General features: G+C 45.8%; 1 protein-coding gene across 2 annotated transcripts; it reads right to left on the bottom strand.

Moving 5' to 3' along the window:
* Positions 1–32,080: 32,080 nt before the first annotated feature.
* MARCO (macrophage receptor with collagenous structure) lies at positions 32,081–69,791 on the bottom strand. Of its 2 annotated transcripts, XM_004004749.5 has the most exons (13): positions 69,605–69,791; positions 54,911–55,012; positions 53,271–53,402; positions 51,798–51,851; positions 46,755–46,961; positions 46,609–46,644; positions 46,034–46,132; positions 45,878–45,940; positions 36,152–36,196; positions 35,200–35,298; positions 34,651–34,695; positions 33,751–33,927; positions 32,081–32,372 (listed from the first exon to the last, which is right to left on the bottom strand). In XM_004004749.5, exons 1-13 carry the CDS (start codon positions 69,711–69,713, stop codon positions 32,242–32,244), a joined length of 1,299 nt encoding a protein of 432 aa, XP_004004798.3. In that variant the 5' UTR covers positions 69,714–69,791; the 3' UTR covers positions 32,081–32,241. The 2 variants fall into 2 exon arrangements, with proteins under 2 accessions (XP_004004798.3, XP_011995295.2); XM_012139905.4 differs by lacking the exon at positions 46,755–46,961.
* Positions 69,792–71,775: the final 1,984 nt, after the last annotated feature.

The raw sequence follows: 71,775 nt of genomic DNA, 5'->3' as shown, positions 1-71,775 counted from the left end.
CTGAAGCTCCAATACTTTGGCCCTCTTATGTGATGAGCTGACTCATTGGAAAAGGCCCTGATGCTAGGAAAGATTGAAAGAAGAGGAGAAGGGGATGGCAGAGGATGAAATGGTTAGATAACATCATAGTGACTCAATGGACATGAGTTTGAGCAAACTCTGGGAGACAATGAAGGACAGGGAAGCCTGGCAAGCTGTAGTCCATGGGGTCACAAAGAGTTGGATACAACTGAACAGTTGAACAACAACAGCAACAAAAGTCCTAAATTAGGACCTGAGTGGAACTCAGAAAAGAACAATTAGTGAATTCCAGAAGACAGCATTCTCTGCATGTACTTCCATCCAAAGAGATCAATGTTTATGTATTTAAGTAAAGCCTTATGTCTTATATATGAGTGTGAGCAGGTGGAAATGTTTACTCAGCCTGAATCCCCAGTTGCAGCTCTCTCTGTGATCCTGCTCCTTTGAAATTCAAACATATTCATGAGGCTGAAACAGGAAAGCTCTTTATTAAGGCAGAAGAGGCTCTCTATAAAAAAAAGAACTCTCAACCCCATATATATGCTTGGAAATAAATGTGTTAATGGAAACGTGCCTGTCGTGGAGGAGCAAGGAGCTGATGAGTCCTGGGAGGGCTGCCCTGGCACACAGCGGGCGAGGGTTAAACCCCGCTAGCAATTCTGACTTCGCAATCCCAACCCAGCTGGAGAGGAAGGAAGAAGAAAAGCAGGCGGGGAGAGGAACGCACGGAAGGGAGAGCTCTGGGTGCACAGGGAGCTCTGTCTGAGCACGAGTGTGGGGTGGAGACACACAAAAAGCAGACTCACCGCCAAGGACAAATGCTAAAGTACGCTCTGAGGAGTTAAGAGTGGTGGCCAGGAAGCCTCAGTACTGAATGAACTGAGGTTTGGAAGAAAAAAATCAAGGACAAGAAAAATTCTTTCTTTCTTTCATTTTGTTTGGAGCCAGGAAAGTATGGATTTGGCTGCTCCTTGGAGGCACTGGGGTTCTCTGCCGCAGGTGACCAGGTGTTCCCCTGGTCACAGGGGAGGCGGGTGTGTAGCAGATTGCCCTGTGAACGGGGCACAGAGGGAAAGCATAAGAACCCAAATCTCTCTCATTGTTTTCCTTGTGAGGGGTTTTCACGTGACTTGAGGGGATGGAGAGGGCTTGATGTGGGAGGTGAAGCCCAGCAAAGGTCAAGAGATGGAGAGGGCATAGCAGCTGAGGGTGGCCATGGGTGGAGGTGGGCAACCACTGAGCTTGCTGCAGGATAGCCCCACAAAGCCCTGCACGTGTGGGCTCCCACAAACTCTGTTTCAAACAGGACAACAGCTCGATGATGTGACCTCAAGGAATCCACTGTCTGGACTCTTTCAAGGCTCAGAAATGACAAGGGAGGGAGGCAAGAATGCTCATACAACAAATGCAATGTTGATGCTCAAAACGGAAAATGAGAACAAGTCCATTTCCAAACAGGAAACTAAAGGCCATTGACTTTAGTGTTAATTCCTGGAAAACCCCTCTAAATCCAGTCTGTTTGTAAGTGCTTCAGGAAGAAAACAGGCCAGTCAGTGAGCACTCATGAAGAAAGATATGCAAATAGAGGTGACTTTGTTTTATTAGGATGAATCTGGTTGATCAGGGTGTCTGAACTTCAGCAAACCATTCTGTGTCTCTCTGCGTAGTCTGGTCTGCAAAGGAAGAGCACATGGGCTACATGACAGTAAGAGGGTTTGTTGGAGGTTGAAGATGCATCCCAAAGAGTGTTGGTGAGTGGCAGGATTTCCTGTGGCCTATACAAGAATCTACTTTCAGCCAGATTCTGCTCTATTTAATAGGGAGACAGGTAAGCACAGTATTTGAAAGCAGTATTTGACTTGAATGAGCTAAATTAAATTTTGGCTCAGTCACTTACCAGATGGGTGATCAAAACAACTTTATTTTTCTTGGCCTCAGTTTCCCCATTTGTAAAATGGAAGATAATTCTACCCCTACTTACAAAATTAAATACATATACACATACCTATAGGCTTTCCTGGTGGCTCAGTGGTAAAAAATCTGGTTGCTAATGTGGGAGATACAGATTCTATACCTGGGTTGAGAAGATCCCCTGGAGGAGGAAATGGAAACCCACTCCAGTATTCTTGCCTGGAGAATCCCATGGATAAAAGAGCCTGGTGGGCTACAGTCCATGAGGTCACAAAAAAAGAGTTGGACATGACTTAGTGACTAAACAACAACACACACACGCATATGTTTTTCTACATATATATGAAAGTGTGAAAGTGTTTGTCACTAAGTTGTGTCTGACGTTTTGTGAACCCATGGATTGTAGCCGACCAGGCCTCTTTGTCCATGGACATATGCATACAAATACATATCTATATTATGTATGTGCATATATACATATATATATATATATATATATATATATATAATCTCATATATGCTCAGCACAAGTGTGGAATATTGTGTACACTGAACAATGATCTTTGGGTAACGGGTGTTTATCCATGTGCATTATCACCTCCTCTTTCAGAAGGAGGAGCAGGAGCTCATGCTCTTGAAGGGCAGGTCTTGATGGCCCCCAGGGCATGAATGGAAGAAACATCAAGGATTTTATGAAAGGGAAAAATTTAAAGTTGGAGTAAGTCTAAAAGAAAATAGTAAATCCTGAACAGATTTGCTAAATGAGAATGGATTGCAGCACTCTGGCCAGGGGGAAATTTAGGAGTTAGTGCAGCAATTACAGCCCTCCCAGAGTTATAGGGCACTCTAGAGAGTCTTTAACCAATGCCCTGTAGCTGGAAGAGTAATTCACCAGGCTGGGCTGTACGTCTAAAGAGAAGCCTTGCTGGAGACCAAGCGGTTTTTTCCTTCCAAATTAAAAAGCAATTTACATTCTTAAATCACAAGCTGCTGAGTTCTCCCCTACACCACTATGCAAATCTTTTTCTATAGGCAGATAGATTGAGACAGCAGTAAGAAAAATAAGTAAAGCTCCATACATTAAAACCTCTTCTACTCTCTACTTAGGACAAAGTAGAGCAAATGCCTCATTCTTGCTCACATCACTTAAAGAGCCCAGCTATGCCTCCTCTGTTCCCTCAGTCCAGCCACTTGCTGAACATTTGCTGCTGCTGCTATGCTGTGCGCAGTCGTGTCTGACTCTTTTGTGACCCTACAGACTGTAGCCTGCCGGGTTTCTCTGTCCATGGGATTCTCCAGGCAAGAATACTGGAGTGGGTAGCCATTCCCATCTCCAGGGGATCTTCCTGACCCAGGGATCGAACCTGAGTCTCCTGCATTGCAGGTGGATTCTTTACCACTGAGCCCTCAGGGAAGCCTGAACATCTGATAGGTGTGAGACAAAGTGGGCCTCCATCTGAACTGCCGGCTCAAGATGGGAAGCAGAGAGCTAACCCAGTCCTAGATGTCCTGCTGGATCCCCAGGAAGAGTTGTGGGTTGTGCTCAGTCGCTTCAGTCATGTCCGACTCTTCACAATCCCACATGGACTGCATCCCCCCAGGCTCCTCTGTCCATGGGACTCTCCAGGCAGGAATATTGATGTTGGTTGCCATGCCCTTCTCCAGAGGATCTTCCCGACCCATGCATCAAACCCACGTTTCCTGTGTCTCCTGCACTGGCAGGCAGATTCTTTACCACTGGGAGGCCAAGAAAAAGCTAGATATAAAGCTAAAAAGCTAAAATAAAATGGAAGGAATTAATAGCGGTTGAGTATCTATTATGCAGCATGAGTGGCGGTCCTCATAGAAGAAAGCCCAGTCAATATCATTATTCTCAGTTTACCAAGGAGGAAGAACAATGAGCATCAGTGAGGTGAGAATTTTTCCAGGGTCCAGGGAGAGAAACCCAACTCAAAGCAGATTCAGGGGCTTCCCTGGTGGCTCAGTGGTAAAGAATCCGCCTCCTTATGCAGGAGACAGAGGTTAGATCCCTGATCCGGGAAGATCCCACATGCTGTGGGGCTCCTGAGCCCATGCGCCACAACTACTGAGCCTGTGGTCTAGAGCCCGAGAACCACAGCTACTGGGCCTCGTGCCGCAACCAGTGAAGCCCAGGCGCCCTAGAGCCACGCTCGGCAAGAGAGGCCATCACAGTGGGAAGGCTGGGCACCGCAACGCAGAGTAGCCCCTACTCACTACAGCTAGAGAAAAGCCAGTGCGGCAGGAAAGACCCATCACAGCCCAAAAGAAATAAACAAATAAAATTACTTAAACAAAAGCAGATTCAGCAGGAATGGGGGTTCAGGGGAAGGATGCTGGGATGATAAGGAGTCACCCATCACAAGCCTTACTTTGGCGCTCTGGGCTATATTATCAACAAAACACACTAACTACTGAACACAACAGTTTATCCCCTTCCCCTCATTCACTTGAAGCCTATAGCTCATCATACGGTAGCAGAGAGAGGGCTTATAAAGCCAAAGCGTTTCATTACCCTCACTGTCCAAGGCAGGGACGCGATGGAGCAAGCTGGGGAGGAGCAGAGAGGGCAGTTGTTTTTTCCAGAGCAGGGTGTGAGCCCCTGGAAGGTGGGACACAGCATCTTCTCTTTTAGCTCTACACCCCAGGTGCCAGCTCCAGAAATGCAAGATCAGTGATGTGGCTGGTGGTCTTGATGGCTGACCCCTGAACAGGCAGCCAACCTGCTCAGCCACTCCAGTCCCTGCAGCCTGGAGACAGACACCCCTGTCCTAACCAAAGGTGTCCTCCTTCCCCCTCTGTCCTCCTGTCACCCAGGCCCTTGTTGAGCTGCAGGAATCCACTGGGTCCTGGGTGAGAAGGTTGAGGAGCCCCAGGCTGTGGCTTCTCTCTTGGGTGGAACATTCCTCTAGAATATCCAGCTTCCTACTGTTTCTGAGCCTTTGGATTCGTAACCCAGTCTCCCAAGTTCTCCCCATTGATGGCGGATTCTCACAAATACCCAGTACCTGGCGCCCCGCTCAGGCCAGTTGCCTCCCACAGAAGGACGCAGTCTCTCAAGCAGCCTGGAAGATGCTGTCCAGCTTCAGTTGCATTGGGATCTTGCCTATTCTTTCTGCAGCCTGATGAGCAGTCCATGCATCTGTCATCAGCCAGGTGTTGCCTGTCCACCTGGGCTCCATCCATTCTTTGTCAGGGGTACAGTCTCCAGAAAATGGGAGGATGGAGGTTGCCCCTTGAAGAATCTCTGGGAGACGAAGTGTAGGCACAACCACACCCTAGGAGAACTGCATAGAGCAGTTTGGGTTGCAGGTGGGCTGGACATCCAGGAAGCTGGGAGCTGGAGCAGCTGGTCAGGAAGAACCTCGAGGGTGGCTGGGTGAAAGTTGGTGGGAGAGGATATTCCATGGGGAGGTGAGAGGGTGTAGGAGCTTGGAGGAGAGGAATTTGTAGGGGTGGAGTAGGTGGGTGGCATGTCACCCTCCACCTACATCTTATGCTCAGATCACGTGTATGGCCCCTGGGACTGCAGGCACTGCTTCCCACTCCAAAGCGTTTGCCCCTCCTGTCCAAATCCTTTCCTCCTGGAATTCCTTTAGAACCCTGTAAAGGGGGCCTTCTCCCCAAAGCCCACAGACCAGGAGTGTGAATCACTTGGACTATACCTCCTCTTCCGTTTGTAGCCTCACTTCACATGGCCTCTCTCTCCCTCGGCTGGGCCCTCCCCCAGGACAGACCACATCTTACCTTACCTGTCCTTGACTCTCAGTGCCCAACACGAGGCTCAGCACACAGCAGGTTTGCCAGAAACACCGACTGGGTTAATCTGAGCTGCTGGCCAAGCCCAGCCCGAGGGCCTCTTTCCTCTAGGAGCGTATCCATTCTGTTCAGATGCTGGTCCTCTCCCCTCACTGCCCTGCATCTCCACTCCTCCCCTTCAGCTCTGCCAGTTACCCCCAGTGATACTTGGGCCACTTACTTTAAGTCTCGGGCCTCAGGCTCCTTCATGTCAGTCAGTTATAAAGGGATCTCCGCATGGAGAGGTTATGACACTTACAGGGCCCAGAGCCTGGCACCTTGGGGGCCCTTTAAAAGCAGCCATTCCCTTCCCCCGTGCCTGGCTCCCCTCACTGTCCTGCTCCGGCCCCTCCCTCACCCAACTGCTTTGTGGCCCAGGTGAGCCTTTGGGGCTGGCCCAGACTCTGGAAGCTTTCCTAACAAGAGGTTTGCATGTTTGCTTAATAGGAGAAAACACAATCCCGGCGGAGGAAAGACCCGAGTGTGCAAAGGTAGGATGAAGGCCCAGGGAGTTGGACCCCAGTGAGAAAAACACCAGTTTAGCAAGCCCTTCACCTTGTTCGTATTCTCCGGTGCATTTTGTCATGGTCGAAGGAGGAGGGTTTGCCCCGTTGCAGAAGCTCCAATCTCGATGAAACAAATGTGATAGTGGCCACACAGGCGCTGGGACCAGTTCTGCTTTGGACACTGGCAGGCTGTGTGACCTCTGGCAAGTTAATCTACCTCTCTTAGCCTTAGAATCCCCACGTAGAAAATGAAAATGGAGCTAGAACTATCTTCGAAGAGGGTAATCCGAAGATGAAATGCAGTAATGCTAAAGCCGTGATTAGCATGGTGCTGGGGATGTGGGAAGCATGAAATAAATTGTATATATTAGTGAATATGTGCATTTTTACGGCTTGACCAAGCCTAAAGAACAGGATTAACCTTAGGGTGTATGAGGCCCGAGGAAAGTATTTGATTAAAAATATGTTATAAAACCCATGTGGAGTGTAATGATTTATTGATGAAGATTTAAAATAATGGGCAGAGAAGAGAAACTTAATTGTTTGTTTATTGTCCAATCAGAGCTCATGAAGACTCTTCAATGTCCCCAGGCTCTGTCTCTCCCTGTTCAGGCCCAGAACCATCTCTTTGTATTCTTTATTGTCACGTGCACATTCCTGGCTAATTTCTTATTTCCCACTGCAAGGAAACAGTGGTAACACAATTTCAGTTCTCAGTGCCATGTCTTTCTGGAACCAGTTCATAAACTTTTTGCGTCTGCAGGTCCCTAATGCTGTATAATTCATGCTGGTTTGCACTGTCACTCCCGAAGCTCCATGTGCCATTGTGCTGCTCGTGCCTACTGACTTCACTGACCTTAAGTTAACTTTGTGCTTTATTTACTGATGACCACATGGGCAAGTCCTGCCCAAAGATGGCAAGAAAATGGGAGCAGTAATTCATTTTCCGGTCATGTTAAATTTGCCTCTTGGAATTTTGTAGCATAAACGTGAAACAATATATATCTTCCACCCATGTCCTCTCTGGAATCATTAGGCTGTGATCACTGTGTCCCCAGAATGCGATCGTTCTCCCTGCGGCCCAAGCGCCAGCCTTTCACTCACGGCCCCCAGCATGGAGCACAGGCAAGGGGGCGTGGCCGGAGCCCGCAGACTGGGGCATGCGCATAGGAGTGTTCTGCCCTCTCAGGCACAGCTTGAGATGCGCTAGGGGACTGTGACGTCACCACACCCGTTGGTCATAAGAGAATGCATCAGTTGGAAAGATCCTTTGGCACTTCTCCAAAGCCTTCAGAGGAGATAGGTGTGGCCACCCGTGTGCTCAGTGTGTGCGTGCTGTTTCTCCTCTGTCCATGGGATTTTCCAGGCAGGAATACTGGAGCCGGTTGCCATATCCTCCTCCAGGGGAATCTTCCCAGCCCAGGGGTTGAACCTGGAAACCGTGTCTCTTGTGTCGCCCTGCACTAGAGGGTAGATTACTTACCACTGCACCATCTGGGACGCCTCCTGGCCACCTGTAGAGACTACCTGACTTGGATCCTGGGGAAGAACTGTGGGTGCCATCCTGTGTGCCAGTGTTGGGAGACACAAGGGATGAAGGAGGCCTGCCACCACTCCACTGCCCTCAGGTGCCATGGACTGTGGAAGCACTGTGGTGGAAACACACCCAGCAAGACTCAGCCCACGGACCCACGGTGGCTGCTCAAGCCTGAAGCTCCACTGTGGACTGTAATAGCTCAGAGCCCCAAATTCACCCTCTGTCTGGCATTAATGCGAGTTACCCCAAAGCAGCATGTCAGCTCCACTTTAAGGGTGAAGGTCCAGGCCAGCCAGTGAAAGAAATACACAACCACCCAGAAATTTGATCTACTCAGCTGTGATCCACTCCTGGAACCACAGACTGCTCATGGGGCCTTGGGAAGTCCTCGGGGGCTTCAGTTGTCTTGTAGATGCCCTGTATTGGGTAGAGGGCCTGAGAGCGCCTGGAAAAACAGGGTTAGTGTCCTTACCAGTCTAAATCTGGTGTAGGGCTGCCCTGCTCAGACGCTCTTCCAGCCCTGCAGATCTCAGGTACTGAAAAGGATCTAAGAAGAAGAAGGCTTGTGGCTAGAACCTGGGAACACATGAGATCTGGGGATCTGGTCTGGACCTCGGGTATCCCGCTTGGACTCCTAGCCAAGATTGGTCCCAAGTACCCAAGGGGGCCCAGAGAATTTCAAGGAAGGTAGCCCCTTTTAGGTACAGGGCCAGGGCAGGGGTCAGCTTGCCTAGGCCTAAGGGAGGTACTTCCAAAGAAAACACTGAATGAGATTTTAAGTCTAAGGTTCATGAAAGACTGACCTGCATAAGAATTTCTCTGCCCTGTCCAGCATTCAACCTAGTTGCTCTGGGCCTGGTGGGCTTCAGTGGGGCAGATAGACTTGGCCTGGGGAGTGATGGTTCAGGTCTCCCAGGGAGGCCACTGTTTGAAGAGAGTAACTCACTGGGCCAGTGCCTCTCCTCTGGCCCTGCCTTTCTGTGCCAGGGCAGAGGTGCTCAACCAGGATGGGCACTGCGGTTATCTGGTGATGTCCCAGTCCCATGCCAGACCAGTTACATTGAATCTCTGGGGGCTTCTGTGCTCAGAGAATGGATGAAGAGGGAAGAGTGTACAGCACTGGCTTTGAGGTCAGTAGAAAGAGAAAGTGTTGGTTTCTCAGTTGTGTCCAACTCTTTGCGGCCCCATGGACCATAGCCCCACCAGGCTCCTCTGTCCATGGAATTCTTCAGGCACAAAACTGGAGTGGGTTACCATTCCCTTCTCCAGAGGATCTTGCAGACCCAGGGATCAAACCCAGCTCTCCTGCACTGCAAGCAGATTCGTTACTGTCTAAATCACTAGAGAAGCCCCTTGAAGATCAGCAAGACTGAGTTTAAATCTTAGTTCCTCTACCTATAAGCTGTTTGACCTTGGACAAGTTAATTAACCTCTCTGAGGTTCCGTCTCCACCTCTGTAGATGGGATAGGACTCTGCCTCTCAAGACTGTCACAAATGCAGTAACTGAGACCTTGGACTTGGAGGTCAGGCACGTTCTCTGTTCTTTATTAGCTGTGTGACCTTGGGTGATTATCTAACCTCCTTTGAACCTTCATTTCTCTAGTTTTTAAATGGGCATTATAATGTTACCTCCTAGGGCTGTGGAGATGGAGTAGGATCAAGTATGTTAAATACCTAACATAGTACTTGGTGCATTATTAGGAATTTTTAAAAAGGATGATTCTCCTGCCTGCAGACCTGACTATAAGGAGTGGATGACCCAGATCCCTCAGCGGTTTTTGGTTGTTTCCACTTTTGCTTTCCTGTCTGCCTCTCCCGCCCCTAAGCCTGACAACACACGCCTCATCAATCCTTCTCTACCCTAACTGCTCCAGTCATATTAATCTTCCTTGTTCTTTCTTATCTCCCAGCCTTTGCTCCTGTCAGGTGCAACAGAGTGATATCCCCTCTTCCCTCTGCCAAACTAGGCTGAGCACCTCATTCATGCCTTTGTCAAATTAAAATCTTCTCCATGGCAAAAAAAAAAAAAAAAAAAAAAACCATGAAGAAAGTAAAAGGACAAACCACAGGAATCTATTTACATATTTATATCCACACAACATGAGCTCTTCCAAATTAGTGAAAAAGAATGATCACTCAGTTAAAAACTAGGGAATGGACACATGAGACAGCTTCTAAAAAAGGAAACAAATGGTCAATAAACATATGAAAAGCAGCTCAGACTCACTCACGATTAACAAAAATAAACATCAGAGCAATGAGATGCCGTTTTCACAATTTTGTTGGCAAAATAATGGTGACCACAAACGATCAGACAAGAGGATGGAGAGAAAGCCAGTCGGGTACTGTTAATGGGGATGTGAGCTGGTGCAGCCTCTTGGGACAACGGTTTGACAGATTTACCAGTATTTTTAAAGCTTATCCCCTTTGAGAGGGCCGTGCCACTGCTAGGAGCTATTTCACAGTTGTAATTACATGTGCACCTCTGTTCATTCAACGAATCTGCCGCTAACCCCCACTGTAGATGCTGTTCTTGGCAGTGAGGGGAGGGCAAGACACAGTTACGTCTGGATTAGCTTCTTTTGGCTGCCAGAACAGATTACCATAAACCGAGTGGCTTACAACAACATGGCTATATCACTGCAGATCTGGAGGTCAGGCGTCCTACCATCAAGGTTTCAGCAGGGCTGAGCTCTAATGCAGGCTCTAGGGGATGATCCTTTTCCCTGATTTCCCAGATTCTAGAGGCTTCCTGCATTCCTTGGCTCACGGCCCCTCATCCTCTCTCTGGCTCTGACCTTCCTGCCTTCCTCTTAGGAGGACACTGTGAGACATTTAGGGCCCACAGGAGTAATCCAGGATGATCATCCCAACCCCAGATCTTCATTTTGATATTTTTATGTATTTGCTTCTGTCTGGGCTGGGTCTCTGATGCATTGTACAGCTTTATGTCTAGTTGTCACCACAATAGTGGAGGCTATTCTCTGGTTGTGGTGTGTGGGCTTCTCATTGCAGTGGCTTCTCCTATTGCGGAGCACAGGCTCTAGATGAGTGGGCTTTGGTGGTTTTGGCTCATGGACTCGACTCAGACTCGGAGCACAGACTCAGTAGCTGTGGCACATGGGCTTAGCTGCTCCAAGGCATGTGGGATCTTCCCAGACCAGGGGTCAAACCTGTGTTCCCTGCGTTGGCAGGCAGATTCTTATCCACTGCGCCACCAGGGAAGTGTCATAGCTTTAATCACAACTGTAAAGTCTCTTTTGCTACCGAAAGGAACATGGCCAAAGATCCTGAGGATTAGGATGCGGGCATCTTCCTGGGTGGTGCTAGTGGTAAAGAACCTGCCTGCCAATGCAAGAGACATAAGAGACCCAGGTTCCATCCCTGGGTCAGAAAGATCCCCTAGAGAAAGGAATGGCAACCCACTCCAGTATTCTTGCCTGGAGAATTCCATGGACATAGGAGACTGGTGGGCTACACTGTCCACAGGACTGTAAAGAGTTGGATATGACTGAGGTGTGTTCTGCCTGCAACACAGCCTTTTGGGGTTAATATTCTAGTGATACTTATACACAAAGATATTCATAACAGCATTACTTGTAACAGCAAGAACTTAGCAAAGAAAAGCCTAACCATCAGTAGTAGTGAGCTAGTTAAGCTGGTTATGATACACCCGTTTAGTGGACTCCCAGGCTGCCTAGGAGCTGAACAGTAGAGCTGTGTGTAGTCCCAGGGCTCCGTCTCCCAGACACTTTGCTGCGTGAAGAAGTGACTCCAGAGCAGGATGAAGAGTAAGCTGGATAGAAAGAAAAGCACTTGTACTTCTACAGGTATAGACTATATATGAAACAATACACAGGAAATTACGAATGAAGACTGAGATGGGGAACTAGAGTTTGAGTCAGAGGGAAACTTACTCTTCATAATATATCCAGTCATAATTCTTTTCTTTTCTTTTCTTTTTTTTTTTTTTTTTTACCATTTGTGAAAATAACTCTTCAATTAAAAAGAAATCTAGCTAAAGAAAAAATAGAAATGCTACCTTCAGTGTCTTATCTATCACCTCCATCACTTCCCCAAAGCTCTACCTCATCATCTTCCTCCATGACCTCCCCCTCCCAGGTGCCCCAAAGGAAGAAGGAGTTGTCTATGAACTTGAAGCAGGAGACACCCCCATCCTCGGACGACTGGCTAGAGGGCCAAGGGTGCTCAGAAACTTCAGGCTAAGGCAGCGACAGGGTGTGGAGAAGGGAAGTAAAGGCAGGAAAGAGAACCCAGCTAGTCTTCATTCATTCATTCAACACAGAGATGTAGGAAAGCCCTGTGTGTAGGGTCTGAGTCAGGGCCTGGGAGGGGGAGCTTGGAGACATCCCAAGGGGGTGAGTTTGAGCCCCATCTCATAAGGTCCCCCGTCTCATAAGGTCCCCCGTCTCATTTCAGACTCAAAAACATGTCAGTTGGCCACCCTCTGCCAGGTCCTGGGTTGGAATTCTGCCCCATGGAATGATGAAGTCAGATTTGAACATTAGAGATCCCTTTGGGCTGCACGGGGCCCAGAGATTGGATGGGCTGAGGATTAAGGCAGGAGATAAACTGGAGGCTGGTTCAGGGGAGAGGGGACAAAGATCCAGATTGAGACAGTGGCTGCCGGGGAAGAGGGAGAGGATCTGAAGGTGACTTGTGATAGAAATGAAAGGACTCGGAGAACTGGAGTGCTTGTGCCAGGAACTATTGGCTCTCTCAGAGACTGCTTAGATGACAGCATCTTCAAGTGGGAGAAGCGATCTGGTGAGCAGGTCCTAGGTTGGGTCTGTGCAATGGAGGCACCCGTGGGGCCCTCAGAGGGTGGTGAGGCTGCAGCGGTGGAAAGCCAAGGTGGCGCAGGCAGCAGGGGTGACACCCTGGAGGGACAGAGCAGCAGCCTTTTGGAGGGGAGAGGCTGCGTGCGCCTGCGCGGCGCTCTGGCTTAGGTTCCGCCCATAGAAACAGCAAGGCCTTCTAAGGTGCGATCAGCCGAGCTCTGTTGGAGAAGGAGAAAACATGCGCTCCATGTGAAGCACGTCACTCACTTTTTTTCCTCTCTCCTTTTTCTTCTTCCTCTGATTTTAGAGGGTGCTTTGGGAGGAAACAGGTGGAGTTGCAGGATAATCATCCCCAGCCACCCCTTGGCATAATCCTCACTAGGGAACGTGTGGGCAATGAAGAGAGAGGGAACAGCCATTTTTGAGTGACAGGCAAAGGGAAAGAAGCCGGGGAGGAAGGCTGAGGGAGAGTCAGGGAGACAAGCGGAGTGAGACTCCAAAAAAGATTGAGAAAATCAAGGGGAGAGAATGTTTCAAAAAGCTCTATGTGCTTTTTGAATTTAAAAAAAATGTTTGTTTGAAAGGAAGTAATGATTAACACAAGTATCTCCAATATCTATGTATCTATCTATCCATCCATCTACCTAGTCAGTAAATACTTAAGACATGCCTGCCAAGAACAAGACATCATATTAGAATCTGTAGGTAATGCTATTAAGGCACAGTATACGCTAGTCAGTTGAAAACTGAAACTAGCTATAAAATATTTAAATAGCATTTTAACCCTGGAGTCACAATGGAAAATACTGAGAAATTTGACTGCACAAAAACTAAAAGCTTTAGTACAAGTGAAAAAAATCTTCAGGACAAACTGTAAAGGTATTTGTAACGCATATGACAGACAAAAGACTAATTTCCTTCACTTACATTGTAAGAATCATTCTGAGACAGACCTCAGATGAGCAGATGTGAACAGGAAGTTCTCAAAAATGAAAGCTGATATGAAAGTAGTCTCAACCTAACGCATAATTAAAGCAATGTAATTCAAAACTTCATTAACCACATCTCAGGCTGGCAAATATGAAAATGCTCAGTACTATCCAGTGCCATGCAGAGTATGGGGAAACAGACTGCCTCTTACTACTGGTACCAGTTCACTGCTGCAGAGCTTTTATGGCAGGTGATTTTGGACCAGGTCAACATTTAAAATATATTTCTCATTTGACCTAGAAATCCCATCCCTAGGAATGAGCTTTATAGGTGTCTTGCATAGACACCAAGGTGGACCAAGAAGGGTGCTCCTGGTGGCAAAGACTGCACACAGCCTAACATCCATCAGCTGGTGAGTAGAGATATAAGTTATGCTGTGCCTGACTGTGGAATATCATGTAGCCATCAGGAAGCCATCAGCTCAGCAGAGAACAGTGTATCATCTCTCTTTATGACATGTCACTGATAAAAATTATATACACTATATATGAATTATATTTACATTTTGTTTTGGAAGAAGATTCATGACGCTAATAACTGTTTCTGTCTTGAGACACTATGTGAATGATTGTTCCATCAAGGGAGATAACAGATGCAGATGCAGGTCTTTGGGCGAAAACCATGTCTGTTGACTCTTGAGTTTAAAATATACTTGGGAGGAGGTCTGAGCACAGTTCAATATAGAAACAAAGTCTGCTAGTATCTAGTTTATGTTTCCAAGTTCATATGAACTTAAAAAATTATGTGCATATACTATATTTTATAATATATAAAATATTTTATAAAGATTTAAAATAAATTGCATGTTAAGGCAATACTTGAGCTGTTAGCCCAGGGCCACATGTGAGAAACATCATTCAACTTTTCCCCCAACAAGGGCCAGGATGGGAATTCTTTGTGATCACCCTGATGTACCACAAGTTGTTTCTCTACTTTGTGAAATCCTTTAATCACTTTTTGTTCATGGAGGTCCTTAGGAAAAACCCCTGAAAAATTCCTGAGATGCAACCCCCCCCAACCTCCACAGCCAACCCCACCATCTTGCCTCAAGATAACCATAACCGGATTTTGTTCTGAATCATTTCCATTTCCTTGTAATCCCCAAACATCAAAGTATGGTCTTCGCCAAAGATCTAAAGAGTCACCCAAGTGGCGCTGGTGGTAAAGAATCCAGCTTCCAGTGCAGGAGATGCAAGAGACACAGGTTCCATCCTTGGGTCAGGAAGATTCTCTGAGGTAGGAAATGGCAACCCACTCCAGTATTCTTGCCTGGAAAATTCCATAGACAGAGAAGCCTGGTGGGTCATAGTCCACGGCGTCGTAAACAGTCAGACATAACTGAGAACGCATGTCAACATTAACATTTAACAAATCACTAATTTAGACAACTGTGTGTGCCTGTGTGTCTCTGTGTGTGTGTGCATCCCAAGGTGAACAGAACAGTGTGATCAGTGGACAGAGCAGTGTGATCAGTGGTCCCTGAATCAGGGACCAGAGGACTTGAGTTCTAATCCAGCTCAGCAGTTGACCAGCTGTGTCCTGCAGCCATCACAATGCCTCTTGACCTTCATCACTTGTCTCTTAAAAGAAGAAATCCAACCTAGTCATGGTCTCTAATGATCCTCACAGGTCAGACATTCTGATTTTTCTACATTTCTTTCCTGGCCCCAACTCAAAGCTTATATATTCTTCCATTTCTCTACTTTACCTAGAACCTTTTGTAGGGCTGAGCCTGCAGAGGTCTGGTGTGCATGGCTTCCTGGGCTGGAGAGTTTGGGCCTTAGAGGCAGATAACATTGGCTTTGAACTTCATTTCTGCTCCTCAGCAACCATGGAATCAGCCAGTTATCTTCTCTGAGCCTTGATTTCTCCATCTATAAAGTACATTCAAGGTGGTGGTACAGATTAGAGTGTGCCACCTCCATCTCAGGGGCCTGGCATGTAATGACAGTGAGTCACTTCAGTCGTGTCTGACTGTTTGCGACCCATGGACTGTTGTCCCCCAGGTTCCTCTGTCCATGGAATTTTCCAGGCAAGAAGACTGGAGTGGGTTGCCATGCCCTTCTTCAAGGGATCTTCCCAACTCAGTAATCGAACCCAGACTTCCCACATTGCAGGCAGATTCTTTACGGTCTGAGCCTAACAGGTGCTCAATAAAAAGGGAATTCTTATAATGGTATCAGAAAGCAATGGCAGAAGGGCACAGGATGCCTACTTCCTTACCTCCTTCGAGTCTTATCCAACACCCTTCCTCTCTCTGGGCATTCGTGTCCTCACTCTTCTGACAGTGTGTATTGTGTTCTATTGAAATTGTCTGCTGATGTCTCTATCTCACCCACTAGACTGTGAAATCCTTGGGATCCTGAATCATGATCCCTAGTGCCTGGCACAGTGCATGCACTGTGATACATAGAGGTCTATGTGTCTATCTTCTACGGGCTTCCCTCGTGGCTCAGATGGTAAAGAATCCACCTGCGGTGTGGGAGACCTGAGTTTGATCCCTGGGTCAGGAAGATCCCCTGGAGACGGGAAGGGCTACCCACTCCCGCATTCTTGCCTGGAGAATTCCCATGGACAGAGAAGCCTGGCAGGCGACAGTCCATGGGGTCTCAAAGAGTCAGACATGACTGAGCGACTTTAGATATATGGTCTTAGCCAAAGATAGAATGAATTACTAACTTGGACAACTGTGAGTGTCTGTGTCGAGTGAGAGTACCCACCTGGTTACCTGACACAGGTAGGTCTGGGAGGCCTGCAGACTTTGGGGGTGGTTTTGCCTCAGGCTCAGGCTATCCTCGGCCCATGTTTCAGCTCTGATTGAGCTAACCTAGGAGGGTTCCTGTATGCAGTGGGGAGTGGGGGGCTCTCTGGGTAAACTGATATGAGAAGTGACCCCTCAGCCCAGTGCCTGTTGGAGATTCAGCTCTCAGCCAGCCAGGAGTCTCAGGGAGAAGCAAGTCCATTCATCCAGGAGATAAAGAGCCTTCAGGTGCACTGGAGAGCATCTGCAAGCGCCACTCACCAGAGAAGGAGGCTCATTTTTAATTAATTGCAGCCTCTTTCATCAATGACAGCAGGGGCCACAGTCAGCATCACAGAATCACTTTAATTGCCTCTGAGAACTCCCCACACTTCGGGTGTACTGGAAAGGTCTCCTTGGCAGGCCCAGGAAGCCCCACGGGCTCTCCTGTTCATACCAATTGCACAGCTCCTCAAGGGTTCCCACAGGTCAAACCCAAGCTTTTCTCTCCCTCAAAACGCCTTCTGCTTTGGTGACTAGCACAACTACACCCCCGGGCACCCCAGCCAGGAGCCCAGGAATAAGACTGGAGACCACCCTCCTCTCCAGGCATCTGGTTGGAGAGGGCCCATCCTGTGTCCCTCTCCCCTGTTCAAGGCCTTGACATCTCTTAGCTGGGCTGCTGTGCTAGTCTCCTCACCACTCCTGACCCCTAAAAGTCCAGCCTCCCCCTCTCCCCGCCGAACCTCACCCAGCTCCCTCTTCCTAGAGCATCTTCCCTCTGCCCTCACTCCCCGAGCTGACTTTATCCACTCCCTGCCCTGGGGTGAACTCTTGCTAGAAGCTGCCCCAGATCTCCATCACCCCTCAGTGGTTCCGTCCTCCTCTGGGTCCCTGGGCTCTGTATCTAACGGCCTAGCTGTCTGTTGATGGTTCTGTTTCCCAGTTGGATGGAGAGTTTTGGAGGGTCAGGCTGCAGGTTGCCTCCATCACCATACCCCCACACCTGACACATTCAGTGTGTCAGGGCAGAGTATGTTGGAACAGAGTTAAATCCAACATGTTTATAGTGGAAACAGCCGGAGGAGACAGACAGCTTCTGCCAAGAAAAAGTTGAGCTGTTGAGTGCTGGGGGTACCGCCTGATGACAGAGGGCGTGAAGAGTAACCAGCAGCCGCTTGGTTACTGAGGGGCTCACTGAGACCCTGGGTGTGCACCTGTGGTGTGGGTCTCTGCTGCCCTGCTCGCCTACCTTCCCAGACCACTGGCCATCCTCAGGCAGGCCTGGGATGGGGCGACTTTTCAGAGGCTCTGGCCCTCTGGTACCCAGGCCTTAATTAACAGATGACATAGTCCTGAGACCATATGCATGAAGGCCCCCTCTTGGCTCTCTTCTGACCTCTCTGGCCAGTCCTTGGAGGAAGCCCCTAGTTAGGGAGTTCTCCATGCACAAACTGTTGGAGATGTTGGGGGTGGGGGAGCTTGGGAAATGACCTAATCTCATCCCACCTTGTCCAAATAAGGAAATGGGTGCCAAAGGCGAAGGACCTGACTGGAGGTCACCAGCTAATATCTGATAGAGTAGAGCTTGGGAGTCAGGTCCCTGACTGTTTGATGCCTTTTCATTGTGGAATTCTACCTCAGTCTCCTCCAAGTTTTCAGAAGTTCTTCAATCAGACCTGCTGTGGTTGCCCCCTCCTCCTGCCCAGCTTCTTTTCCCTGGGCTGTGGGGCACCAGCAGCAATGGCAAGAATGGGGAAGGACATGAGCTTTGGGTCAACCTTGGGATTTGGATTTCTAGCCCTGGTGCATATCAGCTCGCTGGTCCCCCTGGGTAAAAAAAATCTAACCTCTCTGAGCTTCTTAGTAGAATGAGAGCTGTAAAATATCATGAGATTGTTCTGAAGAACTAATGTATATAAAGAACCTCACACAGTACCAGTTCACAGTGGGTACTTAATGAATGGGAGTTCCGCAACATCCTAAAATAAAGGTGCTGACCCCCTAAATGGTCCCTTTTGAATGGCTTCTGTCCAGGGCCAGCAGTAGATTGGTTACTACTGGGCATCAGGAGGAGAAACGGAGGAGAGAGTTTCGTGGATGCCCGGACCGGGCACAGATGAAGCGTGTGTATTTCTTCTGAGCGGTGGGCTGCGTCCAGCCCTGGAGCCTTTGCTGGGATCCGCGCAGTGGCAACCCACTCCAGTACTCTTGCCTGGAAAATCCCATGGCTGGAGGAGCCTGGTAGGCTGCAGTCCAGGGGGTCGCTAAGAGTCGGACACGACTGAGCAACTTCACTTTCACTTTTCACTTTCATGCATTGGAGCAGGAAATGGCAACCCACTCGTGTTCTTGTCTGGAGAATCCCAGGGACAGGGGAGCCTGGTGGGCTTCCGTCTATGGGGTCGCACAGAATTGGACACGACTGAAGCAACTTAGCAGCAGCAGCAGCCTCTCTAGTTCCGTCCCTGGCGGAGCCGGGCAGAGACTGAGGTCGGAGCCTGGCGGGCTGAGCACGGCCTGCAGCGCCCCCTCGTGCCCGCAGCGGGAAGGCGGCCTCCTCAGCGACAGGTCTGCAGGCCTTACTCTGAGCGGAAAACAGGGTCCAGTTGATCATGCCGAGTGGGAGGCAGCCAGGTTGTGTTTGTGGGGTAGGAGACTTCCCCAGACTTCCACAGACTGTCTCCTGGTCGCAACCCTGCCACCGTCTGCAAAGGTCAGTCATTGCCCAGTGTTTACCGAGTTCTTGGAATCCCCCAAGCCTGTGGTACGAAGCACCGTCTGTGTTCCATACAGTATTCTTCCCAGTCCCCACCAAAAGGGGCAGAGGGCCATAGCAGAGCTCCCATATGCTTATCACAGGACTCCGATCAGAAAATCCAGAAAAATGTCGTTCTAACATGCATTTTAACAAGCATGCAAATTTCTTTTGATGGTTTGTATGATTTTGAGTAGGGCTTCCCAGGTAGATCACTGGTAAAGAATCTGCCTGCCAATACAGGAGATGCAAGAGACACAGGTTTGATCCCTGGATGGGGAAGATCCCCTGGAGAAGAATTGGCAACCCATTTCAGTACTGTTGCTTGAGAAATCCATAGAGGAGGCTGGAAGGCTACAACCCATAGGATCGCAAAGAGTTAGACGTGACTTAGCGATTAAACAACAACAATGATTTTGAGTGCATTTAGTGAGGAGTTACCATACAGCTGTTTGGTTCTTTAAGATTTTATCATACAGATTTGGGCAAGTGGTAGGGAAGGAATCCCACTGGTCCTGGGCCTGGAAGAGGGGAGTTCAGAGCGGAGACACCTCTGGCCCCCACATTCGTGGGCCAGACCAGCCCATCACTCTGTGCTGACGTGCTCACTTGTGGTTTCCCCCCTGAACCCTGACCTCAGAGGTCACGAACTAGGTTTTTAATCTTTGTATCAGTGGCTCCCTGCATAGCACCTCACATGGAGAGGCACAGGTAAATGCCAGATTAGAGGGGCAAAGGCAAGTGTAGAAAGGTAAGGTTGGGAACACGGTTGTGACAAGTGGAAGGGAAAGAGAGGTTCAGTGCAAAATTAACCACAGAGGGGCCCCCATTAAAAACACCCCAAACTCCCCTGGCAGGACATGAAACCACATTCATTCATGTACCAGAGCCCCCAAATTTGCCATTCCTGCAGGAAACAGGACTTGACCAGGTGAATACCAGGTTAAGGTGGTACCCAGCGGGGTGGATGGAGTCTGACTATGCAGTCTTATCAAGTGCATGTCCAACAGGTGTGTGTGTGGAGGGCCACTCGTCTCTGTCATCAGAAACACCAGGTTCAAATCTGGCCTCTGCCTCTTGCTAACTGTTAGACCTTGAACCCACAGCTCCTTATCAGTGATCCTACCTTGCAGATTGTTCTGAAGTTTGAGAATATGTGCCTGGCAGAGGGAACCTTCAAGATAGTTGCCCCAATACTTCTAATGTTTCCAGCAAAGGTGGCCATGCAGCCCTGCCCACCCCAGCTTCAGATCTTTCTCTCTCCATGTGCCCAGCACTCATTCCTCCCCAGACCGCCTCAGCTGTTGACTTTGGCTCCTGCCCTCTGAGAAGATAGAAACAATCGGATGAGAACTCCCTCATTCCTCATCTACCAAATCCACTGGCTTCCGCATCTTTATTCAGATTGCCACCTTCCTTCCTGCTATCCGAGAACTATTCCTGTCCCTGCCAGTTGCTCAGAGCCCTCTAGTCCTCCTAAGGACCTAGCTCCTGAAATCGTGCCTTCCCTCTTGAATTATTAATTGAGCCTACCTACTAGGTCATTCCCATCGGCATATAAACTGGACTTTATCTTGTTACAAAAAATAAAGTCCGCCCCTGCATCCCACCTGTCTCCCTCCAGCTGCAGCCCTATTTCTCTCCACAGCCACACAGCCAAAGTGTCTGCTGGGCCCTGTCCTCCTGTCCTTCCAGGGGCCTGTGCACCAGTGACTCAATGGCACACAGGGACACTGGGGCGAAAAGTCTGAGCTGGGGGGGAGGATAGACTCTGATGGACTCTGTTGAGTCCATTTCTTGTTTACACTAAATAATTTCTTTTTTCCTTTTAAAAAAAATTATGTTTACATTTTTAAATTGGGGGATAATTGCTTAACAATGTTGTGTTAGTTCCTGCTGTTAAACGAAGTAAGTCAGCTATATGTATACAAATATCCCCTCCTTCTTGAACCTCCCTCCCACTCACCCCCACATTCCTCTGCTCAAGGTCTTCGCAGAGCACAGATCTGAGCTCCCTGTGTTACACAGCAGCTTCCCACTAGCTACCTATTTTACACATGGCAGTGTATATGTGTCAATACTTCTTTCTGAGCTTCTGTGAAGGGTCCTGAATAGTCATAATAACCCAGACTGAGCATTTACCACATGCCAGGCAACAGTTAACATGCTTTCTTTTAATTTATCATTTCTTTTGGTTTTTCTAACCTTTATTTTGTATTTATTGATTTTTATTGGAGTATAGGTGCTCAACAATGTTGTATCAGTTTCTGCTGCACAAAAAAGTGAACCAGTTACATGTATATTTATATTCACTCCTTTTTAAGATTTCCTTCCCATTTAGGTCATCACAGATCACTGAGGAGAGTTCCCTGTGCTATACAGTAGGTTCTCAGTAGCTATCTGTTTTTACATAGTAGTGTATATATGTCGATCCCAATCTCCCAGTTCTTTCCCCTCCCACTCCACTCCCCCCCCCAACCTTGGTAACTGTAAATCTCTACTTCTGTGACTCTATTTCTGCTTTGCACGTAAGTTTATCTGTACCATTTTTCTAGATTCTACATATAAGTGATATTATATGAGATTTTTCTCTTTATGAGTTATTTCACTCTATATGACAATCTCTAGGTCCATCCACGTCTTTGCAAATGGCACTATTTCATTCCTTTTTATGGCAGACATAATATTTCACTGTATATATGTACCACAGTTGCTTTATCCATTCCTCAGTTGATGGAATTTAGGTTGCTTCCATGATATTGTAAATACTGCTACAATGAACACTGGGGTGCTTGCATCTTTTCAATTATGGTTTTCTCCTGATACCTGCATAGGAGTGGGTTTGCTGAATCATATGATAGCTCTACTTTTACTTTCTTATGAAATCTCTGTACTGTTCTGCACAGTGGCTGTATTAATTTACATTCTCACCAATAGTTTAAGAAAGTGTCGTTTTTCTCTACATCCTCCCCAGTATTTATTCTTGGTAGATTTTTTGATGGTGGACATTCTAACTGATGTGAGGTGATACCTCATTGTAGTTTTGATTTGCATTTCTCTAATAATTAGTAATGTTTAGCATCTTTTCATGGGTTTGTTGGCCATGTGTGTGTCTTCTTTGGAGAAAAGTCTATTTAGGTCTTCCACCTATTTATTTTTAATTTTTAATTTTTTTATATTGAGTGCATGAACATGAGCTGCTTACTGCTTATGTATTTTGGAGATTAATCCATTGTCAGTTGTTTCATATGCAAATATTTCCCCCTATTCTGAGAGTTTTCATTTTGTTTACAGTTTCCTTTGTTGTGCAAAAGCTTTTAAGTTTAGTTAGGTCCCATTTTTTTTAAAATTTGTTTTTATTTCCATTGGATCAAAAAACATCTTATGGTAATTTATGTCAATGATGTTTCGTCTGTATTTTCCTCTAAGAGTTTTGTAGTATCTCCCTTAACATTTAGGTCTTTAATCCATTTTGAGTTTCTTTTTGTGTGTGGCACTTGGGAGTGTGCTATTTTGATTCTTTTACATGTGGCTGTCCAGTTTCCCAGCATCACTTACTGAAGATACTTTTCTCCACTGTATATTCTTACCTCCTTTGTCATAGATTAGGTGGCCATAGGTGATTGGGTTTATTGCTAGATTTTCTATTCTATCCTGTTCCATTGATCCATGTTTCTGGGGGTTTTTTTGGGGAGGGGGGAGTACCATACTGTTTTGATTACTGTAGCTTTCTAGTATAGTCTGAAGCTAAGGTGCCTGATTCCTCTAGCTCCATTCTTCTTTCTTTAGGTTGCTTTATCTATTTGGGGTATTTGATGTTTCAAATGTACATCAAATGATGTTTGATGTACAAAGGGTACATTCTTTTGTTCTAATTCTGTGAAAAATGCCTTGTAATTTGATAGGGATTGGATTCAACCTGGAGATTGCTTTGGGTAGTATAGTCATTTTAACAATATTGATCATCTAATCCAAGAACATGGTATATCTCTCCATCTCTATCATCTTTGATTTCTTTCATCAGTATCTCATAGTTTTCTGAGTATATGTCTTCTACCACCTTAGGTAGGTTTATTCCTATGAATTTTATTCTTTTCAATGTGAAGCGAAATGAGATTGTTTCCTTAATCTCCCTTTCTGATTTTTCATTGTTAGTGTATAAGGATGCCAGAGATTTCTGTGTATTATTTTCATATATTGCAACTTTACCAAATTCGTTGATGAGTTCCAGTAGTTTTCTGGTAGCATTTTTAGGATTTTCTATGGATAATATCATGACATCTGCAAACAGTGACGGTTTTACTTATTTTCCAATTTGGATTCCATATATATATATTTTTGTCTCTGATATCCACGGCTAAGACTTCCAAAACTATGTTGAATGGAAGTGGTGGGAGCAGACAGCCATGCCTTGCTCCTGATCTCAGAGGAAACACTTTCAGCTCTTCACCATTGAGTATGATGTTAGCTGTAGGTTTGCTGCATATGGCCTTTACTATGTTGAGGTAGTTTCCCTCTAGGCCCACTTTCTGGAGAGTTTTATCCTAAATGGATAAAAACTTTGTCAACAGATTTGAGATGATCATATGTTTTTACTGTTCAATTTAATGTAGTATATCACAGTGATTGATTTGCATATATTGAAGAATTTTTGTATCCCTGGGATAAATCCTACTTGATCAGTGTGTATGATCCTTTTAGTGTGTTGTTAGATTTGATTTGCTAGTGTTTTGTTGAGGAGTTTTGCATCCATGTTCAACAGGGACATTTGTCTATAATTTTCATTTTTTGCAAGATCTTTTTCTGGTTTTGTTATCAAGGTGATGGTGGCCTTGTAGAATGAGGTTGGGAGTGTTTCTTCCTCTGCAGTATTTCGGAAGAGCTTCATATGGGTAGGTGTTAACTCTTAGAATTTGCCTGTGAAGCCATCTGACCTTGGGTGTTTATTTGTTGGAAGATTTTTAATCAGTTTCAATTTCAGTACTTCAATTAGTACTTCGATTAGATATGTTTTCTATCTTCCTGGTTCAGTCTTGTGGCATTATACCTTTCTAAGAATTTGTTCATTTCTTCTAGATTGTCCATCTTATTTGCATATAGTTGCTTGTAGTAATGTCTTATGATCCTTTGTGTTTCTGTGGTGTCTGTTGTAACTTCTCCTTTTTCATTTCTAATTTTATTGATTTGAATCCTCTCCTTTTTTTCCCTGATGAGTCTGGCTAAACGTTTATCAATTTTGTATATCTTCTCAAAGAACGAGCTTTTAGTTTCATTGATCTTTGCTATTGTTTTATTTGTCTCTATTTCATTTATTTCTCCTCTGACCTTTATGATTTTTTTCCTCCTATTAACTTTGGGTTTTGTTTGTTCTTCTTTCTCTAGTTGTTTTATGTTGTTTATTTGTGATTTTTCTTGTTTCTTGAGGTAAGATTTTATTGTTATAAATTTCCTTCTTAGAATAGTTTTTGGTGTGTCCCATAGGTAGTTGTATTTTCATTGCCATTTGTCTCATTTGCCGTTTTTTATTTCCTCTTTGATTCCTGCAGTGATCCACTGATTACTCACTAACATACTGTTTATCCTCCATTATTTTTAACAGTTTTTTTTCCCCCTGTAATTGATTGCTAATCTCATAGTGCTATGGTCAAAAAAGATGTTTGATATTATTTCAATTTTCTTAAATTTACCAAGGATTGATTTGTGACCCAAAATGTGATCTGTTCTGGAGAATGTTTCATTTTTATTTGAGAAGAAAGTGCATTCTGTTGTTTTTGGATGGAATGTCCTATAAATATCAATTAAGCCTATTTGGTCTAATTTATGGACTGTGTTTTCTTACTAATTTTCTGTCTGGATGATCTATCCATTGGTTTAAGTGGGGTGTTAAAATCCTCTACTGTTATTATGTTACTATTGCTTTCTCCTTTTACACCTGTTAGCATTTGCCTTATATGTTGAGGTGCCTATATATTATATACTGTGCGCATATATATTTCTGATTGTTATGTCCTCTTGGATTGATCCCTTGATCATTATGTAGTGTCCTTCTTTATTTCTTATAATGGTCTTTATTTTAAAGTCTGTTTTATCTGATATGAATATTGCTACTCCAGCTTTCTTTTGATTTCCATTTGCATGGAATGTCTTTTTCTGTCCCCTCACTTTCAGTCTATATGTGTCCTTAGGTCTGAAGTGGGTCTCCTGTAGACAGTGCATATGTGGGTTTGTTTCTGCATCCATTCAGCAACATCCATACCTTTTTTTTTTTTTTTGAGCATTCAATTCATTTACATTTAAGGTGATTATTATTTTTTAATATTTTTATTTATTTATTTTGCTGTGCCAGGTCTTAAGCTGAGGCCTGTGGGATTTAGTTCCCTGACCAGAATCAAATACAGGCCCCTTGCTTTGGGAGCATGGAGTCTCAGCCACTGAACCACCAGAGAATTTCCCCAAAGATGTCAATCTGTTTCTATTGCCATTTTCTTAATTGTTTTGGGTTTGTTTTTGTACGTCTTTTTTTTCTCTTGTGTTTCTCACCTAGAGAAGTTTCTTTAGCAATTGTTCTAAAGCTGGTTGGGTGGTGTTGAATTCTCTTCGTTTTTCTTAGTCTGCAAAGCTTTTGCTTTCTCTGTTGAATCTGAATGAGATCCTTGCTGGGTGGAGTAATCTTGGTTGTAGGTTTTTCTCTTTTAATACTTTAAATATATCTTGCCACTCCCTTCTGGCCTGCAGAGTTTCTGCTGAAAAATTAGCTGATAACTTTATGGGGATTCCCTTGTATGTTATTTGCTGCTTTTCCTTGTTGCTTTTAATATTTTTCTTTGTATTTAATTCCTGTTAATTTGATTAATGTGTGTCTTGGCATGTTTCTCCTTAGGTTTATCCTATATGGGACTCTCTGTGCTCCCTGGACTTGGGTGACTATTTCCTTCCCCACATTAGGGAAGTTTTTGAGCATATCCTCTTCAAATATTCTCTCAGATCCTTCTCTTCCTCTTCTTCTGAGACTCATAATTCAAATGTTGGTGCATTTAATGTTGTTGCAGAGGTCTCTGAGACTGTCATGACTTTTTTTCATTTTTTTTTCCCCTTTGCTGTGGCAATCATTTCCACCGTTCTATCTTCCAGCTCACTAATTTGTTCTCCTCCCTCAGTTATTCTGCTATCAATTCCTTCCAGTGTATTTTTCATTTCAGTTATTGTATTGCTCACCACTGTTCATTTATTCTTTAGTTCTTCTAGTTTCTTGTTTAACATTTCTTGCATCTTCCTGATCCATGTCTCCATTCTTTTTCTGAGACCTTGGACCATCTTTACTATCATTACTCTGAATTATTTTTCAGGTATATCTATTTTCTATATCTTCTTCATTTATTTGGTCTTGTAGGGTTTTACCTTACTCCTGTGTCTGCAACATATTTCCTCTGCTGTCTCATTTTATCTAACGTACTGTTTGCGGTCTCCTTTCCATGGGCTGTGGGATTGTAGTTCCTCTTGCTTCTGGTGTCTGCTCCCTGGTGGGTCAGCTTGATTCAGGGGCTCCTGTTGGTTCCTGGTGGGAGGGACTTGTGTCTACCCTCCGGCGGGTGAAGCTGTGTCTTGTTTCTGATGGGTGGGGCTGCATTGGAGAGTGTGTTTTGGGGTGTCTGTGAGTTTAGTATGATTTTACTGCTGAGAAGTGGGGCTGTGTTGCTGTCTTGCTGGTTGTTTGGAAAGATTCCCTGAGGCCTCTGCTATCAGTGTCATTGTCCCCATGGTGAGCCACAGACCACCCCTTTCTTCCCAGGAAGCCCTCCAAGACCTCTAGGTAGATCTCTGTATCTGCTGTGGGCACTTTGCAGACAACTCAAACTTTGACCTGGCCCAACACCCACATGTACTTGTCCCCAAAGTCCACAGCTGCTAAAGCTAGACCAGTCTGTTATGGGGGCACTTATGTCCATTCATACAGTCTGCAGATGCTGGGTTTACCAAGCTGATTGCTGGAGTTTAATCCATGACCTGTGCAGTTTCTTGGAAAGATATCAGTTCTTGTTACTTAGCTGCACAGCCCCTGGGCTCAGTTTTGGTTTTGGGCCCACCTCCGCATGTGGGTGACCCTTAGGTGCCTGTCCCTTGCCCAGGCAAGAGGAGGAAAGGCAGTGGCTGACTGGGGTGCTCTTGCTTGCTTAGGCGGGAGGGGCAACAGGCTGCTACAGACTGGGGTGCAGGCTCACTCAGATGAGAGAGAGATAAGGCAGCCATGTATGGGGTGCATGGGTTCACTTTGATGGGATTCCCCTCTAGTGCCTGTGGAGGTGGGGAGGGGAGAGTCTGGTGTGGTGAGGAGAGTCTCCCTGTCAAGGACTCTTGATGGCGACCCCTCCACTTGTGCGCCACTCAACAATGGCACCTTGCTTCTGAGGCAGACCACGTTTCCTCCAGGAGCTTTCTGGGATGTGGAGCTCCTCACTATTGTCTCCTCAAGCTGTCTCCATGCAGCCAACAGCAGTCTTCTGCCCAGGTCTGCTCTCCTAACCCCACACTTCAGCACCCGGCCCCTGCCTGCATTGGCAGACAGCCATCTCAAGCTGGGGCTCCCAGGCTATGACCAGGCTCCCTCTATTTCAGTGTACTTTGCTGCTAGAAAGGGCACCGCCCCAGATGCAATAACCTCTCCTCTCCTTCAGCTCCCTGCTCCCAAGGGATGTGGGCCCCATCCTGTTCCCTCTTTCCTTTTTCTTCCCCTTTTCTCCTTCATCCTACCTGGTCATGCTGGGATCTTTTCTTGTCCTTTAGGGTGTCTAGGGTCCTTTGCTAGAGATCAGCAGGTGCTCTGTGTGAACTTTTCAACTTGTAGATGTACTCTTGATATACTTGTGGGGAGAGGTGAACCCCAGGTCCTCCTATTCCATCATCTTGACCTTGACCTTAACTCATCATTTCAGTGAATCCTCACAAAAAATCTAAGAGGGGGAAGCTGTTACTAGTTTTTATTTTATAGATGAGGAAACTGGGACCCAGAGAGTTGCAATAATTTAATTGTGCAGGTGAAGGCCTGTTAAATGGCAACATTGGATTCTAACCCAGGATATTTGACTCCAGAACCTCAGTCCTGAGTTGCATTTCTAGAGCTAGATGCTGGGAAACTCTCTGTGCCTGCCTTGCCAGGCCAGTCATGGGGGTCTTGCACACAGAGGGTCCTTCAAGGGCCCTGCCATCTGTCACGCCCAGCCAGTATGCTTAATGCTGGTGTCTGTGCTGCTGGCCTCAGCCAGGGTCCAGCATCCCCAGGAAGGGGAAGCAGGAGGGAAGAGAGTGTTTTCAAGTGGACGGCAGTGTCACACAGAGGTCATGCCCAACATTTGGCGGCCCCAGGCCCCTAGCCTGCTCTCCAACGGTTGAGAATGCTGTCCTGCTAATTTTACCCAGTTCCTCTTCAGCCCCACAACTAGCCACCAGTCAGCCACAGCACCAGCATGCCACATGCTGCGGCCAAGTTCTGTGGTCACTGTGGTTCCAAAGGGGTTTCCTCAGCTTAGCTCAGCCGGAGAGCTAATCAGAGAACCCACTTGGCAGACGTGCAGGCAGCAACTCTCCTGCTGTGTGAATCCCCCTCTACTTCTTATTAGCTGCATGTAGTTCTCTTAGGCCATTATTGCTATATAACAAACCACCCCTAAACCTAGTGGCTTTCAACCACAACCATCTGTGATTACTTACGGATTTATGGGTTAGTCTTCTGATGTGGGCCAGGCTTGACCAGTCTCAGCTGGGCTCACTAACGTGACTGTGGCCAACTGTACGCTGACTCACGGATGATGACCTCAGCGGGGGCAATTGGGTCATGCTTCACACACTTCACACTCCTTCACATGCCTCCTCCATTAAGTTTAGCCGGGGTTAGTTTCATATCATGGTGGGAATTCCGAGAGAGATAGTGAAAGCCCTGCTTCCTGTTGAGAAGAGCAGCAGTCACGTTGCAAAGGCTATCAATAGAAAGATGGTGAACTGGAGCCAACATACCGCAGTGCCAAACCTCGCAGAGACTCAGTTTGCATACTTGTTAGGTGGGAATGGTGTCCCTTGTATCGTGCTGCTGTGGTGTGCTGTGTTCTTCGATGGGATAGTTGGTCAGGTGTGGCCTCAAGAGGGGACCCAGAAGAGTTGTAGGGATTACACTCACCAAGACAGAGTCCCTACAGGTTGAGAGGGGCCCCAGGGAGTGGGTCAGCCACTTAGCCGGGGAGCCAGGAGAGGGTGAAGACTCATGGACAAGGGTCTTCACTGGGGGGTCAGCATGGGGTACACAAGCAAACAGTGTGAGGGGATTTCATTGGTGCATTTGAATATCACTAGGTCACAGTCACTGTGGGTAGGGGGAGGAAGGGGAATTTGTGGCAGGGTCTCAGCTTATCACACCGGTGCACCTGATTACCTGGGCTGGAGCTCACAGCCTGTTTGTGGCGATGCTGAGACAGTGAGTGGGAAGATAGGATCTCTTAAAATTTACAATTCACCTTGCAAAACTTGGACCCCATTTTGTTTCAAAAGCTAATCTCCTAAAGTGTGAAAGGCCTAGTGACTAGATTTGCCTTTGGAGAAAATCTTCCTATTGAGGAACCACTGCACAACAAGGATACGTCTCTTGCCAGAGGAAAGACTGTGAAGCAATACCAATGTTGAAAAGCTAAGTACTCTGTTTAGCATTCCTTCAGCGAGCCAGTCAGAAAATATTTATCACCAGTTTGTTGTGTAAGAGACATTATGTAAGAGAAACTGAATGAACAAAGGGCTGGATGTAACAGAGGGGAAATGAAACATCAAGGCTGCAGGAAGACTTTGTGAGGTTGTCAGGGGCACAGCCTTGTAAGTCACGATGGTGAGTTTGCCCCACTGCCTAAGGGAATGGGGAGCCACTGAAAGATGTAAGCATGGAGCGGCATAGTGAGCTGTATGATTTCTAAAGATCTGTCGGGCCGCTGCCTGCAGAACGGATAGGTGGTTGGTGGAGCATGGTGGAGGAAAGAGACTGATTAGAAGCGCCAAGCCTCCAGGCCACGGGGCAGTGGCCTGGACCGTGAAGGTAGTAGCGATGGAGAGACCTGAGTGGACTGGAGAGACTTTTGGGAGGTAAAATACTTGGTGCCTGGTGGAGGCGTGACATCTGACACCCAGTTTCTGTCTTGAACACTGGATGGAGGGAGCAGGTTTTAGCTGCCGAACTTTGAGGTGCTAGCGTGGAGGCAGCTGACATATATGTAGCCAGAGCTCAGGAGAGAGGTCTTCACTGGAAGTATAGATTGGGGGGTCAACACCTAAGAGATGAAAACCAAAGCCATGGGAGGGAAATTTTGGGTGTGTTGAACCATGTCTTTCAGCTTTCTTGCTGGAGGAGGGGAGGGGTCGGGGGAGGTTGGTCCATTCTCTGTAAGGATTTTTTCAGTTCTGCCTATAAACTATTATTTGTTCCTGTGGAAAGATTGTGTGTGTGTGTGTGAGAGAGAGAGAGAGAGAGAGAGAAGAGCGCATGTATGCTCACACATCCCTAAGGGTGATGCAAGGGGTCCCCCAGGTAGGAACCAGTCCCACAGTCCATCACTCTTGGAGGAGGCAGATCGTGGGAAAGGAGATGAAAATGGGAGAGTTGGGCCTGATGCTGCAGGGAGAACCCTCCTCTATTTCTGTCTCCTCATCTTTCCCGCCTTCCCCAGGGAAGGGCAGGGGGCTTTCATAATACCCTTCCTTCCTGCTTGCTCTGCTCAGACCACCTGGACTTAAAACACTGTGACCAAGTCAGCCAGGCTTGGCTTTTGATAAGTTAAATGGAAAAAACTAGAAAACTGTTTCTGCTTTCCACTCTGCTTTCATGGTTCTTCTGTTTCTAAAGAGGTTCAGGAAGTCACTTTGAGATTCAGATGGGAGAGATGACCCCTCCTCTCTGTTTCAGGTTGGACCTGCTCTTGACTTTCCTTGTGGGTGGGTAGGTGGGGGACTTGTTAGGATAGAAGGAATGGGCAATAAGCTTTGAGAGATAAGGATGTTGATAAGACAGACAAGTTACATTTGTAAAGCATTACATCTTAGAACCCTGACAGGGCCTCCTTCCTCCCTGACCTTCCATTCTTCCATTCTGAAGTGTCAAGGAAACCTGCATCATTATAGAGGTTTCTGCCAAATTAAAACAACCAGCTTTCAAATCCTGGCCCCATCCCCCTCTCCGTGCCCAGGTCCAGAGAGCTCTCCCATCCCCCTGCAGCTCTGACCCTGGTGCTGATTTCTGAGCAGGTGCAGCCTCTGAAAGTGCAGACTGGGTCCTGGGTGGCTGGTTGAGCTCTTGAGGGAGGAAGCCCTGGGATGTCCGCTCCGTCTCCCAGTCCTTCCACTGCTCCTCCTGGGCTCTACCACTTACAAGTGCATGCAGGTGTGCTGAGTCGCATCAGTCCTGTCCGACTCTTTGCGACTCCATGGACTATAGCCCACCAGACTCCTCTGTCCATGGAATTCTTCAGGCAAGAATACTGGAGTGGGTTACCATGCCCTCCTCCAGCCGGATCTTCCCAACCAGGGATCAAATCCATGTCTCCCGTGGGTGAATAAAATGGAGGAAAGTTCCTGCATTTATGGAGCCCACATCCTAATGAGAACAAATTTTCATGCCCCTATGCTTAAAGGTACAGTTCCTATTTTCCATGCATCCTGGTGTCAACTACATGAGGTCTTTTCATTTGCTGGCGAGTAGCTCCAGTGCTGGGGGGACCATCCACTGCTGAGCAAAGAGGCTACATCTGATTGACTGAAGGGCTGGTCATGACTAATTCTGACAACAGGTGAGCCCCAGTTTCACCATGGAATTTCAGCCCCCATGTGCCCCAGTTCTGAGCTAAGATTCCACTGTCCCTGTGCACTGGGTGGGAGTGCGAGGAGCATGAGGACTCAATGAAAGGCTGTATGCATTGAGTGGATGCATCCCTGAGGGATAGGAGGGATGAGCTAGTCATTTCAGCCACAGCCAGTCAGTGCCAAGTAGCGCTTTGAGCTTTATTAGCTTTATTGAACCCACTTCAGAGGCTGTCAGCCACCCCTGGGAACCCCTCAGAGAGCACCACCTCCCTTCGTGGGCTGAGTGTCTTGGCTGTGGACACCTTGGGGGCAGAGTGGTGAGTGGACTGTGGGGTCAGCTGCAGTTCACGCCCGCATCCTCATTGTGGTTGCAGTTGTGAGAGCCCCAGCTGCTCTTGTTGCAGTCCCACAGGGTCCATTCTGACCCTGAACATGCAACATCATCCAGCCAGATGTTTCCAGAGCCTGGACACAGAGACAGCAAGGAGAGAGAGGAGTGTGGGATTAGGGTTCAAGCTGTGTGGTCCGTCTGTCCTCGGGGTCTTCCACAGGGAGCTAGACTGATCATTTCTCCTGCAACTGCCCAGGCCCACGGTGCGGACGACTGTTCTGCTCTCTTATGATGACTCTGCCTCTGTTCTGCTTTCTACCCTTTGATAGAGGTCTCATCCAAGTATTTAATATGTAATCCAAGCATGATTTGAAATCTCCTGAGGATCTCTCAGGGTTTGTCTCTTCCTTAAATGCCTTTGTAACCAGGTCATTCTCAGTTCCGAAGCATTCTACCTCCTTCAAACCCCGTTCCTTCTGATATAATCGATTTCAGATCAAGAGCTCAGAGAAATTACTGGCTTATTTGATTCCAGTAATTTACACTACAATGTGACAATCTATATAGGCTTAATCCGTGGGAGGAAATGTGTATTTTTAAGGAGTTTTATAATCCAACTAGACTCAGATTAAAAAATAGGTATGCATTTTGGTGGGGTGGAGGGGGAGGGGTAAGGGCAGAGAAGATTTGGGGGCGGGAGCAGGATAAACCAGCCTAGTGTCCTTGCCAGGTCAACTCTTGGTGGTTGTTGAGTTGTTTAGTTGCCAAGTTGCTTTTGCAACCCAATAGACTGTAGCCCATCAGGCTCCTCTGTCTATGGAATTTTCCAGGCAAGAATACTGGAGTGGGTTGCCAAGCCCTACTCCAGGGGACCTTCCTGACCAAGGGATCGAACACATGTCTCCTGCATTGGCAGGCAGGTTCTTTACCACTGAGCCACCAGGGAAGCACCCGTCTGCTTTTATGGCCAAAGAAAATGACCTTTTCCTGCAAAACATAGTTGAGTCTCCAGCACTCCAGGACATCTTTCCAAAACAGATTTTAGGAAACCCCTGCTCTGATTCACTGTCTCTTCCCTTCTCCTTGAAGATGATCAAGCTTGGGCTGCCCAGGCCTTTAGGCTCCAGAGAGCTGAGATGACCACTGTGCTTGCCTGCCCGACATCTTGGTTCTCCTGGCTTCCACCCCTCAGCTGTCCTTCAGAGAGCATCCCTCACAAACACTGTCGGACACGTGGCATTCTGGCTTTAGGGCTGGGTGGACAGCAGCTTCTGTCCCTGTGGAGGAAGAGAGCCTTCTTTCTCCTGGGGCTGCCAGCCAGAAGGTTGTAAGCTGGGGCCTTGAGTAGTGAAACTTTTCAGTTGCTTGAACCAATCCCTTTCTTTTAAGCCAACCATGATGAGTCACTTGCAACTGAAGGGTACCAACACCCTACCCAGGAGAGAAAGCTCACATCAACACCTCAAAAAAAAAAAAAAAAAAAGACTCCTGGTTGAGGACTGATTCACTCACCAGCTCCCACATTGTAGAGAGCACTTCCAGAGGAGTAACCCAGCATGCGGCAGAAGACAGTGGCATCTGAATTGTCCCAGTTGTCATCACAGATTGTCCCCCATGCACCATTATAGAAAACTTCAGCTCGGCCTCGGTTCCTAGAGCCGATAATCCGGACGGTTAACGAGGAGTCACCTGGATGGCAAAACACACGTGGGAGAGGTAAGGAGCAGCACAGGGCTTTGGGCAGATGCAGGTTCTGCCTTTTAATTTTTGGAAGTCCTATTGTTGTTGTTCAGTCACTAAGTCGTGTATGACTCTTTGCGACCCATGGACCGCAGTATGCCAGGCTTCCCTGTCCTTCACTGTCTCCCAGACTTTGCTTAAACTCATGTCCACTGAGTTGGTGATGCTACCTAACCATCTCATCCTCTGCCTCCCCCTTCTCTTTTTGCCTCGGAAGTCCTACAGTTAGGGAAAAGAAGTCTTCTGCTTGGCTGTCATCATAGCAGGAAGATCCCACGTTATGGCGCTGAGTGCCCAGCACTACCAGCGGCCTCTGTGCACTGAGGCTTGCAGGCGTGAGGCCAGAGAGGGAGGTGCCTCTGCAGCTGGCCTTGCAAATCCACCCTGCCATGTTTTGCTTGCGTGGTGGAGGGAACAAAGGGAGGAGGAAGAAGGGAGGAAGAGAGGGAGGGAATTGGGGATGGGGAAGAAGCGAGAAAAGAAGGGAGAGAGAGAAACTGTTACCTGTGGCTCTGTGACACGGGCAGGCTTATTCAAGGGACAGCCTTTTAGCTTTCCCCCAAAATGAGGAATCTCTCTGAGAACCAAGGCCTGTCCCCCAGAACACATACAACTTTCAAGTACAGAGTAGCCTCTATAACATACATTAAACAGAACAGAAATAGCAATTACCTTTTTGACCTTTTTCTCCCTTGGATCCTTGTGGCCCAGTAGCTCCTGCCATGAGGAGAAAAACCGCACAGTTTGAAGGAAACCAAGTCAGGAACCCCCTGTTCTCCTTTGCCAGCAGTGGGGAGGAGAGGTGGGGGTCAGACTCTCTCCTCCATCTTTGCCAGCCCCCTGGCATCATGGGGACTGGATATGCCATGATCTCCATGGTTGAGCAAGAAGAAATGGGCCTGAGCTACAGCAGGAAGGACTTGAGCTAGATTAGAGAAGGACATTCAAGAGGCATGGAGGGGGAGGTCTCTCCTGAGGTCAGTCACTGAGACTGTATGGTCTGGGGGCCTGGTTGGGCATCGTCCAGCACATTGTCTCCTGCTGCGCCGAGTGCCCAGCTGTGCCTTATTCACCTCTGTAAGCTCCGGGCCGAGGGCAACCCCAGCACAAGACTTCTCCGCAGAACCGCTAAGCCTCTCGCCTTCTGGTTCTGAAAACCACTCCCAACCCCTTATAACAGGCCTGTCCTTTGAACTCTTATGTCAGAAGCCGAGACCTTACCTCTCGATCCGGGCTCTCCCTTTTGGCCACTTGGTCCAGGTGCCCCCTTGAGGCCTCCCAGGCCCGGGCTTCCCTTCTCTCCCTTCATGCCTGCAAGGCCTGGGGAAGAGAGACCACTGCCATCAGATGTTCTGCTCTGCTTTCCAGGGGAAACTAACAGCCTTGGTGTTTAATGAATGAATTGTCCTGAAGGTCCCCCCACCCCTATCAGTGGGCTATTTGGATGGTCAGCCTTGGGGCAGGGGCAGAGTGTTGCCCCCGCCACCTTCCAGGTAAACTCTGGCTGGGGACAAGAGGGTGAAAATAGCCGACAGGATTCCAAAGTTGTTGGTCCTCATTGGGCCATTATGTGGAAGCCATTCTGGGAGAATTTGCTAGAACATTTCCAGGCCTCAATTTCCCTGTTAGTAAGTTAGAATAGGAAAAGAAAATCCACCTTAGTAGTAATAAAGACTGCTCAGGAAATGCGTCTGAGGAGTTTCGTTTTGGCTCCTTAGGGTGGGGCCGGCAAGAAGACTAGAAATGCTGTGTGTAGGGGTGGGGACTAACGAGGACTGTAATGATAGTCCTGTGAGAAGTAGCAGGAGAAGGGGGTGCCTTGAGGGCCAGTGTGAACAGGGAGATGGAGCAAAGAGACACAGGCCAGGCAACCACCTTGGGAACTGGAGAGAAACGTTGCTTAGCTCCACGGCGGCTATGCAGCCTGAATTCACTGCCATGCGGCAGCTCCTGGGGCTTCTTTACCGTTTTCTCTCGCAACTCCACCCCTTTAAACCCTTTCCCCTGGTTTATCATTGGAAGAGCCTGAGGCTTGAAAGACAGGCCCCTGGAGGCCCCTGTGCTCTGGTGGAAAGTTACTGCGGTTACAGCCCTGTTTTCAGGGTCAACAAAACCCGCCTCAGAGAGTCCTTCCAGTCATTATTGTGGAAAATTAAAATGAAGCCAACACTACCTGGAAATCCTGATTCTCCTTTTGTTCCTTTCTGTCCTTGAAGTCCTAAGATCAAAATACAGAAAAGGGACGAAGATAATAAAACTTAGATATTAAACACTTTTAATCTTAGACAACCTCTACCTTCTGTCTGATTAATGCGGATGGAAAGGTACATTGGTTCTCCTCGATTGTTTAAAGCCTCTTTAGCAGAGCATAAAAGCAGACAGATTGCAGATAAATGGGTACGTGTATTGGGGTGAAATAGAAACGTGGTGGGTGAAGGTCTGGATTAGGTGAACAGACCCCACACTCAGTAACTGGCCTTCTTTGTCCAGTAATAACCTGGCTTGATATCTATTCCTTCTTGTTGCAAAAGAAGGAAAAGATTGGAAAAAAGATTTTCTATTGGAAAAGAATTGAGAGATGTTTTGAAAATAAAGTTATTTTTATTTCTAAAAGACTGTGGAGGGGACTCAGTGGCCACTAGAAGCTCTGGGAGTCTCTCACTCTCAGTAGATATTCCGTAAGTCTATTCGTTTATTTCACTGTGGCCCCCACTGTAGCTAAACAGTTAGGCAGCTAAAGAGTCTCATGTCAAGAAAATGGAAAAATAACCACTGCAATTATTTGGGATGATCCTATTTGTAGTTCTGATGTGAAAGTTCCTCCCTCCTTCCCTCCCTTCCTTCCTCCATTCATCTCTTTATTCACTAACTTATGTAGAAGGCCCACTATTCCCAGCACCATGATGGGTCATTACTTATTGTGGGATAATAACCTATTGGTTTAGCAACTCCATGATCTCTCAGTTTCAGGGAAACAGGACTCTCCAAGACAATCACATAAACTTGGGGAAAGTAAAGCTCATTACTGATCATGAAGTAACAGTTTCTTGAGGGTAACAGTGGGATTGTACTTCCACCATGATCTTGACCGGGGTCGCTTCTAACAAGCCAGCTCGGCTTTAACCAAAAACCCACTCATTTGATGGTTACTAGGAACCAAGAAGAGCTCAGTTACTCTCACTGCCAATCACCTGGGGGACGCTCCTGCCTCCCACTTCAAATTCCTGGCTTTCCTGAGTACCCACTGTGTGCTGGTCAGTGGAGGGCAGAGGCGGGACCTGGCAGGCCTCTTCAGGATCCCTTCTTGGAATGATGAACAAGGAGTCCTGGCTCCTGGCCACCTTTCAGATGGCTAGCCTGAGGAGGAGGGTCAGAGGGCTGAGGAGCTAGGAGCTGCTGCTGCAGGCCTGGGCATTAAGGGAGGCTGGAAGGGCTGGAAAGATCTGAGAGAGCAACTAGTTTTGCCCCTCATTCTTGAGATGAGGACCAGTTCGAGTCTCAGAGAGCTTCTTCTAAAAGCTGGAGGAACCTTTGAGGTCAGCTGGCAGGCAGGCTGCAGCTCACCCCGGGCCAGCTGTGCTTCTTCTGGTCCCTCTGTTTGGAAAGTCTTACCCCTTTGGTCTCCTGGAGAACTGGATCAAGCCTGTGAAAGCTGCTATGATGCTAGATGTTGCCGACTATAAAACCTTCTCTGGCCTTGCCCATGGATGATGCGCTTCCTCCCAGGGCAGCACAGGACCCAGATAGCCTGGGTTTCATCTGCCTCTGCGACATTTAGTCCAGTTCCCTCTCCCTCAGCCTAACCTTTCTCCTCTGAGCTTCTGGTTGCCTCGGGCATGGTTATAAGACTGAAATGTAGTCACCTGTGTCAAGCCCTAAGCCTCGTGTCTGGCAAGTGGTGCCATGTGGACCTTGGGGAACCTTTTGGTACTTATATGTACTCCTCCTGGAGAAGGCAATGGCAACCCACTCCAGTACTCTTGCCGGGAAGGTGCCATGGATGGAGGAGCCTGGTAGGCTGCAGTCCACGGGATCGCTAGGAGTCGGACACGACTTCGCTTTCACTTTTCACTTTCATGCATAGGAGAAGGAAATGGCAACCCATTCCAGTATTCTTGCCTGGAGAATCCCAGGGACGGGAGAGCTGGGTGGGCTGCCATCTATGGGGTCGCACAGAGTCAGACACGACTGAAGTGACTTAGCAGCAGCATGTACTCCTCCAATGGGGAGCACCTGGGACCCTGGGGCTAAAGCCCCCACAGGAGCCCCAGCCTTGCTGCCTAGGAAGCACCCCAAAATGTTTGCTGTTGACCGTAAGTGGCCCAGCAGGGGCGGCAGGTGTGTCCTCTCTACTTAGATGTGTGCTTGGTTGTTCAGTTGTACCTGACTCTTTGTGACCCCATAGATTATATCCCATCAGGCTTCTCTGTCCCTGGGATTTCCCAGGCAAGAATACTGGAATAGATTTCCATTTCCTCCTCCAGGGGATCATCCTGACCAGGGATCAAACCTGCCTCTCCTACATTAGAGGGCAAATTCTTTAGTACTGAGCCACCTGGGAAGCTTACCCCTGTGATTACCTGCATCTGAATTGCAGATGTCAAGATTAGGGAGGAGAAACCACATTCAGAAACCTGTCTTTGGTAGTTAAATAGAAAAATGGTTCATATCTAGACTCTTGATCCCCTGTGTCTCATCCTAAAGGATGCCATATTGCACAAATCTTTACCTTAAGAACCTGTCCCTAGAGGCAAGGTTGAAGCCACCTCACACTGTGATCCCTCCTGATTGCCTCCCCACTACCTAAGAAGGCTCCAAAGCACCAAACAACAAATGTCTTGTACAAACAGGAGCCCTAGGTAAGCCCTGGTTCACTAGGTCCATGGTCCCCGAGGCCTGACTCTCCCACCTCATTTCTCACACCCTCCCCCAGCCCCTCACCTCTTAGAGACTAAGCATCTGCTCCTGAATGCGCTGTGCTGGACACTCTGTCAGGGGCTTCACATGCATCTCTCAGCTGCCCTGCTAGGTTGTGCCATTTCCCTTTTTATAGAGGAGGATATCTACACTCGAAGATGCGAGGTGATTTATCCCAGGTCACACAGAGAGGGAGTGGTGAAGTTAGATTTGGGAACCAGGGTTGGCCTTCCACTGGGCACTGTGGCTGCCTGTTCTACCAGCGTGCCAGCTTACTCCCGCCTGGAGTTTCACATGGGCGCTCCATTGGATTCCAAAGACTTTCAGTAGCCTTGGGCCATTCCTTACTCCTAAATGAGTAGTCAAACTACAGTGAACATCAGAGTCACCTGTACAAGGTTTGTTAAAAACTTTCTGGGACTTTTCTGGTGTCCAGTGACTAAGACTCTGAGCTCCCAATGCAGGGGCCCTGAGTTCAATCCCTGGTCAGGGAACTAGATCCCACATGCCACACTGAGAGTTTGCATGCTACAACTAAGACCAAGCGCAGCCAAATAAATAAATAAATAAAAAGATTTAAGAACACTCCTCCCTTACATTTCTAAAAACAAACGAAAAACAACTTGCTAAGCTTCACTCCAGAGTTTCCGATTCCGTGCATCTGGTTTGGGCATCTGAGACTCTGTGTTTTTAATAAGTTTCCAGGTATTGCTGACGCTGCTAGTCCAGGAATCAAGGTTTGAGTAACCACTTCCCTAAACACATCCCACTCAGTCTTTAGGGACCAGCTCACAGCTCAGCTCCTCCAAGAAGACTTCCTGTCTCTAAAGAACCAACGACCCCCTCCCCTGGCTGAACTCTCATGGAACCCACTGGCCCTTGATAAAATGCCCTCTAAGAAATGTATAATAGGTATAAATAGATATATAACAGGTGTAGGTTTTATCTTCATAACTCCCCTCTTCAAGGGGAGAACACTGGAATTGAGTTTTGTGTGATTTCTCTCCAGGCCTCCCTCGACTCTGAGAGGGTGCTCACTGAGTTACTGTGCATGGATCCAAGGACTAGTAATTACTTTGCTATAATTCAAGGTGATATCCTGATTGGATCAGGGAGAAGGAGAAATGGCTGAAAAACAGAAGTGCATGTTTAGAAATGCGTGTTGTAAGCCTACACGGCAAGGGAAGGAATGCTGTTTGTCCTCTTAACCATAAGCAAACTAGGATTCCCTGGGTGTCACAGGCTCAAGCTGAAAGGGCCCCAAATGTTTATTTGCAAGGTGCTTATTTAGAGACATAATTTTCTCCCAAGAAAATAGTTTAGTTGAAAAGCACAAGCCTTCGTATTGTTTCATGTTCAGCTGGTGCTCTGCCTAACATCTTTCCCTTCAATCAGGGAAAATTGCTTGTTTCAAATCCAGAATGCTGGCGAATTGTCAGGGAGCTGGGTATTATTCTAGACCTTTCCCCATACTCCAGAGAGGAGCAAACCAAGGCCTTGCAAGGTCCAATATCAACCTATCATCACCTAGCTAGATGACAAGTCCAACATAACACACAGGCCTACTGACTCTGATTTAATGTAGAAATTTCCAGTACATTGGGAAACTTCCTTAAATACCATCCCAACTTACAGGCTAAGTGCAGCCTGGCAAACTTATGGTTAATTTATTAACGAACAACTTAGAGTTGTATGATAAGAAGTCAGATGGTAGATAGGGAACCCCAAACTGGGACACATGTAGACTTCTACAGATGTCTCTAAGAAACTTACAGGAAAATGAGGAATAATCTGTGGCAATTTAGTAATATGAGTTGGGAGAATTTAACAAATTCTTAGATTAACTCAATACTTATACATGGGGAATGAAATTAGCTGAGAAATTGTATTCATGATATAATGCTCAGTTGCTATTATGGATTATTCTTTGCTACTTTAAAAGTAAAACACATCTTAAAATACAGATTTTAAGGAACTAGATTTCAAGTTATTGGCACATTGGCTTAGTCTCCAAAGAAACATAAAAGGACACAGAAAATTCAGATTCTTATTATGTTTTAGACATTAGTACTGTTGAGATGCAGAAATTTTTATCAGATTGGGATTTTGGAGCTTAAATGTTTTGGCTGCTTCTACTATGACCAACCTAGACAGCATATTCAAAAGCAGAGACATTACTTTGCCAACAAAGGTCCGTCTAGTCAAGGCTATGGTTTTTCCTGTGGTGATGTATGGATGTGAGAGTTGGACTGTGAAGAAAGTTGAGTGCCGAAGAATTGATGCTTTTGAACTGTGGTGTTGGAGAAGACTCTTGAGAGTCCCTTGGACTGCAAGGAGATCCAACCAGTCCATTCTGAAGGAGATCAGCCCTGGGTGTTCTTTGGAAGGAATGATGCTAAAGCTGAAACGCCAGTACTTTGGCCACCTCATGAGAAGAGTTGACTCATTGGAAAAGACTCTGATGCTGGGAGTGATTAGGGGCAGGAGGAGAAGGGGATGACAGCGGATGAGATGGCTGGATGGCATCACTGACTCAATGCACATGAGTTTGAGTGAACTCCGGGAGTTGGTGATGGACAGGGAGGCCTGGTGTGCTGCAGTTCACGGGGTCACAAAGAGTCGGACACGACTGAGCGACTGAACTGAATTGAACTGAACTGAACATCATTTCACGAGATGGGGAGGTAGAAAGAGAAATGCCATGATCATAAGCTGAAGTGAGCCCTTCCTTATTTCCAAATTAAATTTACTTTCCAAAATGGCTAAAGGATTTAGAGCTAAAATTAGTTTTGTTGTGGATTTTCTTTTTCCCCAAAGTGAAGTGATTTTGCAATCATTTGAAAGATCAAAGGTTAGCAAACACCAAGTTTTGGGGGTTTGTGAATGGTGAAAGGAACTACCATTAGAAAAATTTCTTCTCAGTGATAATGTCTTACCTTAAATATGAGCTATGCAATCTATCTTCCCAACAGAATGGAAGGAGCCTCTTCTTTGCCATCTTTAATCTGACATGGCTCCTCTTTCTCAAGGGGTGTGAACACGGGGAAATATTCCACCAGAATGGGTTGGAGTGTGGTTATTGAGTGTTTAAAACAGTAGGAAAATTTGGTGACTAAACTAGGATTGACCCATCTACTGTGAGGTGGAAAATATGGGCAACTCTGATCTCTCTGTGTCCTACACTCTATGCCATTCTATACAACAAAATTTAGAAAAGCACCATTTTGGAATCAGACTCTGGGATTAAATCTCAGACTCAGTGTATATTAACTATGAGATCCCAAGGAAAGGTTTTACTTTCTGGGAGCCTTTACTTCCTCAGCTGTAAGGTAGGTTTGGTGAATCTCAGCTGCATGGGTGGGTGCACTAAGGTTATGGGAGTAAAGGCCCAAAGAGAGTACCTGGCTTAGAGGTGTCATTAATAATAAACAGACCTCTTTCTTTTGGTAATTAATGCACAATAATGGGGCTTCCCAGGTGGCTCAGTGGTAAAGAAACCACCTGCCAATGCAGGAGACACAGGTTTGATTCCTGGGTTGGGAAGATCCCCTGGAGTAGGAAATGGCAACCCACTCCAGTCTTCTTGCTTATGGACAGAGGAGCCTGGTCACTGAAGTCCATGGGGTGGCAAAGAGTCAGACACAACTGAGCAACTGGGCCTACATGCACAAAAATGAGATCTAGCTGTCACCTAGGTTGAGTCAAGGGACCATAATTTCTCTGTTTTTAATCCCATGCAGCTGGATATTCTCCTGTGAGATTGATGATTTTATTTACAAAATGGGAAATACATCATTTGAAAAACTGCCTTGATATAATCAAAACTGAACAAATACTGCAGCATCTCTAGCTTGGGGAACACCAACATCCTGACATTGACAAATAGGAATTGCTTTCCATGATGAGAAGATCTGGCTCCCACCCTCCCTCCCTTCTCCCACTTCAGAAATCTGAGCTCTCCAAAAGTCCATTAACCCATGACTTCAGGATGATACACAGCCCTGGCTACAACTAGTTAGATTATGGTCCCATGAGAACTCCTTCCCGAGCTGTCTATGTAGACCATTGGCTACTTGATCCAGGGAAATGTTTGGATTTGAGTGGGAAACCTTTGCAATTTGGAATAAATTATGATCATCACACACCCCAAATTGAAAATGCAATTCATCGTGTTTACTTGAGCAGCTGGAGTTAAGGAATAACCCTTAGAATTTTCCAGATTTGGTATTCATCACTAGGCTTGGTTGATGGAAGTTCCCATAAAGGTGCCCACCTAATATGCATGTGTGCGTGCTAAGTTGCTTTAGCCATGTTTGACTTTTTGTGACCCTATGGACTGTAGCCCGCCAGGCTCCTCTGTTCATGGGATTCTTCAGATCAGAATACTGGAGTGGGTTGTCATGCCTTCCTCCAGGGGCTCTTCCCAGCCCAGGGAGAGAACCTGCATCTCTTATGTGTCCTGCATTGGCGGGCAGCTTCTTTATCACTAGCACCCCCAGGGGACTTGGTAATGGAGTTAAAATGATTCCCAGTCAACCAAAAGTGTCTGTGGGATCTTGGGGTGGGATCATGGGTAAATAACAAAGAACTATAACAGGGTCTGAAAGCCCTATGTTTCCTTCTAAGAGTGGAAGAAGCTGCTGAAGCTTCTGCTCTGAGACTTCCAGGACTTGGGTAGAGGGAGAAGGTGCTCCTTATCAGACTGCCCTGATGGGGTAGGGGTGCTCTCAGGTTGCTTGAAGGAAAAGGCAGCATGATAAAGTGTAATGGATGAGGCCCCAAGGGTGAGTCAGCCAGGTCTGGATTCCAACCCTAGCTGCATCTCTTACTGTGAAGCAGCTCTAACAAACAAGAGTGTTGATCCTGTTGAGCTATCATGAAAATGCTCTTTGAGTTTTAGGACTCAAATCCTCCCAGGATGCAGAGTGCAAAGAAGATTCCCCACCTTTGGACAGTGGGAGACACAGGCTGGGGACCTGGGACGTGGGTGCAGTGCTGCCTGTGTGTAAAATCTTGTTTTATCACCATACTCTTGCTTAGTCAAGAATCACTAGTCTGGCAAAGGTGGGATGGGGTGCAGGGGCTCCCCCCAAAATTTATAACTGAGGGAGAAAAGCCAACATCTCCATGAAGCCAAGCAGAAAACTCAGGGGTAAGACATCTTTAGGCCTCATAATCAGAAATCCTAAGATCTGGGGTCAGGGAAGAGAGAAGTATAAGACCAGAAAGAAGCAGACAATAAATTGGGGTCGCCTGACCACTACACCCACATGGAGCCTGGAAGGCGAGACTTTGCTGACAGCCTTCGGTGGCATCCATATGGGATTGGGTAGCAGAGCCCCTGACCCACCATCTGTGAAAAGGATAGCATCTTTGAAGATGGATGGGTTAGAAGGACAGTGTATATAGGAGTCACCTCTGCCAGGGCTCCTGACAACCTTCAGGGGAACCCAAAGGTCAAAGGCCCAGAGTCCCAGGCTCAGAAAGTGGCCTGCCCAGCTCTCTGGCCAGAGCTTTCTGAACCTCCACCACATCCCAGACCTGGACTCAAGGGATGCCAACCTACAGAGCCCTCCCGCACCTTCCAAGACGTCACCTGCTCTGTTCCCTTTCTCTAGACATGTCTTCCTCTCTCCATCTGGCCAAGCCCTATTCATCCTCTATGACTCAGCTCCAGCTCTTCCATCACTCCTGCAAGATGCTATACTTTGCTACCCACACGAGGGGCCACTGTGACCTTGAAGATTTGGACAGAGTCAAGTCACATCTGTTTAAAAAAAAAAATCAATCAATTCATTGACCACTTGATCAATGAAAAATGAGAGGGCCTGCCCCTGGTGTGGGTTTCTAACATGGCTCTTGGATGAAGGCATCCAGGTTGCCTAACTCAAGTATAACCTTCTGCACTTGCCGTGACTGTCCACAGACATCCTTGGAAGATGCCCAGCCCTTTCTCAACCTGCACTGGCCACAACACCTCCTGGCCTGCACCTGGCTTCCTAAATGGCACATGGCACTCCTCCACGTAAAACACTCAGCAGAGTGTGCCTGACGCCATCTGACAACAGCCTGTCTGCCTGTCTCCTGCACCAGCCTGCATGTCTGAGGGCAGGAACCAGGTCTTATGTGTCTTGGAGGCCCAACACTTTCTAGACTATCCAGTGGACCAGATTTTCTAGACCATCATGGGTGCCTGGACTTACTTAGTGACTAGCAAAGTTAGCAGTTGTTTATAAAGCAGACCATATTGGTAGGATGGTTTATAACCTCGACTAAATTGGCCTAACAGCTTATGACTTGACTAAGTTGGTGTGATGGTTCATGAACTAGTCTCTGTGAGTTGGGTAACTGTGGGTCACTCCTTTCAGTCTGGGCCCCCCTGGGAGAATGTGCAATTTCAGTTTTTTGACAAAGTGAAATCGCTCAGTCGTGTCCGATTCTTTGTGACCCCATGGACTGTAACCTACCAGGCTTCTCCATCCATGGGATTTCCCAGGCAAGAGTACTGGAGTGGGTTGACATTTCCTTCTCCAGGGAATCTTCCCAACCCAGGGATTGAACCCAGGTCTCCCGGATTGCAGGCCCACCAGGGTTTTTGACAACTGCTGCCCAAATCCAGAGCCCTGACACTTGGGGCCCCACCTCAGATCAATGGGAGAGAGCGGGCTCTACATGCACAGCTGGAAGGCAGGCCAGGAGACAGTGCGAGCAAGGTGCCCACCCCCCTCCTGTTTGACAGTGGAGATTTGACAGTGGCATTCAAGGTCTTCATGGACTCTGGGCAGAGAAAAACAGCCATAGGGCCTTGGACTCAAAGGGCTCTGGCAGAAGAAGGTGCCCTTCTTAATCCAGAGGCTTCGGGGGCCAGAGCACAGGAGACCTCTGCCTTCTTCTGATGGCCCTGCTTGGAAGTAGTCCTCCTCCGTGTCCATCACTGACACCCAGCAACTCCACTTTCCCACCTACCTACAGCCTTTGTTACCTGTGTCCCCCTTGCTTCCTTTTACGCCTTCAACTCCTGGTCTCCCGGGCATCCCTGGTGGTCCTGGACAACAGATAACACAGAGAGTGTAAGGGCTGGGCTGGGTGGGTCTCCAGACATCACTCCCCCCACCCACCACAGGAGCCAGGACCTCACCTATCGGCCCAGTGGGGCCAGTGCTGCCAGTCTCACCCTTGGCACCTGGGGATCCCGCAGCTCCTGGAAAGCCTGGAAGACCCTTCACTCCAGGTGGTCCTGAAAGCAAAGTCGTGAATAGAAGGCTGGGGGTGGTTGGTAGAGGGCCTGGCTGCCTATGCTTTCAACACACCTCTGTTCTCTGCAGTGGCACATGCATCTCTTAACATCTTAAATGTTCCCTGGGCAGCTTAAAAGATCTCTCTTTAGAAGCCTTAAACTAGCCCTATTAGTGGGAGGAAAATTACAGTCTCAGCAATTTATTAATTTATTTCCATTCACTGCTGCAGGGTTTGAAGCTTATGGACTTACACAGAACTCTGGGTGTGAGCGTCTGGCTTCACAAGCCTGAGCAGCAGAGTGAAGAGAAGCTCTCAAAAAGAATATCAATTAGGCCTGCCCTCTGAATGCTGCTCTGTTCCTCTTAAGGATGGGCCAGGTTTTACAAAATCTCAGAGGCTCTGGGCTAATATTACAGTCAAATACAAGACAGGGACAGTGGTACCTGGAATGATGCCCATTCCTACAACTCTTACCTTGATCACCTTTGATTCCAGGAATTCCAGCCAATCCTAAAATACAGAAGGATTTTTAGGGATTGTATTTTTACCCTCTAGCTTCAGCCTGTGAGACAAAAGGGGAACACCCACAGGGCATTAGCCCTGCCAGTGCAGACTCTTACCTGGGGAACCTGGCTTTCCTGAGTCACCTTTATCCCCCCGAGCTCCGGGGGGTCCCATGACCCCCATGTCTCCTTTCATGCCCACGTCTCCTTTCATGCCCACGTCTCCTTTCATGCCCACGTCTCCTTTCATGCCCACGTCTCCTTTCATGCCCACGTCTCCTTTCATGCCCATGTTTCCTTTCATGCCCATGTCTCCTTTTCTTCCTGAAAAACCAAGAAGTTGTGGTCAGACATGGGGGGAGGGTGGGGCTTCCCTGGTGACTCAGTAGTTAAAGAATCTGCCTGCAGTGCAGGAGACCCAGTTTCGATCCCTGGGTTAGGAAGATCCCTGGAGAAGGAAATGGCAACCCACTCCAGTATTCTTGCCTGGAGAATCCCATGGACAGAGGAGCCTGGCAGTTTACAGTCCATGGGATCATGAAGAGTCAGACACAACTTAGCAATCACCACCACCATGGGAGGAGGGCAAGCCAGGCCACCACATCCAACTCTGATACTTCCTGTCCCACTCAAATTCCAAACTCAGACTTCTTGAACTCCTTGGTGCCCAGAAGTAGAAGATACAATGACTGCCCTCAAGGAGCACACCACCTTGCCCAGAGACCAGGCATAAACTTATAAAAAATGGATGAGAGGACCTGGCCTGGCTGATGGGAAGTGGAAGGTCCCAGAAGCTGAGCTCTCCATCAGTATTGCCTGGCTTATTTCAGTGCCTGAATTTGGAGAACTATTTTTTTAAACTTCGCAAACAGAATTCTGAATATTCCAGAAAGCAGATTTGAAGTGCTGAGAGCAGAAGTTTGAGGTGCTGATGGAGAGAAAATTATCACAGCAGCACTTATCCCGCCAGTGGCTCAGACACAGGCTTGCCTGGTGGCCAAGGTTTCACATTTTCCACTTGGCATCAGTATTCCGAGCTTGCCCCCGTCTATGCTCTCCTCTGTCCTCCGTCACTCCCTCCTCCTTCCTGCCGCTGCTCAGAGCGTTATCAATCAAGGGAGGCTTCTCACTGGGCAGGGCTCGACAACCCCTTTCCGAACCTGCCAGCCACGCATAAAGGGCCTGCTCATTGGTACCCACTGGCTGAGGAAGCCTGGTGAGGTCCCACCATCAGCAGAGCCCCACTCCTAGCAACTCCCTCAGGGGGCAGGACTGGCTCGTTAAGATGGAATTAGGTTAAAGGGCTCTATTCCATTATTTTCATGATTTCAGAGCTGGAGGGAGAAGGAAATGGCAACCCACTCCAGCATTCTTGCCTAGAGAATCCTGTGGACAGAGGAGCCTGGTCGGCTGCTGTCCCTAGGGTCACATAGAGTCGGACACGCCTGAAGCGACTTAGCACCCATGCATGCTTTGGAAAAGGAAATGGCAACCCACTCCAGTGTTCTTGCCTGGAGAATCCCAGGGACGGAGGAGCCTGGTGGGCTGCCATCTATGGGGTCGCACAGAGTCAGACACAACTAAAGCGACTTAGCAGCAGCAGCAGCAGCAGAGCTGGAGAGAACGCAGAAAGGCCCTGGCCTCCTCTCTAATGAATCAGGAAAGTGAGCAAAGTGGTCTTGAGTGGAGGCAAAGAAGCGACTGCCGCACAGAACTCTCTGGATCTAAGATTTGAGAGATGTTAGGTGTAAGTCTTGAGAACAAGATTCTTTGAGGTGATTAGGATACTTAGAGAATGATTATTCCTTGAAGGAAGACAAAACAGCCATAGAGACCTTGATTACAATTGAAGTCCCTTACAACTGCCTCAGATGCAAAGAGCAAACAAGATTTCCGTCCTTCAGAGCATCCACTTGAGCAGAAGGGCCAAAAGGCTAGGACAATGCAAGGAATTATTTCCCTGAGGCATTTGTTCATGCCCTGCTGCTCTGGGCCAGTCAGGGTCATCACGATAAGGCAACTGTGTGACTGTATGAGGTTTCTTTTCTCTTTCTTTGCTCTCCCACGCAGTTTTCAAGATCTTAGTTCCCCAACCAGGGACTGAACCCCAAGAGAATGGAGTCCTCACCACTGAACTGCCAGGGAAGTTCCTGTATGAGGTTTCTTGAAACGGGTGTGGGCCTGAGTGTGTGTTGCGATGACTTCCGTGTCTCCATAAAGAGGACCACCTTGAGAAGCAAAGTAGTACTGGTGAAAGTACCAGAATCTGGCACCAGCTGAGGAATCACAGCTACCTCTGACTTCAGAACCTCCCCATCATCACAGCTAAAGGTGGAGTGGAGACTGACATGATCCCCTGGAACCTCATTACAGTGGTATTACCCATCTTCTGGGACAAAGAGGGGAAAACCTTAGTACTCAATACTGCAGGGGCGGGTCCCACTTGGTCTGCTAACCCCATCTGGGGGCAGTGGATTGGGCAAACAGTGGGTAATTTGGGAAGAGGAGTCCTGATTTCTGAAGACGTGAAGCCGATGCATTTCCTCTCGCCAGCTGCAGGGCTCCCAGCCCCGAGCCTGAGTGTGGCAGTGGGTGAGTGTGAGGTGGGAAGCAGTGTGGTTCAGAGTCCACAGGCAAAGGCTTGGCTCTCATTCATCCCCTCTCTGGGGCTGCTGGGGCCACCTTGAGAAAGTCTGGGCCACAGAGAATTGTGGAGGGCCACCTTTGGAATCATCCTCATATGTCAACTGTCCGACCACTTACCCAGTGCAAGGGTCCCCCTTCTGTTCCACCAAGAATTCTGCAGCCCCTCTCCCCAAGTCCCGCATCTGCCTGTTTCATTGTGAGGCAGCCCCAAGTCTTAACTGTTTGTTCCTCCCTTACCTCAGCACAACTGATTCTCCAGAAACCTGTGCCCCTTGGCCTCCATTCTTCTGATGGGTACCACTGAGAGAAAGTCTATTTTCTCTTCCACAGGACCTTTCTAGTATTTGAGGATGGCCGACATGTCCCCTATAAGGGCTCACTTCGTGAAGGCATGCACCCTCAGTTTCTTCTGATGTAGATAATTCCCACATGCCAGCTACAGTATCACCCATCTTCTGTCTTATATTCCTATTGTAATCAATCCTCACTGAAGGTTGTTATTACTATCCCCCCTTTTATAGGTGAGTTAATTGAGGTTCAGAGAGGTTACACAGCTGGTGAGCCATGTTCCAACCCAGATCTCTCTGACCTAGGAACTGAAATCCCTTTCTGCATTACAGGATCACTCACACTACCTACACTGTAGTGGAGTTTGAAAACATGATTTCCAACTCTTATAGCTGTCCTGCAAAGCACATATAATTTAATTAGTATTTTTTTTAACTTTTTATTTTTACTTTATTTTACTTTATAATACTGTATTGGTTTTGCCATACATTGACATGAATCCACCATGGGTGTACTATAATTACCATTCTTTGCTGAAATGAAGTTAAATCTCAGCAAGCCGAGTAATATGGCTTATAACTCCAGTTACACAGGTGAGTATGCCCAGAGCTGGAGTGGCAATCAAGCCTACTGGCTCCATAGCTCCATCCCACTACTGCGCCCAGAGCCACCCAAAGGCTGGTCTCTGGGGAGGCCAGGAGCCCAGGAGTATGAGCTGCTCAGTTGTGCCCAGAGCAGCAGGCCATGCTTCTCAAAGCCTGTCCCCAACACCTCCAGGGTCTGAATCCTCCACGGCCTCTAAAGCATCTCAAACGGCTTATTTGTGGCCGTTAGCTCGAGAAGCCCTGCTCTAGACCAGGTGCGGGCCATCAAGGGAAGATTCTAGATGTCTTATCAGCCCCTTTGTCCTCACTACCAGCGGTCTCCCCTCCTGACCCAGGCCCACCTCAGGGCCCACTTGGATCTCCCACCTTTTTCTTCTTTGGGTTCCCAGCACTGACATGTCTGCCCTTGCCACCAGTTATACATGTTTGCAGCTTTCCCATCCTGTCCTTTGCTCAACTGGACAGAAGGGGCCACCGCTGTGCCCCTGGGATGCCTGGTGACCCACCACCCTCTGTGTGACCTTGCCCCTCCCTGGCCCTGAAGGCTGAGTGAGTGAGTGTGTATGAGTTTGTAGTAGGGGTGGTGAGTGTATGTGAGTGCGTGTGTGGGCGTGTATGCATGTGAGTATATGTGCACGTGTGAGCAGGTGCCCTAGTGCGACCGTGCATGTGTGATTGTATGCCTGGGTGGGTCCCTGAACTCTCCTCCTACTGTTTGCTCATGCTCCATTCTGAAAACCTTCCCCAGAAAAACCCTGCTGGAGACTTAGAACACTAGGCCTGCTGGGATTTCCCCTTCTATTAAAATCCTTCCAAAAATTAGTTCCTGGAAAAAAAAAAGTTTTCCCTCCTAACAAGTTTCCCTTCTGCAACTAGTGGTGTCTTTCTTTCTGTCTCGGAGTCCTGGAGACTTAGAGGCTCTCCGTCTATTTCCCCTTTCCTTGCAAATCCTCTCATTCTGCTCTTTCTTCAGTAACAGCTTTCTTGGCATCTTTACAACTCAGCAGCCTCCACCCCTCTGGGGATTGGAGGTTTGAGAGTCTAAGTGAAGAGCAGAGTGGATTGTAACAGTGATGAAGCCCCTCTCCCCCAGGGGCCATCCGAGCCCCCACATCCTAGCCTTGCCATGGCCACTGGTAAGGCACCTGAGCATATTAAGGCCACAGACTAAAAAACAGAGCCAATCATGGGCTTTGAGTCATAATTTTAACTTCCCAGAAATCCTCTAAAGCATTCTTATCCTATTTTACAGACACAGAAACTGAGACTCAGAGAGGTAAAGGAGTGCTCCTCAGGTCGTGCAACCAGTCTGTGGTGAAGGCAGTTGTGTCAAACTCTGGAGTCTGGGCCAACGAGCTTGACTCTCTCCAGGGATGCTCATAGGCTTGTACTCTGAGCACCAAGTCTTGGATTGTCCTCACCATTCCATCCACACCTAGGTGTCTCCTCCGTGAAGCAGGTACTTCCCAGCATCCCAGGACATGTAGGGTCTCACCCCAGGTGACCTCCCTCATACACAGATCCCACTCGGAGTTCAGACTCTCGAGGTGGGGTGTGTGTTGCAGCTGCTCCGAGACAGGCTGCTGTCTGGCTGGCACACACACACCCAGCCCCTGCTCACCTGCCTCTCCCTTGATTCCTGGTGGGCCTCGGGGTCCTGGGGGTCCTGGGGGTCCTGGAAAGGAAAAGGAATTCAGAATGTAGCCTGGAAAAGGAGGAGGAAAATGGATTATGGGGCCAGTAGACAGAGGCGGTTTCTATGACTTCTCTGCGAGTGCTTCTGGCAGGTGGGGAAGGCGAGGTCCACCCTGGGCCCCTTTGGACCTGAAAGACCTAAGGAAAAGGAGCAGAGACACCATGCCCCAATGACCAAGGTGAGGATGACAGTGCCTCTCACATCATCATTTACTCAACAAGTATCACTGGGCACCACGGATCAGCCAAACGGCGTGGAAGAAAGAAAAGATGGAGTGCCTTCCCCCAAGAAGCTCATGGCCCACCCAGCAGGCAAAATTCAGTTGTGTAGATGATGCTCCAGAGGGAGGTTGAGCTGGACAGATCTGGGTTTGAACAGCAGCACTGCCTTTTTAGCTGAGTGACCCTGGGCCTGACCTTTCATTGTTTGGAGCATCAGCTCCAAAAGGGGAAATAGACGGAGAGCCTCTAAGTCTCCATCAATGAACTAGGGTTCATATACCAGTTAAGCAGGGCTGTTCTGAGGCTGCCACATGGAAACCCACATGGAAAGCGTGCCCAGGCTCTGATAAATGGCACCCATCGCTGCTGCCACCCATATTAGATCTTTCCCTTTCTAGGACTGTTTTGGGGATGACAGCCTTCCAAAGACTTGGATGGATGTGATGGGGCTGCTTGTCCTGTCTTAGTCCATTCTGGCCATTATAACAACACATTATGGGCTGGGGAGGTGGGGCTTAACCAAAGAAATTTACTTCTTACAGTTTTGGACGCTGGAAGCCCAAGACGAGGGGCCTGCAGGGTCAAGTGCAGGGGAAAGCCTTCTGTGTGGCAGTCTGCCACCTCTCTCTGCATCCCCGCATGTGGGAGGAGCCAGGGTGCCTTCTGGCATCTCTTCTATAAGGGCAAGTCCAATGTCCTCGCCCCTCAATGGTCCCTGCTTTGGCCCACTGTTCCTCTCTCCAGCCACAGACTGGTATTAGTTTGCCACTTGGAAGTGGTCCTAGGAATTGCCCCAGGCTCTGCATTTTACCTGCCCTCCTGAGCGTTCTGGGCTGGTCTGAGGGCTTTGTGGCTCAGACCTGACCTTGGGACGGTTACTGAAGACCTCGGCTCTTGGATGTCATAATCATTTGGACAGGGTCCTTGGCTCCCAGCTTCCTGACACCACTCTCTCCAGATCTGTCTGCAGCCACCCAGGATGCCTGTAATTTCATGCCCTCCTCATTCAGCCTTTACTCCCTCTCTTGGCCTCCAGGGTCTCATGGCAGGCCAGAGTCTGGGAAGCCCCTCTGCTGAAGAAAGGAATTCAGGTCTAAAGACCCTCTTGCCCACACACAAGCAGCTCCCCCACTCTCATTCTCTCTGAAAAGTCCCAGCTCAGTGGGAAGGGACCAACCTGGGATCTGAATAAAGTTGTCCATCCGTTGCTGTAGGCTCTCCTGCTTGGTGAGGACTTGGGTGAGCTGGTCCTGTGTTTCATTGTTGTAGGGTGTCTCCAGGATCCGGAGCCGCTCCTGCAGGTTTAGAACTGGACACCCCACACCCAAACCCTTCAGCATTCTTTTAGGGACTTCATTAAATCCCAAGGCATTTGAACATAGCCCTGACATTCTGTGTCATATGTGCATAACTGTAAGTTCTGACTATGTAAACACATGTTTTGTGTACTGTGAGGACCTAGAGTGAGCACAGAGCTTTGTCTGTATCTTGCACATGGGCACTTTACACTCACAGATGTTACATGTCCATAGAACACACTGGCACAGTCTGTGCACCCACTGCATCCATGATCAACCTGCATGCAGTTAAGAACTTTGTGCATGCTTGGGCGTGAGTGCATGGCCACTAATATGCTGACCTGGCCTAATCATGTGAGGCATTAATGTGTGTGTGATGTGTGTTATGGCAACTGGGCACATGACACGCTTGAGCAACTTCACTGTCTGTATGATGGATTGCTTCCTGACCTAACCATATGGACTGGGACCACTTTGAAAGTCAAATGATGTTGAAACAAAACACTGATCAAAAAAGCTCCTTCCTAAACTAGAATTGAAAGAGACACATGTACCCCAATGTTCATCACGGCACTGTTTATAATAGCCAGGACATGGAAGCAACCTAGATGTTCATCAGCAGACGAATGGATAAGAAAGCTGTGGTATATACACACAATGGAATATTACTTGGCCATTAAAAAGAATACATTTGAATCAGTTCTAATGAGGTGGATGAAACTGGAGCCTATTATACAGAGTGAAGTAAGCCAGAAAGAAAAACACTAATACAGTATACTAACGCATATATATGGAATTTAGAAAGATGGTAACGATAACCCTATATGCAAGACAGCAAAAGAGACACAGATGTATAGGACAGTGTTTTGGACTCTGTGGGAGAAGGCGAGGGTGGAATGATTTGAGAGAATAGCATTGAAACATGTATATTATCATATGTGAAACAGATTGCCAGTCCAGGTTTGGTGCATGAGACAGGGTGCTCAGGCCTGGTGCACTGGGATGACCCAGAAGGATGGGATGGGGAGGGAGGTGGGAGGGGATTCAGGATGGGGAACACATGTACACCCATGGCTGATTCACGTCAATGTGTGGCAAAACCACTACAATATTGTAAAGTAACTAGCCTCCAATCAAAATAAATAAATTAAAAAACAAACAAACAGACAAAGCTCCTTCCCTCCCAGAGAGAGGGAATTCTTGATGTGAGATGCATAAGGCACACCTGTGTGAAATCACTGCCTCTTTATGCTCCAGACATACACATGTGTGGTCTATTTCTCCTTGCCTCCCTCCCCCCTCCACACACACATACACACACACATGTAACACGTAACACACACTCCCCTTTCTGCTTTCTCCTCCCTTCCCCCACCACCCTGGTCGCCCAGGGCCTGAGAGCTCTCTCCCAGCAGATGGGCAGCAGTGGCCCCAGGGCTCTCCCCTGAACCTGAGTTCTCTGTCAGGTGGGTCCACATTGTTACCCAAGGAAGGAGCAGACAGGACTCAGACGCTTTACCTTGTATCACCAATAACCCAGCGCCCACAGTGAGCAGAACCAGGTACGTGACCACTAGGACCATGATGCAGTTCATTCCATTTCTCCTCTTGGGCTTTGGATCTGAAGTAGAACACAGACAGAAAGCAGCTGCTAGAGAGGGTGGAGAGCAGAGGTCCCTAGCCTGGGCCCAAATCCCCTCTGGGTGAGCAAGGGGCTCTCCATGAGGTTCCATGAGGGGAAAGGCACAAAGACCAATGACACCCACATCCTCCCCTTGATCCTCCTTCCACAAGGCAAGAAGCCACTCGTTTGTGTGGCTGGATGAAAAACGCCTCTGCATATATTCTTTGCTGAAAGAGCATGGTCCTAAAACCAGATATTACATCGGCCTTGCTCACTGTAGAAGCCCCAGTGTGCCGCCTGCTACAGGGGGTGTGCAATAGATATACATCAGATTAACTGATGAATTAACATCTTTCAAGTTCAAAATTTTTGGAGGAAAATGATTGTTTCCATTTTATAAGCATTGAGTGAGGTTTGGAACAGTTGAAAAACCTATTAGGTTATAAGACAAGATCTGCAAATTTTGTCCAGGCCTTTGCTTTCTTTTTCTTTAGATTTTTAAATTATGAAAGTAAAACATGCATAATATAATTCATCAAATAATATGGAGAGCATTTTACGGATTAATAATCTCATAATTAATCCCCTGAGGTCCTAGCCTGCTGAGGTAAGCTTCGTTAGCTTTCTGAGATGCCGCCTTCCTCCCATTCCCCCTTCCGAACAAACCCATATCCTCGTAGATGGACTGTTTCTCCTTTTAGTTTTACACTAATGATATCATGTTACAAATACATACTACTGTAGCACATGTGCTTATCATGTTGTGCTTATCACATGTGCTTTAGGTAGTATGTAATCAACTAAAGCGCATGTTCCTTCTGCAATGAAGAATTTTCCCATGGATTTTCTTCTAGTTTTCTCAGTCAACAGAGATTTAACTGTTCTCTTTATTAGTTGCTTCATATTCCTTAAAGACGCATATTCATATTCCTTAAAGTCTCTGTCTACCACAGGGTGTCCTCTCTACTTGCATGCACCCTGGAGTCCAGGCCCACATGAGTGAGTTCTCCAACACACATCCTGCCCCAGTTGCTCCCTTGTTTTCAGCCCTTGGGCTCACTGCCCTCAGGACAAACAACTCCCCCTGTGGGTACATGTAGCCTGGTCTCCAGCCAGCTCTCCTGTGGCCATGCCTCTATACCTCACCTCCACCCCTGATACTGACCCCTGAGCCCAGACCACTGGGGTTACACCCTTCTGACTTCAGACAGGGTATCTCCTCTGGATGCCCAAGGAATGAATATTCCTTCCTTCTTTAGGCATAACTAATTATTACTTATCCTTTGGGAGCAGAGTAGAGACTTCCCTGCTCCAAGATAAATCCTCAGGCTCCCCTGGAATGGGTGGGACCTTGCTCTGCTTCCCCACATCATTGTGTTTTTATCTGCTGTGACCCTGAGCACCTTGAACTATTTCTATGTCTCAGTCCCCTTTATATGGCCTGGAAGTTGCTAAGGCTGCATTCCACATCAATATGACATGCTGGAAAAATGGCGACTTGCTAGTTGAATGGATGAATGAGTATTCTGGGTGCCAAATGTGGGCAGAGTTGAACACTGCCAGTTTAAAAGTATTGGAAGAGCATCAGGAATGCAACTTAAAACCTCAGGTACCATATAGTCCTGATAGTGAGAATGAATAAGCGTGACGGGAAGCCTCACGCTTACTAGAAGTTGGTGGATGGCAAATACAGTCTCATAGACAGCACAAAATGTGATGAAACTTAACATGTGACGGGAATAGAAAGATAAACTAACTTTCAGAGACACACATATCATAGATGCTAGAGGTAGGGGTGAGGGCCAGCATGGAAGATACAGATATTTTCGACCACATGGTAGGAACATGGTGTAAGGCGTTTGAAAAAGGATAACAGGAGGAAAAACAGACATGACAAGGGAGGTGGGAGTCGTTCAGGTCCAGAATGCAGATTGCTTTTTAATTCAGAGCTATAACTGGCATAAAGGCAAAGTATTTTAGAACTGGGAACTTTAAATCTGTAGGTTTTGTCTTTCTCTGTACAAAGCAAAGGATATGATAAATTCTTTACCCCTATATTGGTCATTAACAGAAGCAGAAGATATTAAGAACAGGTGCCAAGAATACATAGAACTATACAAAAAAGATCTTAACGACCCAGATAACCATGATGGTATGATTACTCACAGAACGCCAAGTCAAGTGGGCCTTAGGAAGCTTGTTAGAACAAAGCTAGTGGAGGTGATGGAATTCCAGATGAGCTATTTCAAATCCTAAAAGATGATGCTGTTAAAGTGCTACACTCAATATGTCAGCAAATTTGGTGATCACAGGACTGGAAAAGGTCTGTTTTCATTCCAATCCCAAAGAAAGGCAATGACAAAGAGTGTTCAAACTACCACACAATTGCTCTCATCTCACACAGTAGCAAAGTAATGCTCAAAATTCTCCAAGCTAGGCTTCAACAGTATGCGAACTGAGAACTTTCAGATGTTCAAGCTGGATTTAGAAAGCAGAGGAACCAGAAATCAAACTAGCAACATCTGTTGGATCATCAAAAAGTAAGAGAGTTCCAGAAAATCATCTATTTCTGCTTCATTGACCATGCTAAAGCCTTTAATTGTGTGGATCACAACAAACTGTGGAAAATTCTTAAAGAGATGGGAATACAATAACACTTTACTTGCCTCCTGAGAAATCTGTATACAGGTCAAGAAACAACAGTTAGAACCAGACATGGCACAATGGACTGGTTCCAAATTGGGAAATGAGTACATTAAGGCTGTACATTGTCACCCTATTTATTTAACTTATATGCAGAGTACATCATGCGAAATACCAGACTGGATGAAGCACAAGCAGGAGTCAAGATTGATGGGAGAAATATCAATAATCTCAGATATGGAGATGACAGCATCCTTATGGCAGAAAGCGAAGAAAAGCTAAAGAGCCTCTTGATGAAAATGAAAGAGGAGAGTGAAAAAGTTGCCTTAATATTCGTCATTCAAAGAAACGAAGATCATGGCATCCAGTCCCATCACTTCACGGCAAATAGATGGAAAAACAATGGAAACAGTAACAGAATTTATTTTGGGGGGCTCCAAAATCACTGCAGATGGTGACTGCAGCCATGAAATTAAAAGATGGTTGCTCCTTGGAAGCAAAGCTATGACCAACCTAGACAGCATATTAAAAAGCAGAGACATTACTCTGCCAAAAAAGGTCCCTCTAGTCAAAGCTATGGTTTTTCCAGTAGTCATGTATGAATGTGAGAGTTGGACTATAAAGAAAGCTGAGTGTCAAAGAATTGATGCTTTTGGACTGTGGTGTTGGAGAAGACTCTTGAGAGTCCCTTGGACTGCAAAAAGATCAAACCAGTCAGTCCTAAAGGAAATCAGTTCTGAATATTCATCAGAAGGACTGATGCTGAAGCTGAATTTCCAATACTTTGGCTACCTGATGGGAAGAGCTGACTCACTGGAAAAGACCCTGATGATGGGAAAGATTGAAGATAGGAGGAGAAGGGGACGGCAGAGGATGAGCTGGTTGGATGGCATCACCGACTCAATGGACATGAGTTTGAGCAAGCTCTGGGAGTGTGATGTGCTTCAGTCCATTGGGGTTGCAAAGAGTTAGACACGACTGAGTAACTGAACTGATTGACATCGATCATTTCATCTCTTAGTGGTTAGAAGAAACTGTCAAGAATGATAGCCCACAAAATGGGCCAGAATCTGTCTAACAAACCTAAACAGATTATGCAAGAAACTTAAACCTGAGATCATTGAGAAGACACAAATGTTGGAATTATTCAATAAAATTTTAAAGCAGCCACCACAAAAATGCTCTAATGAGTACTTACAAACAAAATTTTTTTAAAAAATCTCACAAAATAGAAGATATATGAAAGACTCAGATGGAAATTATAGAATTTCAAAATGCCAAAAATCCTTTTAAAACATCACCACATTGGCTCAATAGTGTAATAAATATGACAAAAGAAAGAATCGCTCAACTAAATGATAGAACAATAGAAATTGCCCAGTCTGAAAAACAGAAAATCAACAACAATAAAACAACAAATAAACAGAGCCTCAGAGATGTGAGTCAATAAAAAAAGACACACACACACAAAACACATAATACTCATCATTGAAGTCCTAGAAAGAGTGTGAAGCCAATAAAAAAAAAAAAAACCAACCTCAAAGAAATAACAATAGCTGAAAATTTCTCAAATTTGATGAAACACCCTACAGATCCAAGAAACTGAGCAAATCCCAAACATGGTAAATTCGAAGAACTCCATATCAAGATACATAGGCAAAAATCTGAAAAATTTAGAGATAAAGAAAATCAAAAGAAAAAGAAAACGTCTTGAAAACAGCCAGAGGGAAAGGAGAAACTACTTATAACGTAATATCTATTTGGAATGTCAGCAGATTTTTCATCGGAAACCACAGAGGTCAGCTAGAAGTGGCACAATACTTTTTGCACGCTGAAAGAAACTGTCCACCGTGAATTCTATTCCTACTGCATCCTTTAACAATGATTGGAAAATGGAGGTTCTCAGATGAAGGAAAACTAATAGAAATTATTGCTCATGAACTTGCCTTTAAAGAATGGCTAAAGGGAATCTTCAAATAGAATGGCAATGATGTAGGCAAAGGTTTGACACCTCCAAAGGAAAGAACAGGAAAAGGATGGGTAAAATACAAGCATATATATTAGATTATCCCTCTCCTCACAGCTTTTAAAGATCACAATTGACGGTTGAAACAAATATATGATACCATCTAATGTGGCTCTCGGTGTATGTAGAGGAAATACCTCAGACAATTCATTTTAAAAAGTGAAGACAATAAAAAGACATAAATGTAAATAAGATTTTTACACTTGACTCAAAGTGGTAAAATGTTGATACCACAGACTGTGCTAAGTTATGTATGTATATTGTAATGCACAGAGAAACTGCTCAATAAACTATTAAAAGAGATGTACCACAAACAAACTATAAATAAATAAAAATGGAACTCTAAAAAGTACTCAATTAACCTATAGGAAGATAAGAAAAGAGAAACAGATGAATGGGAAATAGAAGAAACAAAGAGAAAACACAAACTAGGATGGCAGATTTAAACCTAAGGTAACTATAATTACTTTCATAAATAATCTAACTATACCAAGTAGAGGGCAGAAACTGGCAAGGTGAGTGAAAAACTATGACCCTTTATAAGATGTCTGTAAGAAACCAAACAGTAGAACTTCTATTCACATGAAACAGAATTGATACAACTGAAAAGAGAAATGGACAAATCCTAGTTATAATGGGGATTTAACACCCCATTCTCAGCAGTTGTTAGGAAATCAGCAAAAGTGTAGAACAACTGAACACCAACAGGATCTAACTAATATTTATAAAATGCTCCATGCAACAGCAACAGAATATGCATTCTCTCCATGCATACATAGAATATTTACTAAGACCGTATCTTGAGCCATAAAACAAACCTCAACAAACTGTAAAAGAAATTAAAATTAATAGATATTCTCTGACAATAATGGAATCAAAATAGAAGATAATAACAGAAAAATCTTCAAACAATTGGAATCTTTTTTTAACTTTTAAATAATGCATGGGTCATAGGAAAAGTCTCAAAGAAAAAAATCTTAAAAAGAATTGAATGAAAGTGGAAATAAAAGATATCAAATTATGGAATGCATCTAAAGCAGCACTGGAAAGGAAATTCACAGCACTAAAAGTTTACAAAACATATGAGGAAAGATCTCAAATCAATAAACTAAGTTCTTACCTCAAGAAAACATAAAAGTAAGTCATAAACAACCAGGAAAAAAAAAGAAATAATAAAGACCAGAGCAGACATCAACGAGATTTAAAATAAGAATACAAGGGAGAAAATGAAAAACCGAAAATCTGGTTGTTTGAATAAAATCAATAAAAATTGATAAAGCGCCATCAAGACTGACAAAGATAAAAAGAAAGAAGACACAAATCACCAATATCAAGAATAAAACAGGATGTATCACCACAGATGCTGCGGCCATTAAAAAGAAAACAAGAAAATACTACTAACTTTATGCTAACAGCTTGGAATGAACCAATTCTTGAAAAATCACAAACTATAAAAAAACTCAACCAAGGTGAAAGAAATAATATAAATATCTATGCCTATTAAACAAGTTTAATTTGTAATTTAAAATCTCTTATAAAAGAAACGTCCAGGTCCAATATCCTAACAAACCTTTAAGAAAAGAATTAACACTAAGTTCAGACAATCTCTTACAGTTTACAGAAGAGTAAAGAGCACTTTTAAGTCATTTTGTAAGTATTATTATAATATGAAAATCAAAGACAGTACAAAAAAGGAAACTAAAGATCAATATGTCTCATGAATGTTGACACAAAAATCCTCCACAAAATAGCAGTAAACCATATCCAATAAAGCATTAAAAAGATTTATATGCTAAATGGGATTTCCAGGTATACATGACTGGTTCAGTGTTAGAAAACCAATGTAGTCTACATATCAATAGACTAAAGAAGAAAAATCATGTAACTGTATAGTTAGTTAATGCAGAAAAAAGTACTTAACAAAATCCAATTCATGATAAACTAGCATAATTATCACTCTCATAATAAATAACATATTTATAATATAACTCTCAGCAAATTAGAAGAGAACATTCTCAAATTTTCTTTTTCAAAAAAGAATATCAACAGCTACCTAAAGCTGACATCACTCTTTTTTCTTTTTTTGATGTGGACCATTTTAAAAAAGTCTTTATTGAATTTGTTACAATATTGGTTCTGTTTTATGTTTTGGTTTTTCACTAGAGAAGCATGTAGGATCTCCATTCCCCAACTAGGGACTGAACTCACACCCCCTGAATTGCAAGGCTAAGTCTATACACTGGCCTGCTTATATCGCTATTAATGGTGAGACAGAAAACTTTCCTCCTTAGACTGGGAACAAGGCAAGGATGTGTGTTCTCACTCCCTCTTTCTATATACAACTGACAAACAAGTGGAAATCAAAATTTAAAACACACATTTATAATTGGTCTAAAGAAAATGAAATACTTTGATATAAATTTAACAAAATGTACACAAGATCAGTATGCCCGAAAGTTACAAAATTTTCATTAAAAAAAAAAAAAGTAACAAAGACCCAAAGAAATATGGGAACATACCAAGTTCCTGGATTGTAAAACAACATAAAGATGTAAAGATATCAGTTTTTGAACTATCTAGATGGACAGGGAGGCCTGGCGTGCTGCAATTCATGGGGTCGCAAAGAGTCGGACATGACTGAGCAACTGAACTGAACTGAACTGAGAGGTATAATATAATTCTTACAAAATCCAGCAAGGTTTTTGATGGTATAAATTTACCCCAAAATTTATATGGAAAGGCACAAGCCCCAGAATAGTTAAAATCATCTTGAAAAAGAAGAATAAAATGTGAGAAATAACATTACTTTATGTTTAGAGTTATAATAAATCTACAGTATCAAGACAGTGAGGTATTGGTGCAGGGATAGACATGTAGATTAATGGACAGAATGAAGGACACAGAAATAGACTCATACAAGTAAGTAAGTGAAAGTGTTAGTTGCTCGGTCGTGTATGACTCTTTGTGACCCCATGGACTGCAGCCCACCAGGCTCCTCTGTCCATGAGATTTTCCAGGCAAGGATAATGGAGTGGGTTGCCATTTCCTTCAAGTGTGCCCAACTGATTTTTGACAAAGGTGCAAAAGTAATTTACTTGAGGAAGGATGGTACTGATTGCTTCAATACCAGCACATGGTATTGAAGCAGTTGGACATCCATAGGCAAAATAAACAAACCTTGACCTAAACTTCACATCAACTCAAAATGAACCATGATATTATATTATAAAACTATAAAAGCTTTGGAATTACACATAGGAGAAATCTTTAGGACCCAGTGCTAGGTAAAAAGTTCTCAGACTTGATACCAAAAGCACAATCCATAAAAGGAAATGTCAATAAATTGGACCCTAATAGAATTAAATACTTTCACTTTGCAAAAGACTTTGTTAAGCAGATGAAATGACAAATTACAGACTGAGAAAGAATATTTGCAAATTGCATATCCAGCAAAGGATATATATTTTAAGTACATGAAGAATTCTCAAAAAGTTTAGCTTTAGCTTAGTAAAAAAGAAAAATCCTATTAAAATATTAGCAAAAGACACAAAGAGACATTTCCCTGAGGAGGGTGTATAAGTGACAAATGAACACATAAAATGATATTCAACATCATTCAGTTCAGTTCAGTTCAGTTGCAGTCATGTCCAACTCTTTGCAACCCCATGAATCACAGCATGCCAGGCCTCCCTGTCCATCACCAACTCCCGGAGGTCACTCAAACTCACGTGCATTGAGTCAGTGATGCCATCCAGCCATCTCATCCTCTGTAGTCCCCTTCTCCTCCTGCCCCCAATCCCTCCCATCATCAGGGTCTTTTCCAATGAGTCAACTCTTCGCATGAGGTGGCCAAAGTATTGGAGTTTCAGCCTCAGCATCAGTCCTTCCAGTGAACACCCAGGACTGATTTCCTTTAGAATGGACTGGTTGGATCTCCTTGCAGTCCAAGGGACTCTCAAGAGTTTTCTCCAACACCACAGTTCAAAAGCGTCAATTGTTAGGCGCTCAGCTTTCTTCACAGTCCAACTCTGACATCCATACATGACCACTGGAAAAACCATAGCCTTGACTAGATGGATCTTTGTTGGCAAAGTAATATCTCTGCTTTTTAATATGCTGTCTAGGTTGGTCATAACTTTCCTTCCAAGGAGTAAGCATCTTTTAATTTCATGACTGCAGTCACCATCTGCAGTGATTTTGGAGCCCAGAAAAATAAAGTCTGACACTGATTCCACTGTTTCTCCATCTATTTCCCATGAACTGATGGGACCAGATGCCTTGATCTTAGTTTTCTGAATGTTGAGCTTTAAGCCAACTTTTTCACTCAACATCATTAGCTACTAGGAAAATACAAATTAAAATTACAGTAAAGTATTACTATCACATGCTTATCAAAATGGCTAAAGTAAAAATAGTGATAATACCAATTGCTGGCAAGGATGCAGACAGTGAATCAGTTGTACACTGCTGATGGGAATGTAAAACGGAACATCCGCACTTGAAAAACAGATCGACTGCTTTTTATAATACTAAACATACCTAGAATCCAGCAATTAATTGCACTTTTTGGCATTTTTCCCAGAGAAATGAAAATTTGTGCTTGCACAAAAACTTTTCCATAAATAAGCATTGCAGCTTTATTTGTAATAGCCCCAAACTGGAAACAACTCAAAAGTCTTTCAGTGGGCGAATGGTAACTGTGGTCCAGTCATATCACAAAATAATACTCAGTAAAACTCATTAATAATAGAACCAACTATTGATACATACAACAACTTGGATGGATCTCAAGGGGGAAAAAAAGCCAATCTTTAAAAAGTTACATACTTGTAATTCATGTCACTTTCTTTAAATAGAAAAATTATAAAGAGCTGATTAGTGGTAGCTGGGGATAGTGATTGTTGGACGGGAGAGAGGGCATGTGTATCTCTAAAAAATACCATGACGGAGATTTTGTGGTGATGGAATTGTTCTATATCTTGATTTTGGTAGTGGTTACGCAGGTATACACATCTGATAAAATTGTAGAGAACCATATTCACACACACAAATGAGTGCATGTAAAACTAAAGAAACCTACATAAGCTCTGTGGATTGTGTGGATATCAGTTCCCTGCTTATCATATTGTACTAGAGTTATGTTAGATGTTATCACTGGAAGAAAATGGGTGAAGGTCACAAAGACTTCCCTGTACATCATTTGCAACTTTCTGTGAAATTACAAATATTTCACAATAAAAAGTGGAAAAACACCTCTGGGTAGTCAGAGTTTCAAAAAATGTTGAGAAATAAGGACATGACAAAACACAAAAGTCAGAACAACAATGTGAAATGAAAGTAGTCCTTTCAGCAAGGCTGACCCTGCATAGACTCCAAAGTTAAAGTCTTTTCAGTTCAGTTCACTTCAGTCGCTCAGTTGTATCCAACTCTTTGCGACCCTGTGAATCACAGCACGCCAGGCCTCCCTGTCCATCACCAATTCCTGGAGTTCATTCAAACTCATGTCCATCGATTTGGTGGTGCCATCCAGCCGTCTCATCCTCTGTCGTCCCCTTCTCTTCCTGCCCCCAATCCCTTCCAGCATCAGAGTCTTTTCCAATGAGTCAACTCTTCGCATGAGGTGGCCAAAGTACTGGAGTTTCAGCTTTAGCATCAGTCCTTCCAATGAACACCCAGGACTGGTCTCCTTTAGAATGGGCTAGTTGAATCTCCTTGCAGTCCAAGAGGCTCTCAAGAGTCTTCTCCAACACCACAGTTCAAAAGCATCAATTCTTCAGCGCTCAGCTTTCTTCACAGTCCAACTCTGACATCCATACATGACCACTGGAAAAACCATAGCCTTGACTAGACGGACATTTGTTGGCAAAGTAATGTCTCTGCTTTTGAATATGCTATCTAGATTGGTGATAACTTTCCTTCCAAGGAATAAGCGTCTTTTAATTTCATGTTAGCAGAATATTTAAAATTAACTTCAGAGCAAAAAGAAGGGACAGCTAGGTCCAATGCTGGGGCCAATGCTCTATGTTAATTAAAACAAACAATACCTGCCCCCCCCAATAACTTCTCTATTTGTATTTTTTGGGGTCTTCTCTGTCAAGAAGGATGTTCTTCCGATGGTGGGAAGAAATATCATGATGAAAGATACAACACCTAAAATAATTGAGGGCTTTGCATGAGAGGGCTAGATTACATTCCACAGAAACTGGCAAGAGCATGCTGATCTGGTAACAGAAGTTCAGATATCAGACACATCCTGTAAGGAGAGTGACAGGAAGACGTGAGCCAGAGAAATGCTCATATTTTCAAGAAGGTGAAAGAAGTACATTCCAGAAAGATATGGACCACAGAAACAAGTGTGTATTCTGTCATTTGGGCTCAAATCCTCCATTGTTGAAGGGAAGAGGAACTGATATTTGTTCATGAAGGAAAACCTGGAGTTTCATTGTCTTAAGGGCAGCAAGAGCCTTCAGTCTGCAGAGCCTCTTCAGATAACTTACATAATCTTCAGTTGACAGAGAGATAGGTAGACAGATAGATGATGGATAGATAGATGGGTGGACAGAAAGATAAGTGAGGACAGACAGATAGATGAGGCTGGAGCCATTTAGAGCTGAAGCAAATAGTTTTTTTAGTCTCAGTAAGCCCTGAGGGGGCACTGGTGTTACATAATCTCACAGTGAGCACTATCCATAACGGTATTCATCTAGAAAGTTCCATGCATTCCATGCTCTTTGTATGAGGAGATAGGAACTTTGTGGATGCATTTAGGAAAATGGTCTCTCCAAACAGGAGTGATTGTGGTTAGATTTTTACATCATGGTATCTATAACCCCAGTCAGAAATCTAGGGTTCACCTTTGACTTACGCATCATCCTCACTTGCCATGACTCCCCACTCTAGCCTTACTGATCTGGCTTCTATTTTTCCAGAGCATCCTCTCTTTTCCTTCCACACAACCGCTGTCTCTCATCATCTCTGGCTGCCAAGCTCCTCTCTGTCCCCAGGGTTACTTTTTCCAACTCGTCCCCCATCTGTGAGGATAAGTAACTGAAGTGCAAACCACTGCCTCTCAGCCAACCTCAGTCTCTACAAAGCTCCCCACTGCCCTCGCCACCTACAAATTGGCACCTGCCATCTACCTCTACAAGGATTAGATAATGAGCTGCTGCAGCTGTTTTCAACACCCTCTGAAAGGAGTTCAGTGTGGAGGTCAAGAATGAGGCATTCTTGTACTCTGGGGAAGATGGTAGAATCGGTCTTCAGATAGATATTTATAGGATTAGATTTTATGAGCCCAATTCTTTCCTCTCCTCATGTCTGAAAAAGCACTAAAATCATTAACAGTGACATCTGCTCTTTGTGATTGGCAGCAAGCCTCTGCCAAAATGTGTACTTGACTGCAAGTACCCCCTTCACTAAAATCATATATAACTCTGACCTTCCCCTTTGCCTCTTTGGAGCATTTTCTCAGAGCTATTTGAAATGCTATCTCTGGGGCTATCGTCCTTATTTTGTCCCAAACCGCATTGAAATGTATGCATTTGTTGTTGCTGTGTTAGTAGCTCAATTGTGTCTAACTCTTTGTGACCTCATAGACTATATAGCCCACTAGAATCCTCTGTCCATGGAATTCTCCAGGCAAGAATACTGGAGTGGGTAACCATTCCCTTCTCCAGGGGATCTTCTTGACCCAGGACTGAACCCTGGTCTCCTGCATTGCAGGCAGATTCTTCACTATTTCAGCCACCAGGGAAGCCCAAAATACATTACCATTTGTAAAATAGATAGCTAGTGGAAAGTTGCTGTATAACACAGGGAACTCAACCTAGTGCTCTGTGACAACCTAGAGGGTTGGGATGAGGGTGGGAGAGAGGCTCTAGAGGGAGGGGATATACTTATGAACTAAGATGGCTCAGCAGGAAAGAACCCACCTGCAATGAAGGAGATGTGACAGGAGCTGTGGATTCAATTCCTGGTTGGGAAAATCCCCGGAGAAGGAACTGTCAACCCACTCCAGTATTCTTACCTGGAAAATCCCACGGACAGCTCACGGGGTTGCAAAAGAGTGGAACACAGCATAATGACTAAACAACAACAATGGCTGATTCACATTGTTGTACAGCAGAAACCAATACATTATAAAGCAATTATCCTCCAATTAAAAGAAAATTAACTCACCACTCTCACATTGTGCATTTTTTCCTCAGTAGACATTTTCAGGACAAGGTCTGGCTTAATTGGTCTTAATCTCAATCCCCATTGAGTTACTCCACCCAATTTTGAATGAAACAATATGGAGTTGTTGTTTTTTTTTCTGAATATTCTTATGAAAGTATCACAAACATGTGGTGCCCTACCCCTGTGCCAGCTTCCATTTTCTTTCTCTAATGGATCCTCTTTATCCATTAAACTTGAGAAGAGATCTCAGCTCTGCCCTCCAGGGCCCCGCACCAGATTAGATCTGTCCATAAAGTCCTGTGCAAATCTCAGTGACAGCCAGTGACAAATTATATAGCAATGAGTTATGGATAGGCTCACTCTGCCGTCCTCCATCCTACATGACTACCTGTGGTCATGTACTATATCCTCCATCCTACATGAGGCCAGAGACTGGGTTGATTCTTGTCTATCATTTTGGAGCTGAGTACCGAGCTCAGCAGGTAGTAGGTACTGAGTCTGTTTGATCACCTGACTTTGCTTGAACATTTTCAGTATCTTAAAAAGCCACATGTCCATAACGCTGCCTTCTCCGAAGTTCTGAATAGCCAATAATTATTAAAATCATCTGTAATTCAGCCTTTATTGTTACCCCATTTGAACACTTAAAGGCAGAGCACCAGACCCTTTGTCACCCTATCTTTCCAGCTACTGATTTGCACAGCAGACCCTGGACAAGAGGGACAGTTAAGCCAGGGAAGAGAACTGCAGTTGTTCCTACACATACAACTTCCAGAAAAGACTGAGCGTGGGAATGGCTAATTGACTTGGAAGACAATTCCAAGAGGATATTCTGAAATAGGAAATCAGAGATCCCCTGTGGGAAGCACTCATTGGTGACTTTCAATGTTATGAGTTCTAGGAGATTTTAAAAAATACATCACCTGTATAACACTGAGGGAGAAAATAAAACAACAGAGTTGACTGAATTTTAAAATCTGAGTTTAAGACAGACTAGTTATGCCGCTATAACGTATTCTTTGTTGTTTAGTTGCTAAATCATGTCTGACTCTTCTGTGACCCCATGTAGCCCACTAGGGCAGTAGCTCTAGGCTACATCATTTTGTGACTGAAGCCCACTAGGCTCCTCTGTCCATGGAATTTCCCAGGCAAGAATACTGAAGTGGGTTTCGATTTCCTTCTCCAGGGGGTCTTCCTGACCCAGGGATCAAACCCAAGTCGCCTGCATTTCAGGCAGATTCTTTACCACTGAGCCACTGAGGAAACCCACAAGTAGAGAATGCATTCCCTGAGCAACACATGAGTATTCACAGAAGCTATCTTAAAGAATTTTAACAGAATTGCATTAAATAAATATGACACTTGGCCTCAGTGTTGTAAAACTTTTTCATCCCTCTTTGTTTCCATTTTCCTTTTATTGCAAACATCACAGACATAATCTGTGTGTCAAAGAGACATTAGTAAAAAGGAGGGACGTATAAAAAGCATTAGTATTAATGAAAAGGAAAAATATTTAAATACAATTTAAGTGAGTTGTAAAGCTAAAAGAAAGAAAACCCAACTGTACGCTAAAGACATAGTTTCTATTACTAGCGTTATACAAATTTCCAGTGGAAGCATTCCAGAAATGCATCATTGAATCTCTGAGGCGCAAACCTAGACTTTCAATGGACTTATCTATTCCTATGTTGCCAAGAGAAAGACATCACAGGCAATGTCATTATTGGGGAGTAGTACTTTACCATTAACTTCAAATGTCTCCATCCTAGACAACATGGTTTGGTCGAGAGCCGTTCCGTCTTCAGTGCTAGCCAAGAGCTCTTTCTCTTTGAGAATTTCCTCATTTTCCATTGCTAAGGTTTATAGATGGCCAAAGTTCTGGAGCCAGCAGAAATGTTCTCTCCAAGAGGAACCACTTGGGGAGAGATTGTTCCCTTTTGACTACTGCTTCTACTTGTAGAACACACAGTACTTCCTTTGAATCTGATTTCTGAATTTGCAAAATGTTTCCTGACATGGTCAGGATTAGGCATTTCTCAAAAATTGGCTATTCATACGTGGAGCTCCTGCTTAGTGCAACTGCTTGTTAAGGGGTATGGGGAGTTGGGACACAAATCACAGGTCCCTGAAATCACTGCTTGTTCTGAGGCCCCCAAGAGCAGAACCAATGACCCGCATCTCCTCTGCCTGTCCATACTCTGCCTTCACCCCAGACCCAGCTTATTGTCATGGGACTTCTCCAACCCACAGTGAAATCTGACTCCTCTGACCTATTTCAATCCTTTGAGCTCATCCTAGCTACACAAAGTGTGGGCCATGGACCAGTAGGGTCGGCATCACTTGGGAACTGCTGTAAAGGCAGAGTCTCAGATCCCACCCCATAGAGGCTGAATCCAAATCTATAGTTTAACGAGGTCCCCAGGTGATGTACATACACATTCAAGTTGAAGAAACACTGCTTTATCCCATACGTTTTAGCATTTAATTATGTTTCCTCTCATTGCTTTTCCACGTTATCTCTGTGTGTGAAAGCGTGTGCTTGCTCTGGTCCCAATAAGATCTGAGCCCCTTAAGAGAAACCCCTTTGCTCTCTTCCCTACACCAGGTACTCTCTACCAGGGAGGTTATATAGCACAGTAGTCAACACATGGACCCTGAAAGCTTAAATGCCTGAGTTCCAATTTCACTTCCTGCAAGTGGTTGTGTGACCATGGGAAAGTCATGCCAGCTTTGAACATCTCACTTTTCTTGTTCATAAAATAAGGAAGGTGGTAATACTTTGTGTGTGCATTAAGTGACTTAAATGGTGTAAGGTGGCCAGGGCTGCATCTGATGGGCAATGAACACTAACATTGTGCTGCTGCTATTATCAGTAGAGACATTGTGAACCCACTGGGTTCAGGCAGATGAAGGTAATAATAGCCTTTGCCTTAAGGGATATCAGTCCAGTATGCAGAATGGTTGTGGATACAACTGAATTCTAGAAAATTGATGTTGGTGATTGGAGCCCCTAGGAGGACAGGGGTGACCTGGAGGCAGAGAAGGCAGGCCTGGGAATGCCACAAAGAGCTTGTCCATTGGATCTGGGTTTGAAGGGGTGACTGGGGGTTAACTATAGAGCAGAATAAGGTGACGGCCTTGCAAGTGTGAAAAAATGGCAAGCGTAGGATCATGGCAGCAGGATACTTGGAGGCAGAAGAATCATGGACCACTGGAATACTGGGGGCATGAGCTGTGACGTGGCAGGAGATAAAGCTCAACTAGACTAAGTCTCTTTCTTCAGCCAGTAGCATATCAAAAAGCAAACTCAGGAAAAGGAGTTACTGACAAGGTAGTGCCCTTCAAGGTAGAGGTCCTACCTTGCTCACAATTTCAGCATTGTGAGGTCACAAGAGGTCACTGGTTTGGGCTGAGACTTAGGAGCAGAATCCAGGACAGGAAAGGTTAAAAGAGAGAATTGGCAGTGAGGAAATGAAGGCAGCTGGTAGCTCCAGTCACAAGTTGGGTAGTGGACCATCCAAGAGGCCAGGGGCTATAAGGGCTTCCTCCATGGGCAGGAAATCTCCTGGCGAAAGGAACCCATTACTTGGGCTGCAGTGCCTCCCCTCTCCGCCTGGTTATCTCAGCTCTGGCCAAGGGCAGTCCTCACTCGTGGGGGTGCAGAAGGGACTCTTTGGAAAATGCTTGTGTTAATTACGTAGTGTAGTCCTCTTTAGCAGGAACATTTAGCAGATATCAAGTATAGTCAACTAGCTCTGACTCTGGGGTCAGACAGACCTGGGACCCAAAGGCAACTCTTCCACATACTTGCTGTGTGACCTCGGGTGATTGGCTTAGCTTCTCTGAACCTCAGCACAATGTAATAGCTCATAGAAGCATTAACTGTTATCCAAGATGTATCAGGTGTCAGGCA

Source organism: Ovis aries, chromosome 2 (assembly GCF_016772045.2).
Source record: "Ovis aries strain OAR_USU_Benz2616 breed Rambouillet chromosome 2, ARS-UI_Ramb_v3.0, whole genome shotgun sequence".
NCBI classification, from domain to species: domain Eukaryota; kingdom Metazoa; phylum Chordata; class Mammalia; order Artiodactyla; family Bovidae; genus Ovis; species Ovis aries.
The sequence above is the reverse complement of the archived record's forward strand: the minus strand, read 5'-3'. Positions and strand labels throughout refer to the sequence as shown.

Excerpts from the sequence above, each read along its gene's own strand:
- MARCO (XM_004004749.5), bottom strand. The coding sequence starts at position 69,713 with ATGGAAAATGAGGAAATTCTCAAAGAGAAAGAGCTCTTGGCTAGCACT. Across the intron at positions 45,941-46,033 it reads TGGCCCCACTGGGCCGATAG|GACCACCAGGGATGCCCGGG; the intron begins GTGAGGTCCTGG and ends TCTGTTGTCCAG. Across the intron at positions 33,928-34,650 it reads GGGAGAAAAAGGTCAAAAAG|GTGACTCCTCGTTAACCGTC; the intron begins GTAATTGCTATT and ends TTTGCCATCCAG.